Source organism: Ascidiella aspersa, chromosome 9, assembly GCF_963924565.1.
Source record: "Ascidiella aspersa chromosome 9, kaAscAspe10.2, whole genome shotgun sequence".
Lineage (NCBI taxonomy): Eukaryota > Metazoa > Chordata > Ascidiacea > Phlebobranchia > Ascidiidae > Ascidiella > Ascidiella aspersa.
The window spans coordinates 7081319-7144771 of NC_139455.1; the positions used below are offsets into that span (position 1 = coordinate 7081319).

General features: G+C 38.0%; 3 protein-coding genes across 6 annotated transcripts; 1 reads left to right on the forward strand and 2 right to left on the reverse strand.

The window, feature by feature from the left end:
- Positions 1-4719: 4719 nt before the first annotated feature.
- LOC146132129 (solute carrier family 15 member 2-like) lies at positions 4720-18941 on the forward strand. Its single transcript, XM_083397216.1, has 15 exons — positions 4720-4737; positions 5473-5557; positions 6729-6963; positions 7871-7970; positions 8338-8527; positions 9261-9421; positions 11132-11266; positions 11767-11970; positions 12502-12621; positions 13185-13343; positions 14990-15162; positions 16095-16209; positions 16905-17021; positions 17640-17818; positions 18752-18941. Exons 2-15 carry the CDS (start codon positions 5551-5553, stop codon positions 18939-18941), a joined length of 2085 nt encoding a protein of 694 aa, XP_083253342.1. The 5' UTR covers positions 4720-4737; positions 5473-5550.
- Positions 18942-20524: 1583 nt separating this feature from the next.
- Positions 20525-35611, reverse strand: LOC146132130 (matrix metalloproteinase-19-like). 3 transcript variants are annotated; one of them, XM_083397897.1, is made up of 14 exons: positions 34962-35611; positions 29971-30068; positions 29321-29445; positions 28719-28856; positions 28144-28240; positions 27612-27739; positions 26520-26606; positions 25764-25931; positions 24962-25111; positions 24152-24325; positions 22843-22980; positions 22425-22553; positions 21890-22028; positions 20525-21257 (listed from the first exon to the last, which is right to left on the reverse strand). In XM_083397897.1, the coding sequence occupies exons 1-14, from the start codon at positions 35097-35099 to the stop codon at positions 21182-21184; spliced, it is 1785 nt and encodes a 594-aa protein (XP_083254023.1). In that variant the 5' UTR covers positions 35100-35611; the 3' UTR covers positions 20525-21181. The 3 variants fall into 3 exon arrangements, with proteins under 3 accessions (XP_083254023.1, XP_083254022.1, XP_083254021.1); XM_083397896.1 differs by having other exon boundaries at positions 20554-21288; positions 21885-22028; positions 25773-25931; XM_083397895.1 differs by having other exon boundaries at positions 20554-21288; positions 21885-22028; positions 25773-25931; positions 28719-28871.
- A 7293-nt stretch (positions 35612-42904) lies between these two features.
- Positions 42905-54844, reverse strand: LOC146132131 (glial fibrillary acidic protein-like). 2 transcript variants are annotated; one of them, XM_083396547.1, is made up of 9 exons: positions 54579-54844; positions 53756-53857; positions 53181-53382; positions 49891-50047; positions 49324-49485; positions 47200-47325; positions 44861-45081; positions 43912-44007; positions 42905-43282 (listed from the first exon to the last, which is right to left on the reverse strand). In XM_083396547.1, the coding sequence occupies exons 1-9, from the start codon at positions 54745-54747 to the stop codon at positions 43177-43179; spliced, it is 1341 nt and encodes a 446-aa protein (XP_083252673.1). In that variant the 5' UTR covers positions 54748-54844; the 3' UTR covers positions 42905-43176. The 2 variants fall into 2 exon arrangements, with proteins under 2 accessions (XP_083252673.1, XP_083252672.1); XM_083396546.1 differs by having other exon boundaries at positions 54555-54844.
- Positions 54845-63453: the final 8609 nt, after the last annotated feature.

Genomic DNA, 63453 nt, shown 5'->3' on the forward strand with positions numbered 1-63453 from the left:
TCGTTTTCAGGATGAGCTCAAGCCGTAAATCATCAACGCAGGGCAAACCGAGCAAAGGTCGTACTCTATAGAGTTTTCCCACTGCGACAAATATTTGTGCCTGGTAATATATATGCAGCAAACAACGTCCCTTCTCCAGGCGTATTTTCGCCCAAGCAAGGGGGCGCTTAGAAACCCGTTACTGTGATAGGTTCAACTCTGTTGGTCGCCAGCAAATAAGCATTGTGCTTGCAATTTGTCGTGTTTCAACAAGCCAGGGCTCTGGCAGCTGCAACCTGGTGAAAACACGCCCCTGAAATCAGCATCGGCGACCCCAGTTTGTTTACCGCCTGGATTTCGCGAAATGCGGAAGGTTTATTTCGATGATTGCTTTTATTTGCCACTGCGATAAGACCAAAGTCCTGCATGGTGTTAATTTTCCTGTGAGTCATTCAAATAAATATTTTCGCGTACATACAAGCATCCAGCTGCCTGAAAACGCGGAGTCGATACTAGTCCGCAAATAAATAGTTGTACGGTTCATTAGGGCCTATAATTACACTGAAACCGTAATTTAGGAAACTTGGACCACTTTGTCAAAAGATTGCGGAAACATTATGAAGATCGCGTAATAAAATGAACAACGCAAAAAAATCGGCAATACGTTTTGGCCACCAACGTAGTCAAAAGATCTTTTATTTCCGTAATGCGTTACGTATCCTTTTTAATTGGAAATTTGACAATCCACGTGGGCCATGGCCCCCCTTATATTTTGCCTGTTATAACTATACGTACGTAAATGCAAATTTTTTGGAATGTGGGTTAGGTTATTGTGTGTCTTGGTCCACTTTTCTGAAAAGTGTTTTCCATTTTTTTTTCATTTAGTGTTTTTCGTTTTAATATAAAACTACGTCACGCTATGACGTAACTTCGTGGCGTCATCCATGAAATTTCTTACTCCAAAACCAACGCATTTTTACCAAAGTTACGGTTGTGATTCTGGCTCGCTTAAAAATAAACTTGAAGTTGAAACTATCACCTCTATTTTTATTAGGTTCTTTTTACCAACAGCACCAACAGCACCAAAACTAAACTCAATGAAATGCCTTATTTATAACGCAAACAAAATTCATTTTGTGTAACAAAATCTATCCTGTCTATAATGGCTTAATCGTTTCTGCTTCATGGAAGAAAAGAACGTGGCCTGGAGTTCGTCAAATCAAACAATAAAGGAACCTGTCTAACAAATTGCTTTCTGGCGGTACCAACATCTCCCGCCTTGGAAAAGAGAAAAATGCACGTTTTAAGGTTTAGCTTTGGTGTATAAACTCGTTTAGGCCAAGTTTACGTCATTAGAAACTGGTCGTTAGAATGCTTAAAGTCCATTTTGCCAGCATATTTTTAAAATAAATATTGAAGATTGTTATTGTCACATTGAGTTATTCAGTTTGTTTACAATTCAGTGTTAAAAGCGGTTACGTATTTTATATCTCAATGCTGTGTACACTTTTCGTGTTTGTGCTAACCATCTGTCCTTTTTTGATTAAATATTACAAAATGTTTTCATTTTACAAAATAACCTTGAAATGTTGCCAAATTTGACCCTTTATTTCAAACCTGTCCACCAGTTTTTAGTGCTTTTAAAAAGTGATTCAGATTATAGTCTAAGCTTTCTTTATTTGTCTTACGTTATCCCGTGTGACAGTCGTGAAAATTTTTTTGCCGTTATCCTTGTTCACTATAATGAAAGGGATGAGCGAAAAATTCCGTGGTTTAAAAACATTTGACATGACCATAAAATACACCGGATCCTGAGATTGTATATTATAACCCGCACAATAGTCTGTCCACCTTATCGCTTGTTTTACCCTGACATAAAATCAAGCGTTCCCTCTACTGTTCTAAATACACCGCCAAAGCGTTCTGTTGAATGCATTGACAAGTCGCGGTTTTGTTAAATACGTGAGGTATTGCACTATTCGCAGTTCAGGTTGGAATTACCAGATTTACAGCCTCAGTGCTTTTTCGTGTTGAACACGCTAGCGAAAGGCGGTTTCTTTCAAAGCAGAACTAAAGTTTTGTAGTTATGTTTTATTTCGTTCTCGGGAAAGCTATGACTTTACGCGACTACGACTATAGAGATAGACCATTATATCTGTTCGGATCAAACACTTGATGGAGATAGTAGTGTCGGTGTCAATACCATGTCAGTTTGACAAATGTGTTTAAGCGATGATTTGAGATTCAACGCAGAACTTTCTATATTGAAAGGTAGTTTTTTTAACAACATTGTAATTAAGTATTTGAAAAAAACTAGGAGACTTAATTGTCAGGAAAATTTTAACTGAATAAAAAAAAAAATCATCTTAGCGTATGTCTATACTTTTAATTTCTGCGATATGCTAACCCCAGTAATTACGGAATTCGGCATTCAATTGGACAGCCTTACTTTTTGCGTTGAGCATATCGATTTTGGATAAAAATATGTTGCGACTTCTTCAAAGCTACGACGAACTAGCAAAGTGCTAGGTTGATCGCCAATAAATTTGCTGCATTGCCTACTGCAGCATGATCTTGGTTGTGAACAAACAAAATTGTAGAAACAATTCTCAAATATTTTTTGTTAGGTTACTATTTTATTTACTTCAAGCTTCAGAAATTTGGATGAAAAACCTCAGGTCGCCAAAACATGGCTGTTAATTTACCCTGATGTTTAAAGGTTGGTACAAAAGGGTTAAATAGAACAACCTCGTGGAATTATGGGTGGGGTCTTGGTTAGGCCCGAACCGACAATGAGTAATGCATTGAGCGAAACTCTACACATATTTTTCTTCCTAACGATGACGTTTACTGACTTTTGCGTCACACTATCTGAAATTTTCGGCGGCTTTCTTTAAACGTTATAGGAAGGACATATATTGACTCTACGATAAAGCACACACTGATGCACATAACAGCTTTTTCATGATTTATACGCGGCCAACTTTTCCCCGACGCTATATTTGCTCAGAAAATGTCGGACACGTACTTACGCGACTGAATTTTACGAATCACATCCTAAGCTCTGTTTGTAGAAAGTGCTGCGTTGATGGGGTGTTTGCGCATATATTGTTGACCCCCGTGCGCGCATAATACGTTCTCGTAAATACGTCATTTCGCCTGTTTTTCTTTTGTCTTCGGCTAAGCCGTTTTACGACTTCTACCGGGACCAGGAACGTGATTAAATCTGGACCATTTTGCAAATTTAAACTCAGTTCTCGGAGTGGCTGGTCTATGCAGGTCTTTCATGTAATCACCGTGCGCGATTAAAACTGACTGCTGAAGGCAAAACGTTAAGTGCTATTTAATTAACAAGTCGTCTTTGAAAACCTGATTGGGATTTTTACCGAGAGTTTGTTTTGTCATGGTGAAACAGTATTCGGCATTTTAAGCAACGTTCTGTAAGCCATAGAGTGGAGCTTCCCAATTTTTTTAGCTATTTAATTTGTTTAACTTTTGCGCGACCCTATACGCTTAAAAGGTATATTCACAGAATTACTGTTTGCTTATGAACGCATTTCACATTTGGGAACCGCGTTTTCTATTAATTTTTACATTTCTAAGTCTTCTCGAAAAATCTCGAAATTACATATAGAATGTATGTGAGCCTGCTTTGACCTATAAAAAATGTAATTTTTTTAATTGCGTGAACCTTTGTGGGTCGAGACCCCAAGTTTCGAAACGAATAAACTAAAAAAAAAATTACTCAAAACTATTTCATTATTTTTTTAATTATGACAGGCCAGTGTTCGTAGCGCAACCTCGCCCGATACTTACGCGGGCTTATCTGGTCTCCGGAATAATTTGACGCTAATCTGTCGGATATTTTATTTCGGATCTCGCAAGATGGCCGAGCTCAAGAAGCGCAAGGCCTCATCTTCATCGAGTGGAAGCAGCGTGTCGGGTAGGTGGTTTTCTTCAAACGAGAAATTTAATTAATTGCAAAAGTTATTTAATTCCCTGAGGAGTCTTTCACCGAGATCGCGTAGGTGGTAGACCCAAGGCGAGGTCTTGCTATTGCACTTCTGCTTGGCTGAGGTCGTATAATTTCTGTTAGCGGAGTGTGCGTTCGCGCAAAACCCCATACTTTTTCAACTATTGAGCTGTCAATAGCCAGCAATTATTTTTAGGTTCCGCTCAATGCTGCAATGCGTAGGATAGCATTTTATTACATCTACCCTCGGCCTACTTTTAGATCAGGTTAAATGAATATATTCTTGCGGCCAGAAGCTTTCCCATTGCAGCAGATTTATTTTTTGAGTGTTTTTACGACACGTTTACATGAGAAATTGTAGGAAAAAGTTAAATCAACTGAATTAGGGCAAACAGAAATTCAAGATGGGCTCATATTAATCTTGGTGATGTATCACGAATTTAACAGCGAATGTCGTCCAATGAAAGATAAACTAAAAAATAATCAACGCAAAAGTCTCACGTCGAAAAATTCACTGAATTATGCAACTTTAGGCCGATTGGTTACTTTATGTTAAAAAAAAAAAATTAAATATATACGTTTTGCTTTTTCATAGGTGTCGAAAGTTTTGTCAAACGGAGTATAGTTATCCTACCCAAATTGTGTAAAATGCCATGTACTTAGTGACCTCTAGCGCACCCGTGCGGACGTAGCGTTTCACAATTCAACCGGCATATTTGTTTCTCGCAGCTTACAGCAACGGGAAAGTGGTGGAACAGGCCGAGGAGGAGAAACTGACATGTTCGGTAAGTCATTGGCAGGCGCTTTCTCGCATATCTTAAAATATTGATCCCGTTTCTGTACAGCAGGATTCACAGCACGATAGTGGCTAATTAACTTCTATATCGTTATCGACCTACAACCTGTGTGTTTAGTTTAAAATCTCTACTTTGAGGCCTAGTTCTGCATGTTTAGCTTCCGATAGCATTGCTTATACTAGGGCGTTCAAACTTTTCAGTATGCGATACCTTGTAATTACCTTAAACTTTTTACGACCTTTCATGTTTGGCAGGGATATAAGGAAAACATTTTAGCTGTGTGCTTTTTGATCGCATTTGTCGAAGTAATGTGCCACTTAGTTGGGTATTATATTAAAATTTGAACAATAAAGTACAATTTATATTGATATAACGTTTCGTGTAAAATTGAGGCCTACTTGAACTCAAAAGTTTGGGAAGCCCTGGCTAACACAATCCAATAGTTGCTTACAACTTCCTAGTCTTGCCGATAGAGCCAAATAACGGATTTGATTGGCCCTGACGACACAATTATAAGTTACAATAAATTGCCAAAGTAATTGGTCCATTTAATCATTATTTTACTGAATATTTCTTATTTGATTTATTTGATCACTGCAGAGTGATTACTTTGTCGGACTATTTTTGTTACTTCCCTAATCAAATATGACTCCTTTGGTTTTAACCGAAATATAGCACACAATTTGTATTACAGGTTTAAACAAGTTGTTTTTTCAATTGCAGGAAACGTGGGATCGCTATCCTAAGCACGTAACTCTTATTGTGGGAAACGAATTTTGCGAGCGATTCTCTTACTATGGAATGAGATGTAAGTGATTTTTTACACAACGCCTTTATTATTTTTATAAGCACACATGGATAGCTTTATCGCTTTTCCATTTCTAAGTGAGGTTCAATTTTCCAGACTTTTAAAATTAACTTTCACACGATGGAAAGAAAATTCGCTAAAAACAAAATAACTTAATATGCCAAGCTATTCTCTAAAAAAAGAAAAATGTTATCTGGAGTGCTAATATTAAAGAAAGTTAAAAACAACTTCCTATATGTGAAAACAAAATAAAAACAATTAAACTTAATACAGCCAAACCAGGAAACTAGAGCACTGGTGTCACAAACAGTTTACGTAGAGAGGATAAGAGTACCGAGTCGTACGAAGGGTACCCTGTTTGATATATTCTTTATAACTAACTGTTTTCCTCAGGATGGTTTTTCATTATATATTTATTATTAATATCACTTATTAAAGACACTCATCTACTAAAGGCACTGATCAGTTCTACAAAATAATCTTTTACATTTCACGAGTAGTCCACTGGTGGGGATTTGTGCGATTAATCTAGTATAACCTGTTTTATGTTGTTGTTAGAGGAATACTTTTAGTTTCTAATTGAAAAGACGAAAACTTCAGAGTGCTTAGGTAGCAGGCTAATTACTCCAACGTTATTATAGTTACCAGTCGCTTTTAATATTGCTTAGAACCGAAAACATGGAGCTTGTAAAGCCAAGGGCATACAAGGTAAAAACATGTTTTTTGGCCACTAATGGTAAACGGAACTGAGGGAAAGTAAGTGTAAAAGTAAAATAAATAAGGCAAGGATTGTGGCTTTCCATTGGCCAAGAAGGAGGTCGGGAATTTCTGAGCAAGTTAGTAGAGTCTGAACCCAGTCCTCGGACAACCTGTTTCCACTAGGGAACAGGTGCCGCCACTGAGTTAAGGCCCAAGTTTGAACTGCGCATGACAGTAGTTAAGATTTAACCATTTTTTATGGTGTTGGTTGTTGCTAAGTTTTATATATATTGGCAAAGGTTTGTTGAGCATTGGTTATATATGTCTTCAATTGTATACCGCCCCCGAAAAACCCAGGTTCCCAAAGGGAAAAAATCATGAACCTATTAAAACTCGTTAAGAGACATCCACAGGGCGCCAGTTACATTATCGAAAAACAACCGAAACAACAGTCAATTTTTTGTGTTTCTAGCCGTTCTGCTACTCTACTTCCGCAACTACCTGAAGTTCGACGACGATACTGCCACATCGGTGTACCACGCCTTCACCGTGCTCGTCTACCTCTTTCCGCTAGTGGGCGCCATTATCGCCGACTCGTACTGGGGAAAGTACAAGACCATCATCTACCTGTCCATCGTCTACATTATCGGGCATGCGGTCAAGGTGGTCGGTTCGATTCCATACGTGCCGTCGACAGTCGCGCATATGTGAGTTTTAAGGCGGATTTACATTATGTTATAAAGCGGCGCTTCTTGGCCCTTCTTATACCAACACGTCTAGGAAGAACTGGATTTCATTTACCAACAATACACTTTTATTTATATTTAACAGACTTGTCGCCTGCGTTTGCCTATATATATATGTACCAAAGATAGTTAATGCTTTCTGGTATTTGTTAAGTAAAAGGAAATTCCAAGAAACCCAATAGATCAAAGATGGTTTATTATATAATGCTTTAAATTAGTCTCTTGTAGACTAAACAATACCCTTTTGGAGTTGTTATCCACAGATTAGGAACCGCTGGTTACCAGTATAGCTCAAATTTCTGGGGATGATTTTATTTGTTAGTTCACGAAACGCTTTTTTAAAGTATATTTCAGAATTCCTGGAAAATTGCGTTTCTAACTCCATAGAAGTTTTTCTGTCAGGCATTGCATAATTGTTTACACTAATACACCACTTTTCAAACTCATGAAAGTTTTCCAAAATAAAGTAGTTATCAAAAGTTTTCCAAGATCAAGTAGTTATCATTCCAATTTGTTAAAGGCTTGTTGACAGAATATGCCAAACAACGGTTAGATATTTTGAAAAACATTCCGGCTTTGGTTTGGTTAAAACATTTATTTCAGTTAATTCTAAACAAATGACCCTTTTCGACCTTGACAGCAATTATGTGAACTTTTCAATGACAAAACAAAAAATTAATTGATTCATTTTTTTCTTTCCCTTAACCTCGGGTTCATAAGGGGGATGTTAGAACTGCTTTAAAATCCTTTCACAGTCTACTTGACTATCAACTGCAGGAGATTTCTAACCATGGTAAAACAAGGGCTACCTGTGATAAATATTAAAATTCAAGGCAAATTCTTAAATATTTTCTTAAAATTTATGCAGCGTACTGTCGATGATCGGCCTCTTCCTGATTGCTGTCGGCTCTGGCGGAATCAAACCGTGTGTGTCGGCGTTCGGAGGAGACCAGTTCAAACCCGAACAGGTACGGAGCCTTTGAATTGCCTTGCATGATTTTTACTTCAACTTGAAACTTTAAAAACAACTTGAAACTTAAACCATTTACGTCTAACAAACTGCACATTTTCAGGGCTAAAAGGAATGCGGCCGAGAGGTTTGCCAATATATAAATCAAACGTTTTTTCTCGATGGATAAGTATACTATCCGGAAAAAGTATGAGGTGTAAAATTCTGTTATAAATGCTTGATACTCATAACACAATACATAAGAATTAATAGTAATACCGACGTATATATAGATAATAAGGGAATATAGATAATTTCCTTAACCGCTAATGACAAAACTGACGAACAAAATTTGATGTTCAAAGCTTTTAAACCTATTTTTACAGGCCTACGTCCGCAAGCAGTTCTTCTCGCTCTTCTACTTTGCCATCAACGCCGGGAGCTTGATATCGACTTTCCTTACCCCGATCTTTAGAGCCGACGTCGACTGTTATCCAGGGGAGGATGACGAGATATTCGACGAGTGTTACGCGCTCGCCTTTGGTGTGCCCGGCGCCTTGATGGTTATCGCCTTAAGTAAGATTTACGATATTTGAAGGCCAAGGGTAAAATGTTTGCACGTATGTGTGTGCTGTGTTGTGTGTATTCAGGTTAAGGTACTTTCGAATCCAAACGCGTCTAAGTGATTTGGAAGAAAAGTTAAAAACATCCCAACTGCAACCTAAACGCAGGCCTACGTGTTTAATTGTTAGTCTGGATAACCGACGTTTGGAAGCCGAGCAGTAACTCTAATTGCAAAGATATGTTACAGTTTTAGTAAAGGGCTTTATCTCCACCATGTATGGGTAAAGTGTCGTAAAAAAGTAGATCGGTTATCAAAACGCACATAAAACGGGCAACATGTTAATTTGTGACGTAAATGTTGCCTATTTATGCTATGTTTGAGCAAGAATCGTTGACACAATACCAACGTACATATACGCTGTTTCACAAAGACTCCTAAACCCATTCTAGAAATGCTATTCTACGAAGAGCCGTTATCAAAATACGCGCGATTTGGGCTGGACAGGCGTTAAAAATAACTCAAACAAATGGCTTAATATGGTCGTTTAAGTCTTAACTATTGTCTTACAACAGGCTGTTATCAAAATAAGTGCGCTTTGGGCTGGACAGCCGTTAAAAATAACTCAAATAAATGGCTTAACATAGAAGTCTTAACTATGAACAGGTGTTATTAAAATAAGTTTGCTTTGGTCTAGGCAGCCACTAAAAATGATTAAAACCAATATTTTAATATTTTGTTTTTCAGTCTTGTTTATCGCCGGAACGAAGTGGTACACGCGTTACCCACCAGAGGGCAGCATCTTCCCGCGAGTGTGCAAGTGCGTTTATTCGGCATGCAAGAACAGATGGAACACCCCAAGCAAGCAACGCAACAAGGACCACTGGCTCGAATACTCAAGCTCTTCGGTGAGTTTAGATTCGTGGTTCTAAACGGACTTTATCAACTAGATTTAGTTTAGCTTTTTAAATTTAGATTAGAATTACAATTATATCATTTCAGTTTTTTCAAATTAGATTATAATTAGAATTAATTTTAGCACAGCCTATGCTTTTCAAAAATTACACACAAGTCGTTCCGACCAAAGAGTTTTAATTCCAATTATTTTTTTCGACTGAAATCCTAAAAATGTCATTGGGCAAAGTAAAATGTTTGGTAAAATCCGAATTAGATTAGAACTAGAATTATCGTACACATGCAATTCTGAAATTAGATTAGAATTAGAATTAAACGCATTTTGCTCTAATTCAATGAATTATAAAACTAGAATTATCTAGTTGTCCGAGTCTGGTCCTAAACCTACGGTACACGTGGAACAATGCTTTTAGCTATGTTGTTGTTAAAATAAAAATATTACTTTTTGTTGTTGTTCTTATGAGCATCTATGCCTGATCCAACACTGCAAGTTGTTTATCATTTATAGAATTATGCTCGAAAAAGTTTTTCGCAGAACTGATGATGTCGTTTTGGTGTAACAGCAGTATTCTCTGTTTTAAATAAAGTTGTTTTTAATCTTATTAACCTCGCTGTATAGGAAAAACTTTGTTGCGGCTTCCGTGAAGTATATTTAAGGTTTTCTACCATAAATTGACCTGCACTTTGCAATAAATGAACCCTTTGTCATGTTTTTGGCATAATTGAACTTTATGACACAGATCACTGGTAGAAGTAGGTCTACCAAACTTAGGAGTTTAAAGTCGTTTTTTAGACGCAATTCGATTTACCCTTTTACGGTTTAGGTTTCCGTCCTATGGACGCCAGAAACTATTTTCTGTTGTCTCAGTTATCTCACTTGGTATTGGCGTGCCAAATAAAAACACACTTTATTCGGGTCCTGGTCCGCAAATTTAAATATAAATACACAGTGCTGTGAATTCCGGCTGAATCAAGATAAACCTGTTTTTGAAAACACGTTTTTCATATATGTTTTTACCTATTTTTAAACAAGAATGTTTGTTTCTTCAAACAGTTTTTTTTCAGGTTAGTCATATACTTTTTAAAGGCTACTTTAATACGGTTTTCTCGTATAATGAATCATCGCCGCAAAAAAAGTTATTTTTTTATGGTTGCAAACAAAGTCAGTTCACATGTTGATTTGCCTACGTTATAAGAATATTGTGGTAGATTTATCGGCGACTCAGTAAATCGACATATTTGCCTTCAAAGTCGTAAATCTGTTGATTTACGTTGCCATAATGCTGCGACATTTATATTTTGTTGATGGGGTGCAAAGTCCGTACGAAGCCTTACACATTGCGAAAACGTTTTATTTCTGGTCGTTAAGCCTCCAGTTGTCGGCTTACTTGAATGCTGACGAAAATTTATGTATTAGGAGCAGAGACTATTAGGAGCAGAGAAATATCACTTCGCCGTAATGTTTAGTCATAATTCATACAGAGTTTGTCAAGTTCTCGCGCCCCCTTTGTGAACCTCACACGCCCCCCAGTTTAAGAACCACTAACCTAGGTTACTGAAAAGTTTACAAGGCTTCTTTTACTCGTGATTGAAAGTTTTCTTTGCAATCCAAACTCTTACCAACTGCTAAAAAATCAAGCAACGTGTATTGTGATATTACACATAGATATACTCAATTGTCACCTGGCGTATTCTTTTACTAGAGCAAACTGATCCGTGACACCAAGTACGTCTTCCGGGTGATGGTGCTCTTCATTCCTCTTCCTTTCTTCTGGGCGCTCTTTGACCAGCAGGGATCAAGATGGACCCTCCAGGCAATCCAGACCAACGGACATTTGGTGAGAACGACGTGGCTAAAAACAGTGATTTTTTTAACATGTTCCACAAATAAACAAGAATTGTTTAAGAGTAGAGATGCGACAGTTTTCTTGCATTTCTGTTAGTGGTGTTTCATCTCTTTGACAAAACTAGATCACCCATTCTGTTTCGAAATACTTTTCTAAAATATCCCGCATTTTATTCTGATCTACAGAAGTGAATGCTGATAGACCAATGTACTAAAGAATATGTTTAAAAACAAAACTATTATTTTACCTCCAAAAAGATTAATTGTTTGTAGGCAAACTGACATCGGTATAAAACAATCAAATAAACTTTGTTGTACAAATATACTAAAGAGTATTTTTAAAAACGAACTTTTATTTTACGTTTAAAAAGATTAAGTGTTTGTGGGAAACTAAATTCGGTATAAAACAATAAAATCACAGAGTGTGATATTGTGACAACCGATGGTTTCAGCATAGGACAAATTTTAAAATGCGCTCTCCTCGTTTTCCAGGGATCGCTCCTCATCAAACCGGATCAGGTGGAGGTCCTTAACCCCCTTCTCATCGTCACCCTTATTCCTCTGTTCGAGTTCACCCTCTACCCCTGCCTCCGCTACTTCCACATCCCCTTCACCCCGCTCCGAAGAATGACGGCCGGCCTTATCCTGGCCGGATTCTCGTTTATCGCCGCCGCCATTTTGCAAATCGAAATCGACGTGAGTAAAATGCGGAGCTAGTAAAAATGCGGAAAACAACGGACGCAAGGACGCGACGCAACAGTGCGTTTATTTTCTTGCCATGCTCGGGTCATGCTGCTTTTGGGTGTAACGTGGCACAATGGTGGAATTGTTGAAGCGATATCACGATTTTATTTTGTAAATGTTGGGTAAAATAATCTCTTGTTGTAGTAAATAAATCGGAATATTTTTTCAACATATTTAAAAGTCTGTTATTAATTTTTTCTTATGGCGCTAACGTTTTAATACGACTGACAGCAACATATCAAGTGAATCAAATATTAACAATAGGAATGAGAAGTTCAATATGAACTGAATGGTTCGTCATTAGTTTATTTATATATTTATTTATTGAACTTGACAACACGCAACTTAGCCTTCAGTTTGTCACGCGGACTCATTTGTTTTAAATTAAAAACTAAATATTTTTAAGGCATTATTTAGTTAGACTCCACAATAATTTTATGCGTTTTTCACCCTTGTTTATTTTTTTTGTTATTTTTTTGGCAGAAAACCTTGACACCTCTACCCGCCAGTGGGCAGTATGGAGTTCGTGTCATCAACTCCGCTAATTGCAGCACAAGTTTTACGTTCGGCTCTGGGTCACCTATCCCAGTCGGCGCTAAGAACGTATTTCCATTTTTCTTTTGAGAAAGCTAATGACAAATTTGTTTTCTAAAGTATCTATAAGATTTAGTAAAATTTTCTTTTTCAAAAGCATATAACAGCATGTAAGTAAAGACCATTACAAGTTATTAGAGAAGCAAGTTTGACTATTGGTTTACAACAAAATAGACAAATTATGTCTAACGTTTTGGCTCAAATACAAAGGCTTATGGTCGTTTATGCGATTTTGCAGTGCATTTCTGTTTAGTTTGTTCCTATATATAGTCAATTAAATTTATTCATTACCAAGGTTTTTTTTTATCTTCTACGGAACTTAGACTTTATTGTGTCAAATAAAGGTGATTTAGTATCCTATGTGTATATATATAAACTTCCATTCGCAGACCTCAACGTTTACATAGCTGAAACCCGACAAAGAAAGAACAACTTTGAAAAAATATAACGCTTAACTGGTAACGGTTATGGCATAAAATACACTTTTGGGCAAAGCTACAATTCCCTTATATTTACATACAGCTATCATGACGCGATCTCGCAAGATTTCTCACTTATGTTTGTTTTAATAGGCTAGTGACATTCAGTTCTTCTCGTTCGGGGCTGGCGACACCACCATTGCCTTTAAGAGTTGCTCGGGGATGGAAAAGTTAATCAATGTGACGAGACCGGGACAAAAAGAAGACGTCATTGAGTATTCAATTAAAAACGACAATGGGACGTCGTCAGAAGTAAGTTGTTTTGGTGTTTGCAACTAACCCCGATTACGACAACGGGCAATTTTGCCGATTTTATTGAGTCCTGAGTCCGGCGCCGAATTCACAACCTTTTTCCATCCATTTACGAAGCAAAAACGTGGCCATGGACCCACAAACTGCATTTTTTGCCTATTTTACCTAAGTACTTAAATATTCACGCTCCACGCGAATCTAATTGTAATTTAAAATCTTAACAAACTGTTTAGGAAGTTATAACAAAGTTACAGCAATATTGTTAGTGTTAGTGCCCTATATATTTAAACAAATTCGAATATTTGCGTAATAAAAAAAAATAGAATTTCTTAGCCCATATGGATAAAATTGTTTCACCGAAAGGCGTCGTGCGTCCTATTGCAACATCGAAAATAAAAGTTTGGGCAACTTTAACGATAAAAATACGGCGTTATGCGGTTCGCGCAAATCTAATACATCGTTCAAACTTTTCTTTAAAAAATAACACTTGTCCAAAGTAAAACTTTAACCAAATAAACGAACTGTGTGCTGGTAATGAGGTTACTTTTTATGACGCCACGTTTAGCTGTAACTTTGTGACATCACATTTTGACGTATCCTTGTGACATCATGTTATGACGTCACTATCTGACGACATCTTATGACGTAACTATGTGATGTTATGGTATAACGTAAATTTGTGACGTCATCTCTGGAAATATTTTCATGGCCCCCAAACAAAATCCGATACCCACGCCTGGCTGCAATACGGACAATATACAATTTATTCCGATCGATTAGGCGGTTAAAAAAAAGTTTTTTTTGGTAGTTTAACGTTTAAATCAGGGGTCGGCAACCTTTTTCTAGTCGCGGGCCCAAACCAAACTCAGAAAGGTCTCTGCGGGCCGCACAAAATGTTAACTAAGAATTGTGTTTTTTAAATGTTAGAACAACTGTGAATCAGGCGGGCCTTGGATAGTTTTTGCACTTAAAGACGTGTTTAATTACATTTACAGAGGCAGTAAAGTGTTACGCAAAGGGCGAAAAAAGCGTTTGTTTGGTTTAACATTAAAATTCAAACGTCGTCATCCATACTACTAATGAAAAATGTAATAAAACTGCTTTGAGGGAACGCGATGACATTTAAAGTTAATCTAGCTTTGCATTTGTTAACCGTCTTAAGTCAAGGCCCACCTGGCGAGCGAAGCCATCGCGATTTTTTTTGGTATACCGGTATTATATTTCTAACATTTTTGAATACGTTATCCGTTTTTTCGCGACGCACTTACAGCCTTCCACGGCACAACGGTAAAGAAGCGATGATCTAGTTGAAAACGCAGCATCAAAACTAAACATACCGGACGTAGAATAAACATTCGAGCAAAGCGCAAAAATTTTTCGCAATTGCGTAGTAAAAATAGTCAAAAAGTATATGTGAAATGGACTTGTCTAAGTTTGTCTAATAGGCGGCGGGCCGTATGTTGCCGACCCCTGGTTTAAATGATGCGATTTACAATAAAAGTAGTCCTCCCTGCTAAAGACTTCAAAATACAAAAAAAGATTTACTATATAGGAAAAGAATATTTCTGCGAAAACCACTACTGATTTTCGCTCAAACATCTACTTGCTACGAACGAGTTTCACCCCTTAATTTATCCTCGCAACAGACTCAGATGATCACGCATAAAACTGAAGACGGGGGTGGTAGGTTCAGCGTCGTTAATCTCCGGTCGGAGAGTCTTAACATTACGGCAAAAAACGCCGATGGAGTGGAGTTGGACCGGAAGCGGGAAGTCCACCCCGACATGCGATCAGAAGAGCTGGATGTGCCCTACGGATTGTAAGCGCAATAGGATGCTCATTGCTTGTATAGAGACTTGAACAACTAGATAATCCTTGTTTTCTAGTCCAACTAATTAGAGCAAAATGCGTATAATTTTAATTCTAATCTAATTTGAGAATTGCATGAGTGCACCAATTCTAGTTCTAATCTAATTCGAATTTTACCAAAAAAAACTTTGCATTCGCTTTTTTATTAGAATATTTTTCAATTTAAATTAAATTCATTGTGACATATAAAAAAAATTAAGTCCACTTGTATAGTTTTATTGTGCCGCATGTTGTTTTGCTAAGCGGTGTTACGACAGCAGCACAAAAGTAACTATTGTGTGTTTGCTTATTTAAACCTCCCCCTCTCGATTTCTTGACTTAAGCCGTTTATCGGAAGGCGTGTGTTTCTGTCAGGCGTCTGTTTACATGATCTTTAAGATCTTGGCTTGCTAAGCCGTCATTTTTTCAGGTTCAATTTTAAAAAGTATTGCCAAGTTTACCAATTCTGTTTGGTGAAAATTTGTTTTAGGAATTTTTGGACTTTTAGTTGCGGTTATAAGAATTTGGGTTAAAACGACATGGACAGTGGATCACTGAGACTAAATTAAAGACTTTAAAACTTGATTTAAACTTCACTTTGTAAATTAAAATCATATAATTGCCTGCTTAATTTCAAAAGTTATTTGTAACATCAACTGTGGCTCATGTTCATGTTACCGGTTTTGCTTGCAAAATAACTATTTTCTCTTTCGATGTTTAGGTTAACATCTATTTGTCTTTTACGATTTTATGAGCAAAGGTAGATTCGGTTTTCTCGAAGAAACTATACATCGATGAAAAAAGTAAAACTGAATGTTCGTTATCAGTTGAGAGAAAATTTCCCTGGTTAATATATATCTATACAACTATACATATAGATAATACAACTCTAGCTTTTTGCAGAACAATAGTTGAGGCGGTTGACAGCAGTGGCAATACGACAGTAAACATAAAGCTGGATTTGGAGGTCGGTGCCGTTTATTCAGTCGTCATAGCTGAAAAAAATGGCTCGTTTGATGTAAGTACTTTAGTATGCACCATTCAAATATGGTATTTATTAATGAAATTTAAAGCCAAAATAGTCGAGCAAATAGACATCATCTTGATTAAGACGTTTCGATACCTGCTTTTATCATTATTATTTACTAATGATGATATAAGAAGGTATTAATACGTCTCAATCAAGATGTCAATCTATAGTATTTCTTATTTCGAAAAATCAAAGACAGCTATATCAAGACAAGCAAAATAACTAAAACGCTTTCACCTTATTTTATTTTAATACGTTTTGTCGTTTTACATTCGTAAAATATCCTAATCCGCATTGTAATTAGTGAATTAAGTTTGTTAACCCCATGGTTGACTCCATTGTAAACTTTATTTTTGGAATATAGAAGTTTTGCTTAGAACTTTAAATTTTAACCTGTAAGCAATAACCCCGATAGGCCTTTGAATTGTTAAAGTTGTAAGTTGTTTATTATTTGTTTAAAGAAAATTTTTTATAATAGGAGTTTATTAATTAATGAGTTGCAAATCAAATACCTTGGACAACTAGAATTAAGTTCGTTTGAGAGTCAGCAACACTAAATACACAAGAGGTTGAGATTTACAAAGATGTTCCCAATTAATAAACCAGAAATCCGTGACATTAATCGAATTTTTTTGCCGTTGTCACGATAAAGGCAATTTTTATTGAACCACTTGTTTGCACAGCTGCTGGACATCAACCCGAGTGTAATCAGTGTTGCCTGGATGATCCCACAGTTCATCATCATAACGATTGGTGAAGTTTTCCTCTCGATCACTGGTCTCGAGTTTTCGTACACACAAGTATGCTTCGGAAAACTGCCGTTTTTGCCAAAAGGCAGAATTTTGTATTTTGCGATTCTGCTCTAGTAACTGGGTGGAAGGTGGCCCTGATATTTGACCAGGATTGCAGGCCGCGAAAAGTCGTGAAAATAACGAGCAACTTTAAAGAAAACCGAACAACGAACAAGCAATTTTTTTTGCTAGATCTTAGCTGGACAAGTAGTATTGATTTATTTATGAAAGTTGCTCACAAAACGTCCACGGTTTGTTAGACGGACCCGACCAAACTTCCCACCTTATAACCTCTTGCTACTCTGTTTTAAGTATGTAGAAACTTAATTTGTTCCAGTTTACAAATCACAGTTGAAAGTTTTACCAATTAATACATTCCCTGGCAGCAACGGTATTTACAGTTAACTGTTTGTTCGGTATATTCAGTTATTGGTTTGTTTTTATCAGTAACGGTATATTCATTTAACTGTTTGTTTGGTATATTCAGTTATCTGTTTGTTTTTATCAGTAACGGTATATACAGTTAACTGTTTGTTCGGTATATTCAGATTTAGCTTTGTATTAATCAGCAACAGTATATTCGGTTAACTGCTTGTTCACCTTAAGTGATCTCGCTCCTTGTTTCAGGCCCCTCCCAGCATGAAGTCCGTTCTTACCAGCATCTGGCTCTTCACCGTGTCCCTCGGCAACATTATCGTTCTCATCGTGGCCGAAGCCCAGGGATTCGAGAATCAGTCGGACGAGTTCTTCTTCTTTGCCGGACTTATATTCGTGGCTGCCGTTCTCTTCATGATTTTGGCTTACAGGTATGCGCTACAAGATAAGCTATGGTTATTTAAAACAGGCTGCGGAGTCGGTTAAAAATATCCCGAGTCCGACTCCCGAGTCTGATTTCGGCCAAAAAAATAAACCTGAGTCCGACTCTAGTCAAATGTGCAATTTCGTCGAGTCCCGAGTCCGGCCCTGACTCTATAATCTGTATTCCGCCAATTTACGTAACTAAATAACGTGGATTTTCAGCAATTCACTTATAGGGGTGTCGTATAATTCATTCACTTACAATACACGGTTAAAAAATATTCCACCATACGCTATTCCGCCTTTACATTTTACAGTTGGCGGCCATATCAGTTTTAAATATTGGTACCGCGCATGCGCATGTCGGACTCGGGACTCGGGACTCGGGTAATTTTATGTGATCTTACTCTAGACCCGAGTTCGAGTCCGTAGCCCTGATTTAAAACATCATGACCGCGTTTTTTTTATTCTATAATCCTTAATTTCTCCCTCATTTTAGGTTTCGTCTTTACGTTTTTAAAAAATCCTACATTTATTTATTTGGTGCAAATATGTTTATACCGACGTTGCGAAAGCAAATTAAAAAAACTTTGGCAAGCATTAGTTCTGATACCCCAAAATCAAAGTACAATTGTGAATGTAGCATTGTTGGAGCAATAGAATCGCGCGAAATTTATACTAGGGAAAGGAAAGGCAATAAAGCCTCATTAGATCGTATTAAATAAAAAGTTTAATATATTAGTTGTTAGACGCTGATCTACGTGAAGCCGGAATATACAAACAAGCAAAAATACAGACACTTTGTTTAACTCAAAAGCGTCGCTTCAGTGGACGTTTAAAGCTTTGCGAATTTTGAATCACATTGTAACTCTATAAATATCATCAACTAATATAATAACATAAACAAAAAGTGAGATAAAGCAAGGCATTCGCTTTGACAGGTACATCCCCGTTGACGAGAACGAATTCGAGGCCGAAATTCAAATGGAGCGAGAAAAGGCCCGCAAGAGGGCGGAAGACTACGAGTTGCACAAACAAGGAATCGACGAGGTTTCGGTAGTCGACGGAAAAGTGAACACGAGCTACGAAGTGGAAGAAAAACCGGAAATCGAACTTGCCACGAGCTTTTAGAGGTCACCCTTGATGATGGCCTAACTCTTTGTTTTCGCTTTTGATAAGGAACAGCGTTTTTTGCGAACTTGAAATGCAACATATTATACAGCAGTGTTTCTCAACCCTTTTTTCGCAGCGACTAAAATAATAGGCGTAAGCATAACAACGAAGCTTTGGCGCCCCAATTTCACTGAACTCTTAACTAAACTTATTATAAGTGAACAAAGCATAAGACGATTGACATAAATAAATCCTAGTTTACTTAATATGAGCCTAGTCTTCGTATTTTCTCCACAATTTTCTCAAATATTGACGAAGTATTGTTCCGGGGCGTTCTCAAAAAGTCTAACCTTATAAGCTATTTCAGTCGACGACACAATTTTGGCTCGGGATTCATCAGTTGAGAAACATTGATATACAGCAATGTATAGTTGGACACACGCAAAAGCGTCAGACATCCTCAAAAAATCCAAATCTTAAGAAAGTTTATACTCGTTCCATCAAGCAGTTAATATGTCTAAGTGCCAAATTTTTAGGGTATGCAAAATATGCTCAGGTGTTTAGCTTATTTGTATCAATACAAATTTATAGAATTTCATAATTGGTAACCTCTGTTCCCGAATGTTAATAGTAACCTGTGCTCGAAGCCCATTCTAAACGTTATCAATACAGCAAAACAACTATCAATCTATTAAAACAATATAGGAATTTTTTAAATAACAAGTAATTTTGTATTATTTTGTTAATGAGCATATATTATGTCGTTCTGATGAATGAAGTATTAATTTTGTTACATGTTTGTTGCACAATCAAACAATCCTTTATAATTATTCTTACTCGTTCTTACGTTGATATTACTACATTTTGGCGTATTGCAATCTATGCGTATCTTTTGGCGTATAAAATCAAATACTTAACTCATTAGAGGTAAAAATATTTGAATAGTAACGTATTCTGGCAAGACGAACAGGGATATTTAGTTTTACTACGCTTATTCTGAACAGCAGGCAAGTTAATACACCGGGCAAGTCAAAACTTAAAGGCAACAGTACTGTGGTAAGTTGTCAATATCACCATTTCATTAATTTGAGGAAAACTTCTCATGAATTTCTCTTTGAAACCCAACAAAACAAAACAATTGCGGACAATTATATTTAAAATATTTACTGTGAAGGTCCGGAATACAGCTTAACTGATTAAGCTTTGCAAAATTGCTTTTAGTAAATTTTATTTTCGGGCTTAGCTTTCAGTTTGCTATACTATTTTTAAGCCAGGTTTCACGATGTTAAAATGGCAGAGCATGAGGATTTGTGAGAATACACTTTGAGGGCCAAGTTTTATTATCAGAATGAAAGCTGCTAAGATTTTGTTGTTAATGAAATCCCGTGTTTTAATTTGTCATTGTGTTCAGGTGAGATTCGGTAACACAACGAGACCCGTGCTGTGCGATTTGTGCCTACAGCTCAAAACTAATCAGCAGAAAAACAAATAACCATTTTGATGCAACAATGCAAAGCGTGTGTGTCGCTGTGTTGGTGCTAAATATATTTTTAGCTGGAAGATTTTCAGGCTAAATGGATCATGTTTTATTTATGCAACTGGACGTTTAGATTATATAGTATGAGTGTAGCCTTCTTTCTAGTCGCTTTCGGTGTTATACATTTTCCAATTGGTTAAAAAGTGTGCTTGTCCCCGACCATCAGTATTTGTATTTGTACCAAAGTTAATTTATTTATAAAAAAAGTGCGAACAAAAAACTGTACAAAAATAAAGAATAAAAAACAGTAGGCAGCTGCTCAACCGGAATGAAGAAAGTCTACAAAGAGGGTTAGTGGTATAGAAACGTAGTAAAAACGCAAACTTCGTATAAAAATAACAATATGCACAAGACGTAGATTAAAATATGAACTGCAAAGAGAATTTAAAGAAGATTTGCCTTAAATAGAAAAATGTTTGCACAATAAATAATATTGATGATATCTATGATTAGTGCTTTGCAATCTATCGTAAATAGCAAATGGTATAAATAACTTAAAAAAAGCAAAAAAAAACATGAAGTTTGGTAGCGGCAATATATAGTTAAAAAAATGTAAGCCTTTTTAGTGGTCATTCAGTGACTTTAGCGCAGGTGCTCAGTAAAACCAACGTCAATAATAACTTAATACCAATCTTACATATTCGAAGGAATTTGTGTACCACTCTAACAGGGCCGCATTAGGGCGCGATGAGGTCACTCAAAAAGTGTTTTTACTCTTTTACTAATGGACGTTTGAGGCATCGGTTGGAGCAAGTTGAAGTCTGGCCAACTTCATTCTCGGCTGGGAGGTTCTCTTTCTTCCCTTTCCCTTTCCTTTGCCACGACCACCTGTAAAACACATTTTTATTTTATTGTCGTATACCAGGTTGCCTTACTGTGCTTCTTACAGAGTTGTTCACAATGTAGCTTTCGTAAAGTGTTACGCGCAACTACAGTTAGATACTGGTTTCCGCGTTATTATTACTACAATGCTGTCGACTGATCCATTGTTTGTAAAACATGTTTTGCACCTCCTAGGTATTTACAAAAAATGTATACATACTATGTATTGTACAATGATCCAGTTTTCAAACAGAATAATGCGACCACTACCAATTCGCCAAGAAGTGTACTATTTATCACATCGATAAATCAAGAACATAAAGATGCAGTTGCCAAAAGTGTTCATATACTAAATGGTAAGCTACATTGGTGTAAATACTTTAAATGTAAAACAGTGTTCATATATGAATTTTGGCAAAAAAATACTGACAGTAGACAGTTCGATAAGGTTATTTATTTTAAAATTAGCCCAAAAATAAAGCAACTTACTTTGCTTGAGCTTACCAGATTTTAAATGTTAAACTATACATATATATGCATTTTACTAAAAAGCTTTCTGCCAAAGATTAATTTATTTTTTAATAAGTCAAATGGCAACTTACTTTGCTTGAACTTGGCAGCGCTTGCTTTTTGCGATCCGCACCCGATCCACATTTTCTTGACGCTTTTTGGATAGTTTTTATCGGGTCGGGCGTTGAGACCCGAGAAACGCCAGTAATCGTCACCCTTGAAGAAGTAGGTTTTACCTAAAAATAAAAAAATCGTATTAAGCCTTACTTAACTGAGCAGTGAATTCGGGGAAATAATTGGTACCGAACAACCAAAATATAGCATGATTTGCATTTTGTTGGCTATCCTTATGCTCGGTTAATTGTCGATTTGTTAATTGTGATCTTTTTTACTAGCTTTGCAATTTTTGTTTTATACCTATCGTTAGCTTAATCGCGATTTATTGCGCAGTACATGTACGCAAGTTAGAAAGATAGGAAACAGCATTGATCAAAGCCAATTACCCTCCTTGGGTTGAGCTTAGCATATAAAAAATGGTAAACTATACATGGGTGATAAATACGAAAAATGTGCGGCAGTGATGAATTACAGTAAAAAAATTACCTGCTGAATTAAACTGAATTGGGGCTTACCGTTTTTCCACTGAATGGCAGCATTTGGGTTGTCTGGGATGTCGGTCCAGTATCGTTTTATTGGAGCCGAAGTGTACCTTGCTCTACCATCGTACGGCTGGTATTCCGAAAAACGATGGAAGTTGCCGTCTGCAAATTAACCAGAATTAAATTAAACTTTAACGTTGCAAAAATCAAAACATTTACGAGTCATTTCGTCAGCCAATTACATTTTGACTTCCAGTTACTTTGAATTTTTATGTTACTCTTTTGGGACCACTGGGGCCACCGAATTTTACAATTTCCAACCAACGAAATTCAGAAAAAACAGAACTCAAAGGCGCGTGGTCAATTCCGTCCATCGATTGTATATAAACACGATCTTGCATTTTTATAATTTAATGTCGATGGAAACGCGCAGATTGCTAAAAACACCCACCCTTAAACAGGTAGATAAGTCCATCGCCGCCCCACTGTACGGCCGCTTGACTGTGCGATGGCATACCGAGGGTTGACACACTGCGGGGAAAGCCCCTCTCCAGTCTTCTATTGCTGTCGTATCGCCACATCCGGTTACCTGTGAAAATAAAGCAGGTTGAAAAATGCTTACTGGTGAGTCGCTTTGTATGATGTCGAGAAATCTTGCCTGTGTAGCATCTTACTCTACAGCAGGGGGGGGGCAATTATTTTTTACTGCGGGCCGCATGAGAAACAGAAAATGTCGTGGCGGTCCGGGTCAAAAATAGGATCTCAAATACAAGGCATATGACGTTATACCATGACGCTATAAAATAAGTAAGCTAAAGAAAACCTGTTATTACTTTAGGAGTTGTGCGCAAATGCGTGAATGGCGAAAAAATCGCGGGTGTTTTGTTTAAAATGCAAACTTTAATTCGATTTGGAGGGTGCTTTTATGATGCATTGAGCACAGATAAAATATACGTGCATTCCTTGATATGTTGGCATTGTCAATTGTTTGTGGGCATTAACCCAACAACTCAAGGTTAAATACGTGAAAATCTTGCACACAATAACTTACAATGCCTTTTTTGCTTTTAAAGCTTTCAGTGGCCGATGTTATTCCTACAATGAACATATTGTAAATACAGTACAAATCGGGAGTAACACAAACATGGCATTAACCACATTAGGTTGACAAATGTTAATCGGTATGTTTCGGAGGTTGGAAAACGGCCGCTATACTAATGTACGTTCGTAATTTTAAAACGAAATACCGTTGTTTGAAGCGCAAAAAATTAATTTGCAAATATAAGGCTAAGTTTGACAACTTTTCGTTTGAAAGAGTGTCGATTACAGTGCAGAGGGCGACTTTTGTCTGTAAAGACGATCAAAAACACGCGAAACTTACGAGAAAGCCAAAAGAGGTTCGCGCGAAGCGCGAAAACAATTTCCATTTTAGTCTATAAAACAGGCTGAAAAAGGAGTTTGGCGGGACATCATCAACCCTGGAAAAAGTGAATCTTTATGTTTCAACAAACATGTAAAAAGTCGCCCTGGTTTGTAATTTAAAAAAGTGAGCCGCTGGCCGGATTGGAATACTTGGCGGGCCGGATCCGGCCTTGGCATTTTTCTTTGTCGTATGGTTTGTAATATTAGCATTGTTTGGAAAAACTTTGCGTTGCATGTATGCCAAACAAGAGAGTGCTGCTAATCTCTGCTTAACTTTTATGTTGTCCGGATAGTGTATTTTGTCAAAAACAAACAGCTTAAACGTATGCCGGTCGTACCTTTGAAGAAGTAAGTGCGTTTCGTAGCCTTGGAGTAGACTGCTGAGCCGACATGGGACGGAATACCTTTCCAGAATCTGTTAATTTTCTTTGGGTAACCAGGAGCGACGCCGTAGTCGGTAATCTTCCAGTAGAAAGGTCCCTTCAGAGCGTACATCACGTTGTCGTCGTGGTCTGTTTTCAAAACGGCGTACTTTGATAGGTTGCAATGGAGTACGGGAACCAAGCGATAATATTTGGCGGTAGTAAAACGCCGTACATTCAACTATACGATCGGAAAGTTTTTCCTTAAAGGAGTATTTTTTTAATTTGCAAATATTTGAGTTCCAAACATCATTAATTTCGATTAAATGTGTTGGTAAACTCCTCTAATTCGAATAACCGAATGCTCGATGAAACACTATAGTTACTTGGCCTAGCCGAGTATTAAGAAATTTATTTATAGCTAAAACAGAAACTATAGTAACCCGGGCTTCACAAAGACATGAAGTGAAAGTAAATATTTCATTCCTTTAAGTAAAAACGAATTGACCAATAATTTTCATAAAAAAATTAGGAACAATTCCAAATAGGTGTAATTGCACATCGGGAAGTCGGTGGACTAATAAAAGTTCTTTATGAGGCTAGAAAAACAACTAGCCTGCAGTGAGGTTCGAACTCACCACCTATCAAAAAACGACTTCAGAAGAGCTCGGCCACATGTGATTGTACACGTGCATCTCCTTTCATACTTGTAATTGTAATATAAAATATGTATAACTATAAAAATATAAGTGAAATGAAACATGAAACTAAAAAAAGTATACTTACGGTACATGGTTGCGTCGAAAACTATCCTCTTTCCGCAGACGTCCATGGCCCCAGGTCTTTTTGGGGTGGGTTTTGTGGGGCGTCTGGTTGGGGGTCTGGTCGATGGACGACGCTTTTTCGCGTTGGTGTCTGCGGTATGCTTGGGTGCGCCTGGACGGTGAATCGTGTGTAATTTAATTAGATTATTTCACGTTGATACAAGAACTTTTAATTATTACTGCTTTATTCTCAATAAATTACTTTTAACTATGTACTGAATATTATTGCCAACTGTATGGTAAAAAATGTTGTAACTGTGATTTGATTTCTCTACTACCGTTGATTTTGTAGAAAAATAATTTTTTGTTGCTAAAAGAATGACTTTTGGACATGATTATTGGTAAAATGATGTATTTGGCTTTAAAAATTGAATTATTTTAAAAGGGGACTCACAATAGGGCCATATACAGTTGCGGACATTGGCGCACTAACTTACCTTAAGATTGATAAAAAAGGTAAAATTTAACGTCAAAATAGAAATATGCCTTCTTCATTACTTTCTTTTTCGGGGATACTCCCAACCAGTGTTTTTTTAAGGTGTTTTGGGGGACTGAAACGGTCCACCAAATTTCTCCAGCGGTTTCCCAAAAAGCAAATATGGCTATTTTTTGGTATTTAAATGAAACACTTGCGGTCTCTTAAAACTACTTAGCGGTCACCCAAACCAAACCTTAAAAAAAACCCTGCTCCCAACGAAAGTTAGTTTGGGTCATCGTCGAAAATGCGCGTCTTAGATCTGGTATTTACTTCAAGCTCTTTAGACGCTTCTTACCGTAAAGCTGCTGAATTCCAGCAATGTCGTCTTCGTGCAGCTTGAAGTTTTTCACGTAGCCTTTGTAGAAGGGAGCCATGAGCGATTGCTGAACACTCGAGTGACCCAGACCCAGGCTATGGCCGAACTCGTGCGCGGCCACTATGAAGAGGTTGACGCCTGTGGAAAAGTCCAGGTTTTATTTTTACGTTAACTTTGTAAAGCGTATATATTTATAAATTGTTTGGAGAGAGCATGTTTTCGTGTTAGAAAGTTGATTTGGTCGATGCACTGTAAAATTTGGAGGTTGTAATAATACACCTTGGGGTGGACATTAAATAAAATGGTGTTAAATTCCACCATCATATGAAAAACGGTGAAAAAAACTCCCAAGCGTGGAATTTTCCACCAACACCAAAAGTTTGAGATTTATAGCGTGGAAGTCTCCACCTTGTGATCCTGAATGCGTGGTAAAAGTCACCATGCGGTATTTTGTTGCATATACACGGTCAAAAGAGGCCATTCTATAGTTGTTCTACTATACTCTTCTCAAATTGGTATGCCGTTTACTTTTCATTAAGCTATTATACGTTTTGGTGGGCACAAATGATGTGGTTTGGTATAAACAACTTTCGTCAATTCTTACATACAAGAAGCACTGTTAGTGTTCGCATTAAAAATGATTTCAATGTATTGATTAAAGGTTAATCGTTTTAGTTATAAAAGTTTGTTGAAATAAAACTTAGTTAAGAAGCAATGTATCCTCACCAGATCCGTCGGCGTAATCGAACTTCTCAGCGTCGTCGAAATGCGCTCTGCCGTCCGAAGGAAAAAAGGCGTGCGCGAGAGTGCCACCTGACGGAAATGCAAAATACGTTTTAACCTTGAAAAAATGATGCAGATTATTGAAATAAACCTAAAAGTAGATTTTATCGCCGAACGCGCCTTTGCTTTTTGTTTGACTGGTCGTGTAACAATGGCGTTGGATTGAACCCTTTTCACGAGGCGAACGCTCAAAGTTTTGCAAAGTAACCCCCAATATCGCGCGTTCGTCACGTCTGCGCAAACACGTTTCGCGCGCGACGAGCTATTTCGGTGCACCAACTGTGACGACACAATGCGGGGCGCTGAAAGGCGACGATCCCCGAAGTCGAATTTCTTTGAGGGGTGCAGCGGGATTAAATTTCGGCACCGCGGTTTCGCGCCTTGCGCTTTCAAATTAAGAACGACTGACGCGCGTTTGTCCCTGTTCATTTGCTCGAGTTGCTTTTCCTTGAGTTCGCTTTGTCATTTTAAGCTCTTGTTTAAATTGTCGCCTCTGCAAGGGGATGCCGAGCTCTGTTGAATTCACGCTTGATCTGCTGACTGAAAGATCTCACCCCAAGCAAAAACCACAGCCAAATAAATAAATCGTCTATCTCTACCATTGCATTGTATTGCGCTCGCTTAGATTATTACTCTACGGTTTTGTCTATTATCCTGTGGTAAAATAGCATTATTGGTAGGGTATGCTCTATTTATCTTCGCATTTTGCACTGTTAATTTTTAAATATTATAGTTTTATGTTTTTAATTAACAAGAACTCAAACTAGCCATTTCCCGTTGTCTACTTAGATGCATTGTAGGAGTGAATATTGTTAGTCAAAAAAGCAATCTTGATTAGCGCTGCAGTACATTATTTTTAATATTAAACTGCACATAGCAGTGTTACGTCTGCTGAAGAGGCCCTCGGTTTCATATTTTTTTATTTTGACGGCCTTCCGCCAAGCATAACATTGCACAAACAGAAGCTCGGCAACGTTGACTTTGGACGCCTTTGCGCGAGGTTCAAAAGTCGAATTGTCGGTTTTAATTGCTCACCCTTTCCGTCGAAGGGGTAATTGTCGCCGTGTTGAGCTTCACCGAAGGAAATGGTGATGTCGGCCTCGCTACTTTGCCTGACCAACTGGAAAGTGAGTGAGGAAGCGTTGGACCACACTTCGAATGCTCTGAATATTATTAAAGAAGGAGGAGACGTCGGTTAGTATAGCTCCTGCATTTCAAATTCATGGATTCAAAAGTTATGGTTAAAATCGCCCGGTGGGACTAACACAAGAGACGTGAGTTAGCCTTTTAGAAAGGCTTTAATCTTAACAAACCGAAAGACAACAAAAATGTGCAATACTCGGATAAAATATCCAACACCGCGTGAAGCATTTATTAACTATGGCTTATGTTAAACAAAAGAAAATAAGTACAGTAGTCTTCGATGTAACTATACTTTGTGCCTTTTCAATGGAGGCTGCTTTTTGATCGGCAATTTTGTACCATGTATATAGCTACTATTTTGTACCATGCCTATATAGTTAATATTTTGTACCATGTATATAGCTACTAAAGTAGGCAAACCGACCTGGCGATCGAATCGTATATCTTTGGCTTTGACATGTCTGTCGTTAATTTGCTTTCGTCGAGCCAATACTTCAGGTCTGTTTTCGACCACATTCCGTCTGGATGAAAAAACAATAAACGCTATAACATTACATCGCAATAGATTTTTAAGTTACGGGTATCTGGTTAATGTTTAGTCATTTTCGACACTTCAAAAGCGAATTAGCTGTTGCATTTGTGTGCCGTGACTCGGCAAGTGTGGACAAAACCTCGTTGCTTGCGATAAGCCTAATTACACAGTAGTGCCGAGACCTAAATCAAACTTAAGGCGTGCGTGATGCTTCGTTCAAGAACTTATTGAGATATAGTTTTATTTTTATACCTGGCTATTATGTGACAACATTGAACATTGTGTATCGACCAAATGACAAAGATATGAACAACGTTTTCGTGCGAACGTGCATTAAATTTATAAACCCGGAAGTTAGCTTCGTATACCGCTCAACCGTTGGTAACCGGGTTGGCTAAACCAGAATCAACTAATCAAATTGGCCAGTCCCTGATTCAGAAACATCCAACCTAATACTCTGTACTCACTGTCAGCGCTGAAGCGCTTTGATCGGCTTCTTGCGCCTTTGGTATTTTTCCCCTTCCGGCCTTTCTTGCCTCTTTTCCTCCTGCGGTTTATTTTTCTCCGCTCCTTCTTGCTGATGAACTTGGAGTCCGCCACGTTTCCTGTAAAGCCGAAATCTTATTCAGCGAAAAATAGAATCGCGTGAAAATCGTTTACTTGATGGTAGGAAGGTCGGTGGATGACTTCCATCTAAGTCAGTCATATTGCGAATTAATTTATGCTATAGTCAATGTGATTTAAGAGGGAGCAAAGTTTCGTACATGTTTGAAAAACTGCTTTTGTTTAAGTTGCATGTAAATTGTCAAGGTTTTTCTAATTCGGTTGAATATAACTTAATTTGATGAAGGCCAAGTGATTCATTCAAATGACTCGAAACCAAGTCGAGTTGTAACATTAGCAAGTTAAATCCGATAAAATAGGTCATTGAGGTATTTGCAAAATTCTTTCTTTAGTCCCCCTTTGGCCATTAAGCTCTTTCAAATCAACTCTGCAACATTGAAATCTCTTCTCGAAGCACACACAATGCACTGTCCACAACATAAAGCAAGTAAACATAGCAACAAACCGTTAACGCCCATATTAAACGCTCCCACGGTGTCCTCGACCCCGCATCGTGGTAGGGACATCATCTCGACTGTTTTCTTGTTCAGTTGACCAGTCATGGGAATCCCTGCCATTTGCTGAAAAACTCTGAGAAAAAGACGAAAATGAGATGGTTTCTACAAGCATTTTTTTCAAATTCGGTTATATATCTTCATTTTTCTACATAAAACAATTTGCTTGATGAATTTTGCGTTTTTTGTTATATTTAGTTGTTTTATTGCTCGTAATCGAGCTAGTTTACCATTTTTAGTATTTAACATTTACTTTTTATGGGGAACTTGACTTGAGATTGACTTGCTATAATTTTGACTTGACTGGGATTTGACTTGTGATTTATTGAAAAAGACTTGACTTGGACTTTATTTTACAAGTTATTTTACAAATTACTTGACTCAAGTTATTTTACGATTATCTTTGTCTGGGTCTTTTCAGTTTGAAAAGGCTTTTTTACAACACTGCATTTTGACGCATAGGGCATCCTTGGTTATTTATCGTCTTTCTGTCTAATTTCTTGTCGTACCTCGGTTTTCCATTGTGTGGCGGACATATTAGCCCGAACTAATTTATTAACGAAATCTATTCCCAATCTACAAGTGCAAAAGAAGTCTTTACCTGATAGACTTCTTGAAACTCTTTAAGTCGATGATTCCTCCCAGTTGGTTCGATTTTGCTCTCTTGTGCGACATATAGCCAAACTTCCCAAGATATTCCTGCGTTGGAAGAATAATACTTAAATCACACTCCTGTAGATTTCACTCTGTTTCCAAGATGATGCAATTTATAAAGTGGAAATAAGGTGTTTTACAGAACATTTTAGCATTTATAACAATTTAAGAGCGACAACTGAAAATAGAAAATGCCGCTAGTGGGTTAGATAAGAATAAAATATTGACGATGACCAGTTTGATTCGAACATTCCTCAATTATTTTGTAATCACAGAAGTTCTAACAAGCAAAACAGAGACGTGCATTAAAAGGTCCCAAGCCTTGTTATTTGTCGTGCAACATGATTGTGAGATTTTCACGCGAATCGTGCACGAGCAACCGAGCAATTCACCTCTCCCAGCGTCACAACTTTTCTAACGACTTTCGAAGTCGCTTTCGTCATGAACCTCGGCAAGTGACGTAACTGTTCTTCTACGTCACTACTCAGGCTGCTCGCGATCCGCGACAGCTGACTCTCGATGGGGCCGGCCAGGGACTCCAGTAGACCTTTACTGCTGGCCCCAACGCTAACTGTGACGTCATGCAAGACCCCGGAGATTTTTTTGCGACCGGTGATGGTCTGCCAGAAGCCGTTGCGTCCAAAAAGTGACGACTATACGTGCAATTAAGGTTTTTTTGAGCTTATGGTTTGATTGGCCTGCCCTTTTGTATATTTGAGATTGTAAAATACAACATTTGTAATGATTTAGCGGAGAAACAAACAACCAACACGCGTTAAGTATAGTGCTCGATCGATCCGAACAAAAAAATCTGTAGAGTGACGAAGATTATACGTTCAAAAAAAGTTCAGGGCTTTTGGTGCCACAATTTTTTCATGCTTATTATTTTTTCAATCTAAAGTTAAAACGATGGTGATGGTTTAGCGAATAACGTTTTTACGAACGACTGACACATACCAATGATATGATTTAATAACTAATCGAAAGTGTTTCGCTTTGGTCTGCCAACTGTTGAGGAAAATTCTAATAAAAGCTATCGAACTCGTGCGAGGTTACAATTCCGCCTAAGCGCAACCGAAACGACCCCACTCATCGGCTTCAGCAAACCCCAAATTGAATCCGTAACCCGCGTTCGCTCTGATGCAGGAGCCCTGACCACTTTCTGTAGCCCTCGACAATCAATCAACATCGCTTAAATCTCCCGGTGCCTCTTTTGCGTTATCTCTTGTTTGCTGACGGCTTATATTACAAGTTACGCCTGCTTAGGGTTCAACATGAATTCTGTTTAATATTGGGAAATGGCGACCGACCTTGGGTTTCGCGTTACTGTGGAGTGTAATCTCCCAGGTTGTTGATCAGGATCTATGTCTAAACAGCTCTAGACCTGGCATTCGTTTCCAGTTCTGCTGAAATTGTTTCATTGCATACGACAAAGCCCCTTTCCCAGGATTAGCCGTCAGGTTTTTTTCACGTTTGTTTAAACTTTTAAGTAACGAAAACTCTCCACGGAGGACTATTTATTGATTTAGCCTTTGGTTGTTTTTTGCAGTTTGCATTAGCCCATTTGAAGCGTGTTACAAATCAAACAGACTTTTTCGCATTTGTGATATTTTGGTTTTTGTTAAACCACAAGTTGTCAGTCAGCTGTAATACACTATTTTCCTTATACTATTAAATTTCACATTAAAATCCTTGTGACCAAAAACGACCACCCACATCGACAAGGTACAAAGGTTTTCGAAAGTTTACAATTTAATGAAAACTTATATATTAAATTGAAACACCCGAGCAGCCTACTTATAGGGCAAACTCAAGTGCGTCTCTTTAGGAGAGAAACATCGTTTTTCACGCTTTGTTTTCTCTATACACGGGTGAATTCCAAACCGGGGTCATCGCCTCGCTTTTGAAGATCGCCTCATCAAACCAAGTGCCACAAACCGCACGTACACTTTCCATCAGAAACCAATTAAGGGCGTTTTCTTTTCACGCCGAGGTCACCTCACCAGCAAAGGGCCGCGCACTTTGCCGTCGACAAATATTTGAACGTTCCTTTTAACAAGCACATTACAAAAACTCCTGATCAATTTCGTACTTAAGCTGTTTGTTGTTTAGCGAAAAAATGTAAGCTTAACATGGTTTAAAGTCGCGTACGGAAATATTGAGTTCAAATGTAAATATAATAAATGGTTTTTAATATGTTTGTTTGACAATGAATAAATTGCTTTACACAACGACTAATTCAAGCAAACAGTTAGCTGGTTTAAATTTCTGCTTTCACATTTCCTTAAAAACATTGTAAGTTTAATGTAAATGTTAAAGGCTTGCATTTTTATGGAGTTTTATAGTGTCGTTTTAAACCGTATTTAAATCTTAAAATTTGATATACATTTTAATGCCGATGTCAATTAGGTTGCAAAACCCCCCTAAAATTGAAAAATAAATTCTTAACCAGGTTATCGACGTCATGCTCATTTTGGGCCGACATAAAACAACGGGCAACGTTTTTAATTAACTCTGCCAAATTCAACCAAGTTACACGCAGCTGCAATATGTTTAGTCAACCCGTCGTTTGTTCGCCAGACATAATCGACAACCCACAGATTATTTTTCTCCTTGTAAACCCCGCCAACATTCAACCAACCACAAAACTAAATAATCTAATTTAATTTCGCATCCCTCGGGTTTGCAAACTTGTTTTTTGAAAGATGTCTTAGGCGAAGCGAAACGAGCCTTTTGATACGAATTCCCGCGGAACGCCTCACTCGGAACGCCCAGGTTTCTGCGAACTCGCGTGGGTCATGTATTTATTTCTCCAGCACAAAGTCAAAGAGCGAAACGCCTGCTTTTGTAATCAAGTCATACGCGAACGAATTATTGTCAACTATCCAATTTTCTTAAACACTATAAGCACGGATCTGTAATGTAGCTTCATAATGAATCCCGAAGCCAAAATGATCGAGTAAATCGTCTTAATGAGGACGTTTTGATACGGTCTTGTACCATCATCAGGTAATGACGTTTTACTGATGAAGATGCAAGAACGTATCTAAACGTCTTTATCAAGATGACGTCGATTTACTCGACCTTTTTGGCGTTGAGATCATTTATCAATCTTCAATTTAGTTATGAAACTGCCGCGTAAGAGCATCATTGGATAGAAGCGTCTGGTCTAAAAGGGTCTTTTTTCTGGATGGAAAGTTTTAACGCATTCTTGGCACTTATGATCAGATAACTTCCGATGACGCGCTTTGGATATTCCGCGTGTAAGATGCGTTTTTTATAGCAACATAAAACCCTTTTTGGCATTTAGGGCCGCTCTTACACATAGCTCTATGTGCGCAACTAAAAGCCTGTGATTGTCAGTTTCAACCAGGCTTGTCTGAACCATAATAACCGGTTGCCACTAGAAAGCGCGTTAATTTTGGGGGGGTCATAGTGCGACAGGCTGCTGAGCCTGAGGTTGGAATTTCTTTGCACGCACATGTCAACGGATAAAAAAGAGTGAGTTATGTTGGGTATTGTGCTGTTTCGTCTCTTAAAAGTTGAACTATCTTAAAAATATACCTTTTTTTTATCTTTATAAATATAAATTTGAAATTGATATTCAAAATACAAATGTGTGTACAAATGTGACCTAAGGCCTTTAGGGGTTGATTTTTTGGCTAACTTAACTCTAACGCTAACGGCACACAAACATATACCCCTGTAAACTCCTGCTGTACCTTCCAAATTTAGGTTTTTTTACCTATGTATAAAAACAAAATATGGGAGAATTTGTGAGAAACAAACGTACAAAACGATTAAAGTCGGCTTTACGTCTGCTTGGGATTATTACAAACTATAATGTGTTTTGTTCAATTTTTGGGACTCCGAAGTCGTTGTCCGGCGCCATTGTAAGACTAACATGCGGTCTTGTAAAAATGCCTAAATTTAAATAGGGATCCCCAAAAGAGATTTCGAGTTCCCTGGAGCGTGCGCGGAATTCGCGGCGCCAATTTTCCGCCTATTGCCCTTCCTACCGCGTTTTGCGATCGATTGACTTGCGCATGGCCGCGGTACGCCGTAATCCCGCTTAAATCGCCTTTGTTGGACAACTTCGCCTTAAAGGTTTATTTCGGTCGGCAAGGAACCTGCAATTGTCGCGCACCACGAGACACAGGGCGTCATCGCTCTTTCAGACGACCAACATGGACTTGGATTATTATTTTTACGTGTGGATATAGTTGGGTGTGTTTTATGGTCGAAAAGGCGTTGGCCGTTTTGTTTTCGAGCCTTGCGAAGTTTAAATTGGATTTACATCGATCTTTGAAAAATCCGTATATGGCCCTCTATGATTTTCGCATCGTCAAGTTCCACGTTAGTTAGCGGAAATTAATGTTTTTACTCAATTTCGCCGACGTTTTCAACAAATCTTGGACAAAAAATGGTCGCAGCCAACAGCGTTTGAACAGCAAATTTCTAACTTCAATAAGCACATAAAAATATATATTAACAAAGAACCACAACTATAACTTTTAAAGAGGCGTGTATCTTCTTTGGGCAAAACTTGAAATCTTTAGTAAAATTTGTTGTCATTTTTAGAAAACAGATATATGCTTATCAGAACAATATGCCATGTAAGTGGCTCGTTTAGGCAAAGATAGCCATTTTAGTTTTAATTTAGTTTTAAATCTTGTTTTTTTTTATTATACCTCTGTGACATGTTTAACCACAACCATAACTTTTGAAAAAAACAATAGACATTCCGTTTTAAATATTTTTTCAAATCTTATTTTGTAAATTATCCCTCTGTGACTTGTTTGACCACAATTCCGTAAAATGCAAGAACATAATCATTGACAATATTTTTTCAATCGCCCTTACTGCTGTTGAGGCTTTCGGGATTGGATCAAACATTAATAGAAATCTTATATAAGGGTCTTTTATTTTCACACTTACCGATGCGGCGGCTGCGTCGAAGCGATCGTTTCCGATCCCGGAGGACCTCTTGAATGCTCTCACTTGTGGGACATCAGGAGATGGAAAGCAGCTCACTGATCCGAGGAGGGACATCCACGTAAGGAGGATGACCTTCATCTCTTTATTTGTTCCTCCGCCTTTTTTCCTTTTGGTTTCGTTTATTTTTCAGAAGCGTTTTCTTTTGTTAAAAAGCGATTTTTAAAAGCGGGCGTTTTGTCACTTTTGCTGTGAAACAAAAAGTGTATAGTTTGTACTAAACTGCACCAAAGCTAATTGTAAACCTTAAAAAATATGTTAAAGTTGTTTACTCAACCCAACTAATATCGTTTTCTTTCTGTCAAAAATTCTCTATTCGCCAAATATATTGGTAGTAAAACAGCCCACGCAAAAACATTCAATTGCGAAAAAATCCAATCCTAATTTTCCCCAATTTAAGCGAAATAACCTGAGGAAAACATTTTCCGCACCAGGTAACTTCTCGCACACACAACTTGAACTTTTACAACAAATACCAGCGGTTTAAAAAGTCTCTTTTGAGAACAAGCGTAATTAAGTGTACGCGATTCACTATAAAAACATTCCACATCCCAGCGAAATCCCAACCAAAGCGATAACGGTTACCTCTCTGATTTGGGATCTCGCAGACTGACTCGGGGCCCCAGCCGATCGCTCCACTTTTATTGGCTGCTGCGGCGCCGTCACACAACAAAGCCAGCGGCTGTGACGTAACAGTGCGCGGCTCTAAATAAACGCGGCGGCGGCCGAGTTGCGTCGCACGATCTTCACCTGTGCCCCAGCCCCGGCCACGAAGTCACTTTCTCCTAACCCTTTCGCGCGCGCCTAATCGTACAAATCGCCCTGTTCCGCTGTTATTTTTTTGTTTTTCTTCTACTCTAAGTTGTGGGATTCGAGACTTCGTCGCGTTTTACAGACAGCAGCGCTAACTTATCTGGTCGTGACGCTGTGGCGGCGAGGAAATTCCCCCCCACCAATTTTTTTCGGCCTGTTTTTTTGTATTATCGCTTTCCGGAAGCGGCAGCCAAAGATTTCTATCCACTACGTGCTTTTTCGTGTGACGTGAATTGCTTCTAGAGTATAAGCGTCTAAACTGTACCACGGAGGTAAACTTGGCCTTTATGAGATGCGAGGCGAAAATCTATTACGCAAGCGACTGTAAATATCACAAAAGTAAAAGGGTAGTGGCAATCACGTTACTTGTATAATTGTGAATGCAGCCCGACCAAACATATGCTTGTGAATTTCCGGCAACCGCAGCTGACTCAATGTCACCTTTGGACGTTCCGCTTTACCGGCAATGTCAAAGTCGTGCTATAGGTGCAGTTTCTCCGTTCCCTTACGCTGAGATTCTCCATAGCCGAATGCAAACACTTCACTGAATCAACGTAAACTGTGTAAACCATTGGCGTTTAACAAACGTAAAAAAACAAGTCGAAAGAGTGTTTGTCAATTTAGGCTTTTCAATATGTTGATTTAGGTCTTTGTCAATATCACAGAGAAAAGAAAAGTTTTACGTCAAGTGTTTCGGTTGATACTTACATATTACAACAGCTTTATTTTATAATTTAAAAATCATTGTTTTATTTACAAAAATAATAATTTAAACTATACACAAAACGAGTCAGAAACTCACAATATTACGTTCGTTAGTCACTATAAAAAATACACAAATATTTTTCACAAATTTGATCCTTTTTTCGATGAGACACCGACTAATATTTGATTTTATTATTACTTCCTGCCTTGAGAAAAGCGAAAAAAGTTGGACTTTATTACTTCGGTTTAACTGGAAGCCTTCTTTCTATGGTAATGCGTTATCGAGGTCTAAAGATACATCCTATGCTTGCATACTTTTGTCATGGATTTTTTCCAGATCCGAAATGGCGCAGTGGAGCTTTAATCCCCAGGGTAGGTGTGTTAATTACTTTGACTGCAGAGTTTACCCAACGAGTCCTTTGCTATTTACTTCATACCAGTGGTGAAACTAAACCGGAACGCTCCAAAGCTGCGTTCAAGAAAACTGGTATAAAAAATGTTTTATTCAGGTATAAAAATATAGTTGGTAAACCAGGCCATCCCGCCATCTTGTTTAATAACGTAACTTTGTGACGTATTCTGTAACAGTTTTCATGCGTCCCAGTAGGAAAATTATTTTACTTGAGGAAAACTATTCCTGCTCTATTACTTGGTTGAAATATGTGAAAAAAATATGGCCTAGTGCAGTAATATTCCTAACAATCATGTTCAGAAATAATAGCTTTGATTTATTTGCGATCCGGATTCCTTCATCAAAATAGAATGTATGGTTTGCAAGCCATAGGTTCCAGACCACTGCTTTAGACCAAATTATGGTGTTTGTTAACAGATAAATGGGCACAACAAGAAAAGTTGCCCACCGTGACCCTAATGCGAGCTTAAAATGTTGTGGTGTAGCCTTAGTCGGTAGCGGCTCCTGGAATACTGAGAATTACAAGGCTGCTTTATTTTCGCAATGCTATATCAACAACTAAGTATAAGGGAAGTTTCCAGTGCGCGTATTTAAGATTTTGCAACTGGTTTATAAGTATGGAAAAAACGTTTTCTTCGTACTCAGACAGGAAGCTGTATTCAGAACATATTTGGCTTTTTAAGCCGTCATTCGAAGTCTGTATAATATGTTACGCGAGACCTTGGAAATCACCAACTATTATTACACACATCCGCGTGTTCTCGTAACTGCTTTCAATTAGTTTGGAGAAAAAACTTTCAATTCTGTATCGCCACTAATTAGACACAATAAACTTAAACTGTTGTTAAAGATATTTTCGCACAGCACTTGCTTTATCCAATTTGGGTAATGGACCGTAGGTTTTGAGAAACTAGTCTATAGTCTGTGACCGCAATCTGCCCTTCCTGTATTTCATATGCGCCCATTTCGAAACCAATACCATGGTAAATCAACAACGAAATGCTTGGAAAATCATTTTTGTGGCGTCACACAAACGTCACGCTGACGACACAAGAATGCCGAATGTCGTAATTGAGATTGACGGAGATGCCAACGTTAATCGCTAATTAATTTGGCGTAATTGTTTTACTTTTTCTTCGCAGTAATGCGGTGAGTCAGTAATCCATCGCTTCCTATCTGCGCAATTCGATGTGTCAAAGTGCGAAAGGCAATATGTCTTCGATCTTATTTGGTGCAATTCTCGATACAGTATTTGCACAGCGTACGTACACTTTCCGAAAGGTGCTCTAATAAAGGATTGCAGAAAAGTAAAAAAATGGGACGAATAAAAGATAACAAATTTTATTCATTTTTACATTTTTATTCTATATATTTGTTTATAGAAAACAAATGTTTTAAATAATTATGTAAAGTCGTGTTTTTGAAAAAGTAAGTGTGTAACGTCAATAATGATTAATAGTAAATCGCCAAGTTAAAATTCTTGTCTGTTTTCTAACATGTTTATAGCATTATACGGTATAACCTTCGCTTCATCTAAAGACAGTATATTTAAACGCCTTTTTGTCTTCTCACTTTAAATAAAAATTTTACAGGCGTACCAGAAAAATAACGATCACAATCGTTTTTCTCCGGAGAAACAGACTTTCGTAAAAAATTCGAAATTATCTTTACTGCGTCGCCACAAGTCCTCCGGAATCCGCCATAATTTCGCATCCCGCTTCGATGCCGTTTCCGCTGACGTGGTTTTATTGCGCGGGCGGCGAGCGATCGATCGACAAAAAAATCAGCTTGCGAATAAATCCCCGCAAAAAAGATCGATGGCGAAATTGCCTTTCGACAAATCCGACGTCGAATTCCATTTTGTGGCAGTCACTCGCTCGGAACACGTCAATGCCGCGCGGCTTATTTGCCTTCACGCATCGCTGACTCCAAGTTGGAATTATGACGCACCGGACATTGTGAGGTGACTGCCTCTGCTGTTGCTGGTAACTGTAGCTTGTTATTTGAACACCTGACACACGCATATCGCGTTACAGAGCCCTGAGGTCGAAAGGTCAAAGTCGCGAATTTAGTTGCAGAGTTTTATTCTGTGGTGGCTTGCTTAATGCGTGAAGATGCTAGTTGCTCCTTCGATATGACTTCTTAAAAACGCGTTTAAGTTGTGGGTATAGAAAAACAATTTAAACGCAGCTCGAGCAACCGTTAGCTTATGGATGTTTAAAAATTCCATCGCTCTTATTTTAAATTAAATATTGCTTTTAGAATTTATTTTGTGCGCCGCGGTCTGCCGTCGAGCACCACTTCAATTATGACCCTTTCATCTTTTTCAAATTTCTCTGTATAAAATGCTAAAGTTAACACCAAAGCTGTGGAAACATATTGAAATATATACAAGGCTTTCAATTTGTAATATTTTGCTTTGCACTTATATGTCATTGTTATTTAGCAAATGTGTTCGAAATAAAACGACTTTTAGAAGAAACTATATCGTGCGAGTTATAATCACACAACAATTAAGGGGGTGGACGGGTCCCTAACGCAGGATTTAAATCAGTTCTGAACTTTGCTTTTTATATTTGCCGGTGTTGGTGGGTGTTTTTAATTAATTTGAACAGTCCGAAACATGTATCAATTTCACCTTCCCCAGGTCAAAAACTGTTTATTTTTAACCTAAACCAGCACGTTTAACCCTGGGCAGTTGTTTTGGCGATACACAAATTAGTGCCGCGCGCAGTTTTCGTTTCCGATTTGAAAATTGCCCCGTCACTTGTTACGTCACAGTCGTGTCACAACTCCGTGTGACTTTGACAAGTTACTAAACAGCCAGGTATGCGAAAATATTCCCATACGGCGAATTCGCGGCGTTATTTTTGGCACGATGGCTGTAACTTATTCTTTGCGCTGTTGGCTTTAGAGAAGGTGATGATTGTGATTTCATTGTCACATTTTAAGTCGACGTATCAAATGGCATCATCAGGAAAACATTCCCAAAGGACTCAAATCACTTTGGAAATTTTTTTGCTGTAACAAAATTACGTCAGAAAGCTATACGTGTGAAATATATAATTAAAAAAAAACCTGCTGTAATTATAAGTATATTTTTTATTAGCACAGAACTGGGACTTAAATTTACCCTCTTTATGATTACCAACCTTTTAATAAGCTTTTATTCCAATTCTCTTTAATTCACGCTCCCTCTCTTGAAACCACAAGCCATAACACAAATAGATGTTTCTTTTTAAGGACTAATTTCCAATGAAGAAAGAGAGCGTAACAGTGTGTGTTATTACCGTTCATAATAAGACGAGGCGTTGGGGCGGGGGTGGGGTTGTCTCGTTTTTTTCATATCGCAACACTCCATATCCTATATGTATGATTTCATTCTTATATTTGTCGTTTGTGACACCTGACATTCCCAGAGTCCTATATAAGAATTCCCTCCTAAAATATTTCACCCATACAAGATATTCGTCTTAATGCTTAAAACCCTATAATGTACACTTTTTCAAGCACCTTTTCCTTATTTCAAACGGTGTGTAAACGGTGAGTAAATGAAGATTAAAAACAAACAAATGGCAACCAAACTTCCATACTGGTTAAATGAAAGAACAAAGCACTTAAATATTTCCAATTTGCTTGAAAAAGTCAAACTCCAGGTCCAGTAATTTGTAGAAAAAACTTTACTCAAATAAAGTCAATTTACACCATTTAAATCACGACCTTTTAAAAAAAGTCTTTTTAAAATAGAGACGAAACCACATTTAGGTAAATTAATTTCCTCAAGTTATTAAAACGTAAGAATGATATATAAACCTAAGGTTGGCGTATATTGCAGGGTTGTTGTTGAACTAATGTTTTTGGATCCGCCGATTGGGCGAGTGTCAGTAAAAATTCACGTGCTTTACCGAATTTACAAATATGTTAATCTTGCACTCGCTAGTCCGGTGAGTGGGAAATTAGTAGAGTAAATTGCATTGGCGAACGGGCAAGTGCAAAATCCCAAACCTGCAGTGGCATACAGTGGCATACCCAGACCGGAGAATATGACATTTAGAAATTCGACTAAAAGAAAAAACAATGGTTTGTTTTGACCGCCACGCACGATTTCCTGAACAGTATATTTTTGTAGTGACGACAGGTAAGGCAGGTATGCCACTTGAAATATGACGCAAGCTTTGTCAAGTACATGTGGTAGAAATGCTATACGCCCAGTAGCGCAAAAGTTCCATTGAAACAACAAGTTCTAATAGCGATTCTCATATAACTCGAAACGTGGGTCAATTATAGCGAAGTGTCATAGTGAAGAAAATCAATACGGTAAACGAAAAGTTTTATATTAAGGCTTGCCGTTGTTCTTATAAACGTGAATGTTAAGTTATAAAAACTAATAACCGGAAAAAATCGTAATTCTTAGTAAATTTTAAATAGCTTTATCGATGGTCTTGGGTAAAACCAATTCACTGAAAGAGTGAAACTTATTTTGATAATATGTACGGCACGTCATTTGTTAAGCCATTATATTAAATGTTTTTCGGGGAAGGACGGAAATTGGCCCTATTCAACCTTAAAAAATTTGATTGTTGTTTGATGACGGTTGGCCGGCAATGGAAGTCATCCATGTTATTCAACAATGTAAATGTATCTGGCCATGTGGAGTTTTATCTCCTTAAACTGACGACAATGAACGCCATAAAATGTAATTTCTCCACACTTTAGAAATTTCCCATGTTAGCTTTGAAATACTGATAAACAATAAATTGGACTTTTATATTGATGAGTTTACTTTTTCTAGCTTTGTGTTGTACTGAAAAGCATTTTACCTGATGGTGATTGTTTTTGAATCTTTGTTGTTTAATGTGTTATATGTCATACTCAAACTACAACTAGGATGTTTAAAACTTTCAGTTCTTTTGAATCATGTTCTTATTCGAGAAAGTGATATTTATACGACAACACAGATGGTTGGTTTAGGGGAGAGAAAGTTGGTAATCCATCAATCGCACCAGTGTGTTTATATATCCCGCAAGGTGGTGCAGAAGAGGGATACTGTTTTCCAGTGTTGTAATGACTTAAGTCAGTGACTTGACTTAAGTGCACTTAAGCCACTGTTTTTTAATGACTTGACTTGACTTGAGTCCTTTGACCAAAATAAATTGACTTGACTTAAGTCATTTGGACAAATGACTTGATTGGACTTGAGTCGTTTTGTCAAATAAGGGATTAAGTTAAGTGTTTTTCATTAGAATTATCTCAAGTTTTACACATTAAACACTTTTATGCATTTGTGTTATTTTTTTAGATAAATTGTTGCTTATAATCGTACTAGTTTACCAATTTTAATAGTTTAACAGTTTTACTTTTATGTCAATAACATGACTTGAAATTGACTCTCATAATGACTTGACTGGGACTTGACTTGTTAGTTTTGCAAAAGACTTGACTTAGACCCAGGTTATGTTTTAAATGACTTGACTGGGACTTAAGTCATTTTAAAATGACTTGTTTACAACACTGCTGTTTTCTAATGAGAGCGTGACAAAAATTATTTAGAAAACACATATGTTTTATATGATTTTAGTTTGTATTTATGAACTGTCACACTACCTATCCAATATTATCGAACAATATTATTAGGCACCCTATAAATTCGGGTGATTGTTCCTTCAGTTTCAAACATAATATAATAATATTTTATGTGTCGTAAAGCACAAATAAATATTCAGAAATACTTCATTAGGTTGAAGTAAAAACTGTACTGCGTTCTAAAACTCTGTTCTAAACTTGCATTTCCGTTATGCAATACAAATAAATAATTTTGTTTAAAACCGTGTTTTTTACTCGTAAATAACTAAGGATTACGTGGCCTACAACCCTTGCCTTTTTCCTGCTTTATTGCATTCGATTTACCAAAGCGAAACTAAGCTATCAAGCTGAAAAGAGACTGTTCAACGTAAAGTGCAGTTAGGAAGCGGGGTTTATTTGACACTTGGGGAGTGCGCGGTCAGTATAGGGGTGGGTTTGCGAGTATATGCAAGGCGCAGTACAAGGAAAACAAGCGTTAGGTATATGTACGATGGAAGAACACTCTATTTTAACAAGCACATCAGCCTACACACTACGATATAGTACGCATCAAAAGCGGCGTGCAATGGAAAGAAGGGCGGATTCGGTTGGACGGTGGACTGTGACGTATCTAACCAGCACTGTGACGTCATACTACCTCCCCTCCTACTTCTCATCCTCGGAGGAGGAAGAGGAGGACGACGAATCGGAGGAGGAGTCACCATCGACAAACTGCTTCTCGGAGACGGACGAGGACACGATTTTTCCGTCTCTGTGGATAAAGAGTTACAACGTTTAGTGTTCTTTTTTGTTCGTGATTAATATCAAACTTTAAATCGAAAAATTAAAGTTTGCCTTTTGGAAATAATTAAAGACCTTCGCTGAGACAAGACTTTTAAGGAAACATTTTAAAAAAACAAGGACATTGAAAGTTGAACTCTGTATGCTTGCTTGTATAGTTATTACGAGAATATCCATCCTTAATTTTTTGTTATTGGGGACACATTTTTATCATGACATTTTAGAAGTTCAAGATAGTTACACTGTTGGTTGGTTTCTATAACGCCTAGCCATTACTAACTGGCACTTTTAATATAAGAGATAAGTTAGTTGTAAGGAATCTTGACCGCTTTTCAAGTATAATTCTTGTTTCTAACGTATTCTAAAATGTGGAAAAAAATCATAGGCCTAAGATGTATTGTCTTTATTCGCTGTTGTGTATGAACAAGAACCATGTTGCTTCAATAAGAGGTATATTTCTCTCTAAAAACGTAAAACAACGTACTGTCCTGAATGAAGCTTTTGTTTAGTTTACAGAAGTTCTCTTTTAAAAGGAGTGTGCTACTATCATATTGTGTTACTTCTGTTGTAAGTGCTTAGTGGTGAGAAAAATGTTCTTACTTTGTTTCGATGGTTTTCACGATGACCTTCTTCGTCGTTTTCGTTGTCACGACGTCGTCGTCGTCTTCGCTGCTGCTGCTTTCGCTGCTCGACACCCTGTCAATCAAATTCGGCTGTCAATCAAGTTTCCAACGTTTGGTAAATTACGAAAACCGATTCAGCCGTACACGACCTCATTTTTCTTCCTTCGGGTAATGATGTCATTTTTGTTAACTTTAAAGTGGGCTTACGATTAAATTACGTGAGTAATACCGTTTTGCTCATTCTTCGAATATAAAATTAGCATAATTGTAAAGAACAAAAGTCCTTTCTAATAAAAATATAAACATTATTGTATTGCCTTCCCAATTCAGACAACATTTAAGAAATAACTAAAGTTGTTTAGAAGCAGGCAACGCCATTGTTGAAACGAGCTTAAAAAATATTGGTCGATATATTTATGCGTAACGTACACAATATGTTAGTTGCTATGACGAAAAGAACAACAAAATATGTTCAACCAGGTTTGACACCACTTAGTGGCGGGAAAGTCGGTAACAAAAACAATGCTAGATGGAGCTATATTTTACGTTTATGTAGAAACTTGGCTTTTTCAAGATTTTTAAGTTTTTTATTGCCCGCAAGATCAGTGGTTCTCAACCGGGGTGCCGCGGAACTCTAGGTGGCTATTTTTAACGCTCAAGGGTGCCGTGAGATATTTCAAATTCTTTAGGATTCCAATTTTTGCTCTATTGGTAAGCTTTCTTTATACAATTTTTTGTGTACGATTAAAGGGCCAAAATTACAAAGAATATTTCAACTTTGTTGTACAGTTAACGTGCTGTTTTATCTCGTTTATTATTAGCCTATCGTTACAATTAACCACTCAGCGGAAATACGAGCAAGGGTGCCGCAAGCCAAAAAATCAAAAAGGTTGCGAACCACTGCCTATAGATAAATCATCACTCACCTCTTTTCCTCTCCCTCGAGCAACCTCCTGTACGTCATGATCTCCTTCTCGAGCGAGTTCTTGACGCTCATGAGTCGCTTGTACTCGGCCAGGTGCCGCTTCATCTCGGTGGTAGCGTAGTCCAGCTCGGAGCCAAGGCGTCCGGCCCTCTCCTGAGCGCGCGAAACCTCCTCCTCGTAACGCTTCTCCACGTCCGCTAGGTTGCGCTCGAGATACTCGTTCTGCGAACAGGATATTTGTTTGCTTTCATTTTTATTTTTTAAGCTGTTGTTAGGTTGTTTTCTACAGGTGCGGAAAAATTTCTAAGAAAATTCAATTCGATGCTGAGATTTTTTTTCTATCAGATTTTGGCGCGTACTTTAGGTTAGAATGTTAAACGCTTATCTTTTATATCTATATGAAAAAACGGTCTCAGATAAATGTAAACTTCAAAGAAAATTATGCTTGAATATAACTGCCTTGTTTATTACCTTAATAAACGCACTTGAATCAAGATAATGCTGTGGCGAAACGTATGTCAATTAATTATGTTATTCTTAACAGAAACGCCCCTGATTTATTTTGACGTTTAGGATTTAGTTGTAACATTTAACTTTGCTGCGTTAAAAACACAGCTCTTGTTTTCTCTGGGAGAATCAGATATAAGGCGCTCACGGCTCATGGGTATCCTATTTATGAGCCTACGCCTTGTTTCAAGATAGAGATGTTGTCCGAAAAGGTTAGAGTGCTTGATTCTTACACACCATAAAATATCGACGGTCGGCAAAACGGCGAAACAACGTGTTGCCACGTTGCTGAATCTTGCAGGCCGGAGCGCTAGATCAAATAACATATAAAATCCCTTAAGGCATTTTGCTTAAAGGTCGACTTATTTGAACTGTATTGCACAGATAAAAAATTAAGAAAAATACCCAAACTATATGCAAGGGCCATTTCAAAACAGTGCTCATAACTTGTGATTTAATATTTAAATGGATTTTACACTTTTCCTTTAAAAGGGGCGCATTACTTAACTTTTTTTAAATTCCAGTATTTGTATAATTGTGTTGATTCAACCAAGGCTTCCCTATGTAAGGCCATTTCATAAACGACGAGCTAATTTTATAAAACCTGTTACGTTTTAACTTAACCACTCGAATGGTAGAAGCGCTTGGCAAAAAAATGATAAAAGCAAGAGCTAACTGGTAAACTGGTTCCAACGCTCAAAAACAGCGATTCGCCTTTCTTCCCGGAACCGGTCGAATTAAGCGCTTGGCGAGTTTAATCCAAAGGCTTCGGAGCCTCAAAGCGCCAGCGATCCGCTCGCTCGCCGACTGCGAAGGTTTATATTGCAAATAAACCGAGCGATAAAGGAGCCCGCGTCCTCGGCAGATAATCTAGATCGAATTAGGTTTCCCGCCCGGGCTTTGGCCTGGGGCACCACGGACTTGAGACAGAAGAGAGACGCCTCTCTCTCGTTGAGCGGTGGTTTTGTCCTTATAAGGAGTGGCGCTGGACCGAGTATTCTTGCCCTGAACGCGCTCGCTTTTTTCTCACAAATTTTCAGCGTTTGGGAATCAAGAGATCTTATCGCTCCCTTCTCCGGCCGTTTACTGCTCCCGAAAAAGGACCGACTAAGGATGATCGTCGCGTGTAAATGTCAAACACTTGTGACGAGCGGGCCGTATTATACGTGACGTTATGGGCAAACTAAATAGGATCGCGGTCGACATTTCGGCCCGTCACTTGCGCCGGCGCGTAATTCGATTCGAGTGGACGCGGTCGCTAGCTTTGGTCCTGCTCCAAGTCGAGTGTGATACCTCGGTTTGACGTGCGCTTGTTCAGCGACCTTTAACATCGCAAGTCAACTGGGTTCGTGGCTTGCGACCCGATAGCTTGACATGTCCACTGAAGTTTTTTTCGGCATAAATAAAATTGAATTGGTAGCTCTCAGGTCCACCGTAACCATGCCTTCATTGGCACTTGGCATTTAGGTGGTGCTGAGGTGTACATTAACAAAAAGATTTACCCGATTTAGGTTGTTGAAACATTTGCCAACTCGCAATTCAACCCATGGCGTTAAGTTAAAACACAATAAACTGTGCGCTTTTCCTTTAAAAAAACGGTCCGATTGTATGTATTTTGTATTGTTTTGTTAGTAATAAATGGTTAATGAAAGTTTATTGGACAAAGCCGTTTAATAATATTTTCGGTACTAACTATTTAAGGAAATAACACTATACCCTATGGACAAACATTTTGAACTAAAAGAAGTTACTTATTTCCACTTAGAATGGGACTGAGGGCTTTTTCAAACAACGTATTAGGTACACACAGTTTTCACATATTAGAGCACTCACGGTTCCTCGGAGTGACTCGAGTTCCATCTCCAGCTGAGTAGTTTGCTTCCTGTAGTCGTTGATATCGCCTTGGACCTTTTCCAGGTCGCCCAGGTTGATCTTGGCCCTCTCTTCAAGGTCCTCGAACTGAAAGAGTTAAAGTATGCGAGGAGGTTATAATGGATTCGTTTGGATTGCATTACAGCATGGGACTACACACCCGCGGCCCTTGTCAGTATCATATATTTGTGTTTTTTATGGTGGATATACAGTTGAAGTGGCACATTTGATTAAGTTGGTGATTATAAGGACTCGATTTAAAATTTTAAATCCTTTTACTTTCTCAAATTCATGCCAATTTAATTATAAAAATTTCCTTTAGTAAATTTCTCCCCTTTTATTTTCTTTGGTTTAATTTATCATCAATTTATGCTTCACATATCAACCGCAGAGTAGATTCTTATAAAAACATAAACCGACTGAAAAAAACAACGTGTTGTCGCAAAATGACAACCTGCGTTATAGGCACCTTACTGTTGCTGTGTAGCATTAATAACACATCTAACCGTACTAAGGTTCTGTATAAGCAAGGAATAAAGTGATTAGATTCATGGAACATGTTGTGTGGCTGTTTGCAGTTAAGACAGTAAGTTAAGTGTAAGGAATGTTGATTTTTGACTCCGATTGGTTGATCACAGTACCTACGCGCAGTTCATGTCTACTGAAATACAGACCATGGTGATTTTTGTTTTTTAATTACCCAATGTTAAACTTAGTTTTGTTTTTACAAGCGTTCTGTGTTCCTAAATGCACAGCATTTGAGCCTTCCACTTTTAAATTATCTTGACTTAATTTTATGTTTTGTCCAATCTCCTAAATATAATCTATTGCGTTTGCGATACGCAAAAAGACACCACCTCGAAAACAAGTGATAATATCTCACATTAAAACGAACCGTGGTGCATTATGTCACTTTGCTATATCCAAATGGGTACAAGCGTGGAGGCGTGACGAAATTTGGATCTCTCACGGCATTTTGTCATAGCTCGGGGCCTCGTCTGCGGCTGCGTTCAATGTCAAGTTCAATAAACATTCGATGCCGGCCGACCAATCAGAAAAACTTCTGAGTACCATTGTTGTGCGCCTGCATTATGTCTCTGGCCAACTCTCGGCAAATGCCATATGATTTGTATTCGCACCTTCGTTCGACGTGGTACATTCTTGTACAGGATTAAATAAATGATCTCATTAAGCTTTAAGCTTTCTCAGTGGATTATGGGAGATTGTTGAAATTAAAGTCACATGACTGGAAAAACAATTTTGTTTAATGTGCTTTGCGAACAACACGCATTGAGCTTCAAAGCGTACACGTCTCTCATTATCTTAACTGAATTGAAGTACTTGAAAAGTTGCCTTGGCTAACAGTAACGAACTGATGTGCATGCAGGGCAAAGACACTGGAAAGACTGCACAAGATCAGTCGACTTTTTCTACACAAGGTCAGTTAACCTTTTTTTAGAAAAAAAAACAGCATAACCCCTGTAAGCAACTTGTAAAGTCGTTGGTTTGCAAATAACTGCTTTTGGGGAAGATTGCGATACTGACATTTTAGTGACTATTTGACGTTTTCGTTGTAAAATGATGAGTGTGAATAAACGGTTAAGGATGTTGTTATGAGAAAACTACAGACGCTGTTTTGCAAAAATAAAACAAATAAGGGTTTCTTTCTATTTAGTGGATTTTGTGACTTTTACAATGGCTTTACAATGATTTAAAAAATACCTTTTACAATGATTTAAAAATAAATTTGATTCACCTTTGTCAAACTTCCTAAACGTCAACAGATTACTTTTTGGCCAAACATTGCCTTTTAACTTTAAAATAGAGGAATCGGGTGGCACTTTATAAAGACAAATTGTGTTGGATTCTCGACAAGCTTTCGCACAACCGTGCTTCATCAGAAACGTGCATTTTAATTCTTTTTATTTATACTTGACCTAAAGAAAGCGCGGTGGTGCGAAATCTTGTCGAGAATCCAATACAATTTGTCTTTATACAGTGCCACCTGATTCCTCTATTTAGAATAAGCCAAATACGGTTAATCGGCCATATACAAAGATTTTAACTTCAGCAAGTGAAGCCTACCTTGTTCTTATACCATTGCTCGGCCTCGTCTCTGTTCTTAAGCACCATCTGCTCGTATTGGGCTCGGATCTGTCGTAGGAGCTCGGCAACGTCCGGAGCAATTCCGTCAACCTCCACGCTGACTCCTTGGTTCTTGATCTGTTCCTTGAGGTCCTCGATCTCCTGCGGAAGAGAGAAATGAATAAGAAGGAGTTAAAACTAAATTTTGTGGAACTTTTGTCTTTAAAGGCTTAAAAATGTGATTTTAATGCAAAAAAATAAAATTGCGAGAAATGCTGTTATTTTTGTTTATATTGGTAATTTGACGCGTTGCAAGTTAATTTTTGATTAGGTGAGCGTTTAATAAATAATACCTGTTCCTTTATGAGAATTGGTGTATACGTAGATGTTTGGAAAAGATAAAGTCCATGTATTTTTTGACTAAGAAAGCTTTCAAGTGTAAAATTTGCACATTTGTTCAAGTTGCAAAAAAGCGTCACGTTTGTTTAAGTTGTAAAATAGCAACAAAGTTAAAAAAAAGCGCTCCAGTAACGTTGAAGACCAATCCTCCTTCTAATTCCTCCTTACCTCTTCGTGGAGCTTCTTTCCGTATTCGAGTTCCTCCCGGAGGGTCTCGATCTTTCGTTCCAGGTCGACGCGCACCATTGTTGCGTCATCAACGTCCTTCCTCAGTCTTCCCAACTCGTCGTCTAGCTCGGAGCGGAGTCGGCCCTCGTGGTCGAGTCTGACAAACAACAACGTTTCAACATTAGCTGAATTTACTCCTATATATACTGAACAAGTACTGATTACCGCAATACTTTGAAAAGGCCTACAGTTTGGGTTCCTTCTTTTGTTTAACTTGTGCCTGAATGACCCAGTTTCTATAAACTTCCCTAAAGCCATGACTATTTGTCTTTTCATTGGTGATTTCCATTCAATCACTAATATAAGTTATTTTTTTGATATAAGAAGCTTTTTAGGTCTGTGCACACCTTCCCGCTTTCCGCCCAAGTAATAATCTACTTGAAAACATATCAGTTTACTTGGAAAACATATATAAAGTCACTTAAATGTATAGTTATAGGTGTAGACGAGTTGAGTGCCCGTCACAATAACACAACTTTGTAGCGGAAGAGCATTAATTTTGATCTTTTTCGCGAATAAACCCTATATAACCCTATATACATGCGTTATAATGGCGTTAGCAACTTATAATTAGACTTAACTGTCAGCATTAACACATGGTAACAGGAGGAAATAAAGTAAATGACAAAATCTTAGGGACAAACTGTGTATACAGCATAACAAGCACTGTGTCCTGTGAGTATTTTTGAGAACAGACGAAAATTGACCTTTGCAAGCAGAAACCAATGCAGTTACTTTTTTACTAATAGCAAAACGAATGGAAAATATGTTATTAGTTTCAGACTTGTTTTAAAGAAGAAGTTGTGGGAAAATTATTCTACAATCGCCAAACAATAAATGCTGGTTTCGGACTTAGAAGGTAAATCATAAGCGGACACCCAAGCTTATAGGACCCTCTTAACAGACGCTATATCCCACGACTTTTGTACGTTTATAACCTTTAGTAACGTGCGTATGACGCGCAAAGCACCTCGACGGAAAAAGTCAAACGTCGTAGAAGGGTTTCCGCCGTCTCTTTTTATACACAGCCCGGTTATTGGTTTGCACTCGCACGCCGGGCCGATCGTAAATTTGCGACGAAACGAATTGCAGCAGCAGCCCTATAGAACTTTATGATAGCGGCCCCGGGGCAAGATACGTCATAGCTTGTCGGGCGACACTTTGCCTTACGCAGAGATGGATCCGTTTACGATCGCTTCCGTGCACCCGACACTGACATCGGAAGCTTTGATCGCGCCTAACTTTACAAGCGACGAGATTGCGATTTCTTACCGCTGTAAATATATATATATAATTTGAATGTGGTGAGTTGTGTGTGTATGTGTGTAGATTTATCTTTTCACACACCAGAAGGACCGATTTGAACTGAAGTCACTTTAACCCTACCAAGTCATTAAAGTTATTCTGGAAGCACAAGTCATTGGTTTGTGCAAAACACTGTTTTGGGGAAAGATTACGATACTGAAATTTTGTTGACTTTTTGTTTAACCCTACCAAGTCCTTAAAGTTATTCTGAAACTACACAGGGTAAATCCTTCAAGAAGGCTTGACGAACATATTCGGCCTTGCAATTGCTTAAGGTCGAACTCATGACCAGTGGCAGGGGCGGATCCAATTCCCCCTCTAAACTATAATTTTACTTTGGAAATGCAATATGTGTTGGAAATGCTTTCTGTTATTACATTGATTTTGTCGGTTTAAAGAAACTGGATTTAAGCGCAGCTATATGCAAACATGTTGCGCCGTTTGAAATCATTAACTCTCCTATGTGCATTTTTTGTTAAATTAGATTATTGCATAAATGCGGTTAGAACTTTTTTAGAAATATAAAATCTCTTTGATCTGCCTAATACCTCCCGTATTCTGTATAACCCAAAGTCCATTTTAACCAAATTAACGCATTTTTTATAGCGCCACGTTATGCCTCAACTTTGTGATGTCATACTCGAAAGTTTTCATGCCTCCCCAAAACAAAAATCCAGGATCCGCACCTGCACAGTCGCACAAACATGTGAATTGTGTGTATTAGTTACTGTCCGAAAGGCGCAAAAACTCCATGTGTTTACGTTTAATTTAAGCGGTGACGAATGACTAATTTGCCAACAATTCCCGAAAAAGGCGAATTAGGACCGCGAGATCGCTCGATCTGCGAAAGTCGCGTGTTTTTCAACCGAGCCGACCTGGAAAAGGCGAAATGCCGCGCGCTGCGGTCAGTACAACATGGCCTTCGGCGTATGCGTGTTTATACCGGCCTAAAGATTGCAGTGCCTCGAAAACGATGTATTACATCACTCATCCCTATTACCTGGACAGTCTATACGCACTTGGCTGCCTACTGTGTGCGTATAGGCTAACAAGATCATGGACGATTATTTGTCGTGGTTTTACAGGTGCTGGTATGCAATTGCTCTATGTTATAAATGAATTGTAATACATATAACAGCATATGGTCTGCCTTGACAGGCCCTGTAACATACAACAGAGGCCAGCTTTTGGGAACTGATGTTTTACGATGTCCTCTGCATGAATGTAATAAAATCAGGACCGATTTCAGCCGATCTCAACCTATTTGTGCACTATGACTTTGGTAGTTTTGCAAACATAATTAGAAACTGTCCACGCCTTAAGTATCAACCAGCCTGATGTTTTAGTACACCATGGTTTATATGACTCAGGTGGCAGAATAATGTACGCGTTAGAAAAACGTTGTCTGTTTCGGCATACATTTTTTGTCTAAAGTATTCTTCCAAATCTACGTCATAATAATTGAACGAATAAAACAAGGAACCTATAAGTAAACCTGAGGTTATCGTTCGACGTTGTGCACATGATAATTGTTTCTCGCCTTTGTTCGATGTTATGCATATGTATATAACTTAAATCTGGATCTGAACACATCCAAGGAAATGACTAGATTGTCTGATGAAAAGGGAACATTGGGTGGCTTTCAAAGAAAATTTTTATATCCGGCTTTTTTTACAAACATTTTTACTCTTAACGCCGTTTTTTGCAGAAAATATTTTACCAAAACTTTGTTCAGGATCGCTGTGGCTTCCTTTCACCACTATGCCCGAGTAGCTAGTGTTTCTATGAGGGGCGGACCAAAGGTACGAAAAAACTCATCACGCTTAAAAATTAAAAAAAGCATTAACGTCCTGGTGTCGCTCGTCAGACAGCATTTTATACCATCTAGAAAAAAACTCGAAAATGCGTTTAAAAAAACGGCTTACTTCCACTTGAGCTCCGACGCCTCGCCGCGCAGATTGTCGCGCAGGATTTCCGAGCGCACCTTGGCCAACGTGGCCTCGTCGACTTGGGCCCGGAGCCGACGCAGCTTCTCCAGCTTTTCGGGGCTGAGGTCGATCTGCTTCCTGGAGCCGGCCGCCCTGATCTTTTCCTCCAGCGCTTGGTTTTGCTGCTCCAGGAAACGGACTGCACAGCATTGTGGGAGAAATTAATTTGGATGAAAGGGGATTCGGATTCGGAATTCGTGTTAGGAATCGAGAGGATTGTGTTGTATGATGTAAGAATGGTTAAGATATCCTAATGTGACAGTGATTTTGCTTTCTTTTCCGTGACTTGTGTGCAGCAATGTAAGATATGCCAACGTGAAAACATCAATGAAGTGTCCCTGCTCTAATCTTTCGCTATTATGTCCAGGTTTAGCTAACTTGTGTGACAAAGGTTTTCATAAATACATGCCAACATAGTAACCGAAAGTGGTGTTTGGTAATATCAGGCCGTTTTTATAATGAACAGCAGACTGGATTAAAATGAAACACGGCTAAGAGAATTGTTTAACCACCTTTCTCAACATAGGCTGCAAATCGGTTGTTGATTCCAGTGAGGGTTTCTTTTTCGTTCAGCTTAAGTCTTGACATGTCGCTGTCGAAAGAGGAAAAGCCACCTGTAAAGATAATATTTTAAAGCGATTAGGAAATGGAATAAAATCGCTTTAAATCGCAGTGTAATTGCTGCGGTTGTGTTTTTTCGAAACGAAAATTTATTTATTTCATGGAGTTTTACAACTAACGACAGTCTAAAAATATTTTTGGTTTGATTTAGATGATAAAAAATATAGTTATATTCGATGTGAGAAGTTTTAGATGCATTTATATTATACGAGACGAGACAGTTTGATACGTTAACAGTTTTAAATATAGCTCGGGGCGAGTTGTAAATTTGATGAAATTATACAATGTACCGCTTGACTGCCTGATTATATAATTCTTAATTGAGGATCGGCGTTAGCGCCAAATTTTGGTGTAATAAAGCTTAAGTAGGCTACTCCATTCATGCTTCAAATAATAACCTATACACGGTCCGCGGTTAACCAATACCCTACAGCTCTTGCACCCATCATTTCCAAAGCGATACACTATATTTTATATGTATCATCATTTTATTGATAAAACTGTTCAAACCCCTTCTCCAAAGCCTTTAACAATCTCAATTTAATCCCAAAACGTGTTTGTGCACTACGAGTCTGGCCAATATACTTTTTTGATTAATAAATTAGACGTTTCTTTACTAATACAATACATCTACTTTTACCCATCTGCTTAAACACATACGGTTACCCTCTGCGCAAATAAGTATCCTACCTCCCATGGAGCTACCCCCACCACCTCCGGATGAGGAGGCGGAGTAGCTGTAGGAGACTCTCTTGGAAGTCACAGGCTCCTCCATCGCGAATCCGGACTTCCCGGAGGAGAAGGACTTTGATCCCGCGGTGGAGTAGGCGGTCTGATTGCCAAAGGTGTTGCGGTAGCTGGATCTTCCTCCTTTGCTCGACATTTTGGTCTGTGTATGCGTTTTGTGCTGGTAGAAAAATTGAACTGCAGCGGTTTACAGAAGATAAAGGACTCTGAAACAGTGGGACCTTAAATGCGCTGGACCTGTGAACGCAATAGAACGGTAATCGTAAAGTTTCCCTGGGAATTGATATCTTAACGCAATCTGCAGGTCACAGGACCATCATTAAAATAGTCGTTTGGTTCTGAAAAAGACTTCATTATTCATGGAGAACAATCATTTTATAATCAAAGATCATTTTGAATGATGTTTACCTTTTTCGGTACAAAATTAGATAACAGCTGCCTGTTAAATAAATGCCGAATTCGACCGTGAACGGTCAAAAAATAAGCACGCAGTAAACATAAACACTTTGTTGTGCAGAAGACAATAACAATGTATTTCGTACGTGTTACATTCCAACATTGGTGAATAAATATTAATTTCGCTAAAGTGAACTGCTAAAAATATTTAAAAAAATTATAAATCAATGCCGACTCAATCCTGATTGGCCACATTCTTCCCGATTTAGGTGTTTTATACTTTGCTGTGACTGCCAATTACGCTGTCGGATTGCCAGCGTTGATTGGGTTGGTATTTTAAAATACATGGGGGTGTTATTTGAAATACCTACGCCATCCCATTTTGAAAAATACCTACGTGATCCCGTTTATGCATGTTTAAACATTTATGCAACTGTGATATTTTTCATGCGTATTTTGTTTACTATTGATAGTTGATACCGCTAAACCACAAAAATAGGTTGGCCTTGTCTCTATATAGGCTATACCTAATAAATTTTGTTAATTTATTATCAACAACATGAAGCAGCACATTGTTTTTCAAGGGTACCAATTATCTGAACAAAAAACGAAGTATCGGCAATGCATATTATGGAGAGTAATCTCCCAACGTTTTAAAACAGTAGTGCATTATGTTTTGATTCACAGGCCGACTTTTTTATGAAGCTAGGCTCAACTACATTTGACACATGCATAAATAGGCCTAAGATCATTTTCTTTTTTTTTTACAATAAAAAAAAATAATAGTTTGGGTAAATTTGTAAGCGTATAGATAGCAATTGTTTAGCGAATATATTAGCTGTAAACTTGTGCCAAATCAATACATCAAATATAAAGCAGTGACGCACAATAATTATTAAACAATCTTTCACTGGATTTTAAAAATCAATTGAAAAAATCACAAATTGCATACACATTGCCCCTTTTGCCCCTGAAGTCCAATTACCCACATTTTACAAACGTTACCTTTTTACCGGAACAGATATTTGCCTTATCTTCTCAGTTTTGTAAACAGTCTTTAATTATTTAAGATACGGCCTTCGCACATAAGGCACCTAGAAGGAGCGTTTATGCTAGTGCCTCTAGGGCTTTGTGCATAAATTCGACAAAAGTTTTGTCCTCAGTTTTCTTAAGTGATGCCCATTTTATTTTTACTTTAGGTCTGTTTTACATAATTTGCTACCAAAGCTTAAGTTCAAGCCCCAAATTTTAGCAATTCAATTTTATGATTTCTGCACGGTACGTAAACAAAAAGAACAACATCAACACTTCATGCGTGTTAGATTAGCACTTGCAGAAAAACTGTATCTAATAATGACAGCTTTGCAGAAAAATTAGGCAAAACCATATAAAAAAAAACTATTCTTATTACGTCAAGTTCCCCTTTACAAGATTCAAAAGCAAATCAGCTAATAAATCGACGTAACTTGGCAGCACTATACAAGTACAAACACCCGATCGCGTCTGTTGTCGAACCCGCCCTTTTCAGAGTTTGCAGCAGATTCCGTCACGTCGCCAGCAAAAAGAGGCGCATCTTCCTTTTTCTGCAAAAAAGAACGAGCGGCGGTCGGCGACGTCCACGGCCGTAATTCGCCGCCATAAAACCGTCGCAGTTTCACAGGGCCGCTACAGCGTACGCTCCGCCGGCGCCGTGCTAGCCCCGAGCTATCGAGTACGATTCTTGCCGCGTCACCGCCTCGAAAATTCGCGTCTTTTTAGGACTTTTGACGCAATTCGCGGCCGGCGACCGACGCAGTTGGAACGTCGGCGACGACCTTTTGCAAGACTGCAAGGAATCTGGTAATCCGGCGCGTTTTTAAAATCGCATATCGCTTCGCCTGCGGACCCTGCTCACCTCTGATTAAAGCGACTGTGACGTTTGGTGTTGTTTGGTCGGCTTTCGGGTGTAACATCCCTGACATTTTTAACTTCGTCCTAGATTCCGCAAATTGTGCGACACGCCGCCGTCGCGAGGTTTTTCCGAGTCAAGATCATTTTTATTCTGCATTATGTCGATGTTTGATTTATGCGCAACCCCACCCCCCTTTCGCATACTCCCAGGTTATAGCAAATAACGTTTTTACTTTGAAAAGAGTTTCCCACAGTTCCGTGACTTTTTAGTATAACCTTTTAACTGTTCAACTTAAAATGTCGTAAAATAAAAATAACTATTGCTCTCTTTCCAATAGATACACCCTGAGTGCCAATTAAAATCCAACTTTCTTCGAAATTTCGCCTGTTGCGGTGGGTTGTTTTATAAAATTTTACAGGGCAGAGAATTTCAACAGGTGCACACGATGTAGCCTTAATGCAGTGGTCTTTAACCTTGTTTATCAACCGCGCGCCAAATTACATATAAAATGAAATCAGCATTTACATGCCACCCCAGTTTGTTTTTTGATGAGTAACCTTTAGCTTATGACACGAGCGTTTAAATATCGCGCTTAAGATATATTGACCACAATTTTAGATAATTGTGGCTACACATGTGTAATGAAATGAGAAGTTCAAATTAACACATGGATTTAACGTTAACACATAAAACACGATTTTTACATTTTCTTTAACATTTTCTTAAGATACACATTGCGCTCATTTAAACCACTAAACTGCAGAAACTGGTGAGTGGTGACGACCCCAGAATGGGTTTCGGCGACCCCTATGGGGTCGGGTCCCATAGGTTAGAGACTACTGATCTAGTGGATACACCAAAATATGTGAATGAAGTTGGGAGTGGGGTTTTATTTAGACTTTTATTAGTATAACTTAGGTGTATTTCAAGTTTTGTTGTATTACCCGAATTCCCTTTTATTCTTATTTCGATTTTATAGCTGAAGTTCGTAATGTTTTTCTTTCTTATAAAAAAACACATAATTCTATTGATAAAATACGTTATTAAAAATTAAATTATTCCTCTGTTTAAATTGTGAATAACATTCAACAATAGAAAAAACATATATATATATATATATATATGCTTGAAGGTGTTTTTGCTTCAGTAATTTTGTAGTTTAATCTATTTTAACGATAATTTTCATAGTTCTTTTGACCTCGAAATATCTTTAAAGCAAATAAAAATTTCGTCAGAGGATATGAATGGGTGAGCCTTAACAATTTTTTTTAAACAGCACTGCGTTAAGTGACACAGGATTTGTATTTTGTATTTTACAACTAATCAAAAACAATTTACTGCCTATGTTACAACTGCTTTACTTAAAACAAGATAAATTATCGTGGAATGACCCAAAATCAAATATACAAAAACATAAAGATTCATTTTTAGTGGAGATTGTTTTGAGATTTTTCAATCTCGCTATAATTCCAAATGTTCAAGTCAATCAAGTTATTTGCGAAAAAATAGTAAACCACATCCAGTTTAAGGCGTTGTTTTAACAAATTAAGTCAGTTGCATCAAATTTTTAATATCGATTGTTGTAACGACTTAAGTCAATAACTCGACTTAAAATCACGTAAGTCAATGTTTTCAATGATTTAATTTGACTAAGTCCTTAGGCCAAATTACTAGACATGACTTGAGTAATTTGGACAAATGACTTAAATTAAACTTATTACATTTACGCTGACTTGACTTACATTTAATTTAATATATTCAAGTTTCATTGGGTTAGTTACATTAATTAAGTATTACTAATTAAAAAACATTAACTTTCAATATACTTTCGTTGTTAACTTTCTTAGAATGCAGCCCGTTCATTAATTTTGTGAGTTTGCATTTATTTTTTATTTCAATAACCTGAATTGGATTTAACTTGCAGTGGAAACGGGGCTGCGGAGTCGGATAAAAATAACCCGAGTCCAACTCCGACCAATACAATTAACTCGAGTCCCACTCCCGAGTCCGGCTCCGACTCTCAAGTATGTGTTTTACGAATATACGTAACAAAATTAAGGTGGACTTTAAGCAATCCTATCTTAAGTAGCCTATCATAATAATTTATCCACTCACAACCCATGGTTGGAAAATATCTACCATTTGCTATTCCACCTTAACAATTTACAGTTTGCAGCCTTATCAGTTTGGAAACTTGGTACTGCGCATGCGCACGTCGGACTCGGCACTCGGGTAGTGTTATGTGGTCTTACTCGATTCCCGAGTCCGACTTCAACAAAACAAACCGACTCCGTCGAGTCCCGTGTCCGACTTGGACATCGCAGCCCTGATTGGAAATGACTGGAACCGGAACTTGACTTTTTTCCAAAAATGTTGACACTTTTTGCCTATTAAAGTACGTACAACTACAGCTTTGTAAAAACAATCGACACAGCAAATCAATTGTCTAAAAAGGTTGACTACTAAGATATTTGGAAATTAATGCCTGTGTTTGTAACTGTCATGTTCGACGCTTGGTCACGTTTTAAATCGGATAAGATTTTTTAAATCGATTTTAAAACATAGAAAAGCTTTTAGTACGAAATATTTTAGATTTTATCGGCTGCTCAGGTGCAGTTACTTAAGAAGGCGATGCAAAACGTCTAACTATAGCTACATAATTGTTGTACATGTTTCAGTCGTAATAAATGTCAGGATTCGTAAGTGTAGCGGGCCAATTCGGAACTGTAAAATGCTTGAAAAGGTGTTGTTTTTATTGCACATGAATATGGCCTGATTGTCATTGCCGGCAGATATTTGCATTTTGCCCGAGGCTGATCGATTAGGTTTTGGACGGAACCTTTTACACCGTTGCGAACGCAAGCTTTTTATTGCAGCCTTGTCAAACACAGTGAGGTTTTGCCAATATGTTTTAACCTCATTACCCTCTGATTATTATTAATTGTCCGTCCGCATTTCAACTTTGCCTTAAACATGTCGTATTGCAGTTTGTTTGAGCTTTGTATTGTTTAATTGATTACTGAATGTTATACCAATGGTTTATTTGTTTTATTTATTAATCTTATAGAATGATCTTAAGAATAAAATGTTTTGATCGTCCTTGTTTGTTAACCTATGTACACAAATATTTTATTTCAGATGATACAACTTATTTCAAACATTAGGAGTTGGTCAAAAGTCTATGTTTCAGAGTTTTAGTCCTCCGAATGATTTACGAAAAGTTGAAAATTTCGCGCTACATGCGGCACAATATTTAACTTTACCCAACCGCAGAGTGGCGCAAAAGAGCAAATATGATAACTGTCCTGAAATTATTTTATACACATCGGTGGGTGTAATCAGCCAAGATTTGCCAATATAATGAAGACATTCTTGTTACAACTTGCAACGATTGTAATTGGTTTTGCTAGAGAAACATTTCGGAAGCCTGGTTTATTTTAAATTGGCATTGACATTTATGCAAACAACAGTTTTGTAATGACTTTTGGCTCTACTAAACACCACTCATGTAATTATACTGTCAATAAAATTTTTTTATTAAAAAAAAGACTTGATTTATCTGTATACAGTTTGATAAATGACTTGACATGGATTTGAGTGATCTAGACAAACCCCTGAATTTCAAGAAAAAGTATATAAATTAAGAACATATACTTTATTTTCACAGTTCGTTGTGTTAAGTTTTTGGTGTTTGCTTCCGAGAATATTTAACAAAATCCTTTCTCCTTTAAGTAAAATCAAATTCACAATTTATAAGTTTCATGGAAATATATAGGAGGCTTGTTAACAGCCCAAAAAAAGTGCATTACTTTGAATTGGATAGCCTTTCAATCTCAACGGCCTAGGTCCGACAAATATACCTCACGTTTTCATGCCACGCGGACATAGTTAAAGTCAAATTCCTTCAAGTCTAACAAGAACATGCATTCCACTAAATGTATGCAGTACTTCTCCTAAAGCAGTGGCGGGTTGGTGTTTTAATGTACACTATATGCTAATATGTCACAATTTTTCAGTCGACCAATTTAGATGTAGGTACAATACCATGACGTCATCAATGTCAAACTTATTGGCAAAGTTGCAAAATACGATCCGCTATTTAACTGAATTTTGCCTGTTAACTGCAAAATCTAGCCTCTTCTCTTAAAAATATTTTCATACCTTCGGGGTTCAGCCAAAAACTATCTTCAAAGGTCATCTTGAATTTTCAAGTAGACGTGGTTTCATCGGCCAAAGTGATTTTGGTGCATACAATTTTTGTTTTGGCAATGATAAATCAGGAATTCGGTTTGTGCAAAGACTATTGCAGGGACCTACAAGCTTGAACCGACATTCGAACACATCAAGATTCCAATATCTAATAACGATGCAAAACAGCAACTTGTGTAGCCTACGACGTTTTGTTTCGTCCGCTGATGGTGACGAGAAGATAGTTCTAACAAGGATACGCTTTGTTTTTTTTACTTTAAATATTACAAAAAACTAAATAAAAGCTAGCACAGTATAATATTTTTAGGCTTTACAAACTAAGTTTTTATTTTAGGATTACGGTTTAAAGTGTACCTTTGAATTTCAAATGAAAAAGTGTCTTCTTTTATAAACTTGTGTAATACGGATTTGCAATTGAAACTGATCTGTGATGATTTACGCAATAAATCATTTACAGTAATTAAGTTGTCGACTACGCTAGTCAAGGGCACTCGTGAGCAATTTCCGTGGAACAATTCAATTGAAAAAAATTGTCTCTTTAAATTTCAACTGAAAACCGCGAATGGCTTCAATAGGGCATCGGTGCTTCCGATTGGATAAGAATGCCTTTATTATTTTATCGAGAAGTTGTTTACTGCTTGCTAGGGACACTTCTTGTAAACTTGAAATTAACTTAGACTCCGCTCCTGGCGAATTTGAAGATTTATGATTTCGAAATTAATTATAAAACAAAACAGAACTGTTAAAAACAATGAAGACCTTAGCGAACCTGGTTTTGAAGCCTACCATAAAGTTCACTTAGGTTTTAAATTGTAACACAGGAGCATGGCCCACGAACAAATCTTATCAATAGGCTGCTTTCTTAGAAGTGTGGGAATAAATTTGCACACCAGTCGGTGGCTGCTTTGCACACAGCAAATTAAGCACCGATTGGCCGGAAAAACGTTGGCAATTGACTGCTTATAACAAGAGGAAGCTAACTGCGGTTTTATGGGACTGTCAAAGTTACAATTTCGCGCGTTGCGTGACGTATTTTGAACGAGGTAATTGGCGAAATGACCGATCTATCTTGATCGTCGAACTTTAGCTAAGTTAGGCACTGGAGCAAAATTGCCGTGAAGAATGCCGGTCGAAAATCGTCTAGCCGAGCAAGAACAAGCTTCAGCTCATACCTCGGGGCCCTTACAATGCATCTTGGCCGATTTTTTAGTCGCTCGCGGCGACTGAAAGCAACTTCGTCGTGTACGCACAAGCCGGCGCGTTGTTCTAGCTTTCTCCTGTCCGCCAGATACAGCACAAGATAAACAAGCGTTTGGGCGCGAGCGTCGTTGGCAAAATCCAACAAGAGAGAGAAGCGGCGCCAGAGGGGAAAGATCGACAGCGAAAAAAAAAACTTTTCAACTTTGCGCTGGTCACGCTGGCTGACTGCAACTTACCGTGAAAAGGCGGCGAGCGAAAAAAAAACGAGTGCTGGAATGTCTCTTGCCGTATCACAGAAACACAAGCGACACGAAGCTGTCCTACGACGGCTCCTGGTTGGTTTCTTTTTAAAGAGTCATTCGTTTCTCTCTTTCTGCTGCGCAGCGTTGAAAACCGTACGCTCGTTGCCTAACTGCCGTGAGTGGGAGAACTCGTTCGCTTCGCGCTGAGCTCTTCGGTAAAAAGATAAACATTTTCCTGGCGAACGCTTGGCACGGTATACGGCTTTTGAAACGACTGCAACGCGAGCGTGGTTGTTTTCGCGTTGAAGACACGTTGTTAGGGGGCGTCCAGCAGCACGCAAGTACGTAAACTCGTGTCAGGAAGCTACTTGCCGATGTCCGACAGTTGCGGCACCTTAGTGTGAAAGTGACCAGGTAATTCAGTTACCTGTCATGACGGCCAGTTTCCCAAGAAAGTCTGCTTCGTAGTCAAGGTTAGGGTAGTTGTTGACTAGCTATATTTGAAATCAGCTTTAAATTTTCCTGGGATAATTTGGTTTAGCTCTACGAGAAGTTTACCCGTGACTATCGGCTCTTACAAATTATTAAGCTAATCAGTTGTGGAATTGTAGTTATTTCATAGGGAAAATAAAATTTGGTGCCGATTGTGAGGTAACTGCCAGACGTGAAATGGAAAATTGCAGTACTTTTCGTAGTGGTTTATATCTGTCTAGTGGTATATAAACCTGCTAACGGGACCTGAATAAATGCAGCGCAGTCTAACTCTGCTTATACGGTACTACTTATTGTAGGGGTACAGCAGCTGTGGTATGTGGTTTCAGGCCTACTTCAATGCTACCACCTAAGTGGCTGCCCTGTTGTTCCCGTTTTGCGGAAAACGTGATGTGTCATACGTAAAAATAGC

Excerpts from the sequence above, each read along its gene's own strand:
- LOC146132129 (XM_083397216.1), top strand. Across the intron at positions 11,267-11,766 it reads TCCAGACCAACGGACATTTG|GGATCGCTCCTCATCAAACC; the intron begins GTGAGAACGACG and ends CTCGTTTTCCAG. Across the intron at positions 15,163-16,094 it reads CTGGATGTGCCCTACGGATT|AACAATAGTTGAGGCGGTTG; the intron begins GTAAGCGCAATA and ends AGCTTTTTGCAG.
- LOC146132131 (XM_083396546.1), bottom strand. The coding sequence starts at position 54,747 with ATGTCGAGCAAAGGAGGAAGATCCAGCTACCGCAACACCTTTGGCAAT. Across the intron at positions 53,858-54,554 it reads TGGGGGTAGCTCCATGGGAG|GTGGCTTTTCCTCTTTCGAC; the intron begins GTAGGATACTTA and ends TTATCTTTACAG. Across the intron at positions 53,383-53,755 it reads TGCAGCCTATGTTGAGAAAG|TCCGTTTCCTGGAGCAGCAA; the intron begins GTGGTTAAACAA and ends AATGCTGTGCAG.
- LOC146132130 (XM_083397895.1), bottom strand. The coding sequence starts at position 35,099 with ATGAAGGTCATCCTCCTTACGTGGATGTCCCTCCTCGGATCAGTGAGC. Across the intron at positions 25,112-25,772 it reads TGGAATTCAGCAGCTTTACG|GCGCACCCAAGCATACCGCA; the intron begins GTAAGAAGCGTC and ends TTCACCGTCCAG. Across the intron at positions 22,981-24,151 it reads ACGCACTTACTTCTTCAAAG|GTAACCGGATGTGGCGATAC; the intron begins GTACGACCGGCA and ends TTATTTTCACAG.